At 40.9% G+C, this 72,089-nt stretch overlaps 1 long non-coding RNA gene across 1 annotated transcript; it reads left to right on the top strand.

The window, feature by feature from the left end:
• Window positions 1-40,107: 40,107 nt before the first annotated feature.
• On the top strand, window positions 40,108-57,166 carry LOC134736230 (uncharacterized). The gene is made up of 4 exons (XR_010120127.1): window positions 40,108-40,135; window positions 45,794-45,946; window positions 49,933-50,091; window positions 56,844-57,166. It is a non-coding gene; the product is annotated as an uncharacterized lncRNA (long non-coding RNA).
• Window positions 57,167-72,089: the final 14,923 nt, after the last annotated feature.

The raw sequence follows: 72,089 nt of genomic DNA, 5'->3' as shown, positions 1-72,089 counted from the left end.
GTCTACAGCTGATTTTATTTCAATGGAACTATTAAAATGGAAATCATATATGAAGATGACAAAGTTGACCAGGTCCCAAACTCTCACTTTTAAACAAAAGCTTGGCTTAAGAATCACTTAAGGACTTTAATTCTACTATCTATGTGTCTATGTATCTACGTACTAATTATCTATCTTTATGATCTTTATTGCTAGAAATTCTGGTTCAATATCAGAGGTTAGTCCTAAGGAATTTATATTTTAAAATATTCTCCCAGTAATTTTCATGCACAGACAGCTTTGGGAATTACTGTTAATGGAAAATGGAGAATAACCACCCACATTTAATATGGTTATTGGTTTTGTTCTTGAGATTTATTGCTAAGATTCATGACAGCCAAGGCAAGGTCAGATAATGTATTTTCATTTTACACTGTATACTTGATTCTTCTCAATCCCACTAGATCAGACTCTTTGGGATACTAGGATTGGCCTATTTGATGGTGAGCTCACTACATCCATTTAGATGTGTCCATGCAATCATTTTAGTTCTCCTAGTTTCTACCTATCGTGTTGTCATTTTCTCTTCTTCATCATCCTGGGTAGCTGAGACCCCACATAAATATATACCAGAAAAAAGTTGTGGTCTTCTCTAAACTCTCTGAGGTATCTGTTGTCAATGTGATGTTATTTTTTGTTTCCAGTCCAAAATATATCGAAGTAAAATTTAACTCCACTTTTGCTAAGTATTCATCTTACCATGAGTACTAAGATTCTAAAACTGACTTTCCCTAAAAAACAGAGGATTTCCTTGCAAAGACTTGCTGAGCCACTGCCAGTCTTCCCAGAAACTCCTTTTTCCTAATCATTGAGGGGAACTGGGGAAGTGAACACTGACGGTTGAAATTCAGTAGTTTTGGTCTTTAAGCTGAGACCCCAAGTCTTCTGAGGAGTCTACTGTCCCCAGTGGGAAATACCTGCTGTCAAAATTTTCCTGCTTGCAAAGAGCACTTTTGAAATTAACGGCAGGGCATGAATATCTGGCTAGTGCTGTGCTCAGCTGAGTTATTACTGGGGCCTTCTGAGTCCTCTCTACACATCATCTTTGGCTGAATTAGCTGTGGTTTCAGCACCTGAGAGTCTAGCACCACTAAAGGCAGGGAATACCTCTGCCAGTTTCCGTCATATTAACAGCTGAGATCAGATAAGTGAGCAGAGATAGAGGTAGTGTGGTTTAGGATTCAGGTCTGCCACTGGGAGCCCACCTCTGGGTTCAGGTCTCTCATCTGTAAAATGGGACATTTAGGTCAGATCAGCATTTTCAACAGTGTGACATGTTAGTAAATAAGATGATTTTATGTGGTTGACAGATAAGTGTATTACCTTTAATGGTTATATGTTTATTTTCATGGTTACCTTTATAATAAATTTTGTGACTAGCTAAGAATCAATTATCTCTTTAAAATATATTTAAGTTTACATTGTGGGCCAGCTTAGGAAAAAAATGGGATGAAATGAATTATATAAAAGGTATACAGATTTGGAAAAATTTTGAAGGTGTCACAAGAAAGATTGGCAGTCAGAAAGCAATGAACCAAATGGCTGCTGAGGATCAGGCCAGCTCTCTGACATTCTCGCATGTTCACATCTCCAGGGCTGTTTCCTTACCTATAAATTGTGGCAATTGGAGTAAATGTCCATTCCAGGAATTCTATTCTATGATTAGAGGTGTAACTCCATCATCCAGATTTTCCAGCATCCTTAACATGTGGTTTTAGCGTTCTAAACCTGATGATGCTGTATCAAAACGGGAGACTCATTCATCAAGTCATGATGTATCCATGTATTTATAATATTTCCCATGTTCCCTCATTTCTGAAAAGGATTAAGCTATCAACCCCATCGAGTTGTAGGTGCAAGGCTGTGGAAACAAGACACTGATAGTGAAATGGCTCCACCACTAACAAGCTGTTGAACAAAGGCAAATCTCTTGATCTCTTTGCTCTTTGGTCTCTGTTTCCTTATCTATGAGATAACGTTATTTTTACACTGTCTTCTGTGAAGGCTTTGAGAATGAAATGAGACAGAGGCTCCAATTAAATTTAGGGAAGTGCTATATAAATGCAAGGAGTTATTATGATAACAGATTGAAAACTCCTCCAAGGAGGAGTTTCTCTTTTGCCCCATGTTATAAACCCAAGAATATCTTCTGTTTTGCCTACATATTCCAAAAGCTTTTAAATTAAGCTATATGTCATTCTTACAGGAGTCTCCTCTATTACAGCAATGTGTATACTTGGTCAGTTTTAATTATCTTAAAGGAGAAGAATACAGTTTCTCTAAATTCAAGCACTTTTGTGGATTAATCCTTGCAATTATTCTTTCTTCTTTCCCATACTTGACATTTAAAGTGATATCTCCCAGGCTCCTACACTGTTAGTCACAGAGGTACCATTCGACCCCTTGTGCCTCTTACCATATGCGAATGCTTGTCAGTTGAGAGTAAACTTTCTTCATAAATTTCACAGTTGTGGATTGATAAAAACAGAGAACTCTGGTTCCTCATCCGTTCCTGCTTTCTTTCTTGAGATGCCATTCATGATGGTCCCTTATATCACTATAGGGCTGCTATCATCCTTCATCCATATGCCACTGCAAATAGCAACCTACAGTGTCCTTAGTGCCAGCACTCCCAGGCATGCCCCTTTTCAAGCAGCAGGGTCAGGCCGCTCCCTTCCTGAGCTATGGCATCTGTTTCTAAATCATGCTTCCTCTTTGCCTGCTGCAGGCCTTTGTCTCTGCCCTTCACTTTTTCTGGCTCTTGCCACGGTTTTGAAGAGAACTCTTCCAAATATCTGAAGCTCAATTCTGTTGCCATTCTAAGCTCTCTAAATGTCAGCACAATCTTCCTTCCTTTGCATTTTCTTATTGGGCACTAAGTTAGTTGTTACTTAGTAAGTCTTGTCTTTCTCTCTGCTTTGACCTGTCAGTATTCCAACTTCCTTATTTTTTGATGTTCATTTTCTCTTTGCTCTCTTTCTTCCTTTCTTGTCTGTGAACTCCATTAACCGCTTCCGCATGTGACCATTAATGTGCCTTTCTTCTCATGTATTAGAGAGAACAAAAGCTTTGGGAATCAGACAGATCCGTGTTCCGATCCTGTCTTATGGTATCTGTCTTGTTTGTCTCGGCTTAAAATGGGGATAATATCTACCTCTCAGTTTTGTTGGCAGTTCAGTTCACGGAAATAAATTTCTTACTTTCTTTTTTCTCCTTGAGAGTGTTCTTTATTTTACTCATCTGGCCATCCAATATTTATGAAGAGGCTACTTTGCGGGTGAAAAGGCACGTGAAGCTGCAGAAGTAAATGACCAAGAAGTGCCTCAAAGTTATGGAGTTCAGATTCATTTTGGCAAGAGAGGCATGTCAATACACACACACACACACACACACACAAACACACACACACAGATACACACAATGTTATGCCAACATGCAGGGAGGTGGGGAGTAGAGGGTTGTTCTTCCTAGAAGCAATCAGAGAAGGCTTTACAGAGGAGGGCCCATTTGAGCTGGAAATTGTAAAAGAACAGCTCTGCAGATGGATCTTTAAATTCTTAACCTAAAAGAAGAGCAAAAATGTAAATGATAAATCTGGGAAGTAATAAGTAGAAGACCATGTATAGCAGACTGGAGGAAAGAAACAATATAGTATAAATACTGAATTACATCAAAGCTAATAGTTAATTGGCATCAGTTGAGCCTGGCAAAGACATTTATCTGGACTATGTCTCAATTTGCTTATCTGTCAGTTAAGGATGATGTATTAAATGAGTGCTTATACAAACAAAGTGCTTAAAACAGTGCAAGGCACTTCACAGTCATCAAAAATACTAATTTTTTGTGTGTTTTCATTATGAAATGGGGAGCATACAGCTAGACAGAAGCCTAGGTAATTTCTTAGCATTAAGCCCACTGGTTTGTGGTGCCTTGAATTCAGGAGGCTCAAGTCTTCATCCTGGTGTTGGTACAAACTTGCCGTGTGACACTGGGAAGTTATAACTCAGTCTTGGCATAATACAACTTGTTCTTCGGCTTCAGAAACTTTCCCAGAATTGGAGTGACCCTACCCTCCCTTCCAAGAAACAGACAAACATCCTAGAACGTTACAACATAAGGGTTGAAGAAGCTGTTGTTAAGTGATCATCTTGTTGCCGCAAAATTGTTACACTGCATAACAGAGTTATGCAATTTCTTCTTCCCCTATTTCTTATTTTATTTTTCCATAAGGTATTGATATTTCATTACATGAGTAAGTTCTTTAGTGGTGACTTGTGAAATTTTGGTGCACCCATCACCCAAGCAATATACACTGCACCATATTTGTAGTCTTTTATCCCTCTCCCTGTTGCCACTCATGGTATTTGGGGTGTCTTCTGGGTCCTGCAGGAGCAGTCCACTTCCCTGAGAGGGTTTGTGGGTCCTCTCGGGAATGCTGGTTTGTTCTTGCAGTCAATTTGGAGCTAAAATTCACAATGCAAGCCTCTGGATGCTGCTCGGTCTGGAGCTGCAATCTAGTCCCGACTCCTAACTGCCATGATCCCCTCCATACACCTTCTTCTCTTATTTTTATGCCAATGAGTGAAAGCCTTGCTTCCCTGGAGTAGACACTCTAGATGGATAGAATACATCACCTAGAAATTAGCAGCTATAGAAACAGCAATTAGATTATTCTTTGAATGCAAAGTGTTATACCTGATGGTGAAAAGAGAAGATACAATTGCCTCCTGCCCTCAAGGAGATGCCAAGTGATCAGGAAATCAGTAGAGACATAATGTGAAGCACCAGAAACTGAAACCTTAGAAAGAACTCTGTACAATGGGGCACATTGGTGCTACAGACTCGGCCTGGCCCTCCCTGCCTCTTAGCTAGCCTCCTGCTCTGCCTGATGTCACAAGGACAGTGAGAGGCATGGTCTGGATTTGAACCAGATCTACCTGTTCCCACTGCACCATGCTGACTTTGTATGAAGCCACCAGGCTAGTGGTGGTGGTGGTGGTGGTAGTAGCAGTAGTGAAATTCTATTGATAATATTACCTCTACCAATAATAATAAAAAAGGGGAGAGATGGAGGAAAAGGGGTGGGGAATCAAGTGAGGAATCAACCGAAGCAGTTCTACTTGATTCTGTTTTATGTTTTCGGTTTTTTGTTGACGGTTTAGCTTTTGTGATCTTAATTTTTGTTCTTTTTTGTTTGTTTTTGTCATTTCCAAAACTTCTGCTCAGCATTCTATCCACTGTAGGGATTCTTTCTACTACCATAAAACAATAACAATAAAGATCATAGTAATGAAAAAATACAACATTCTTAAGTCCATTTATACCAAGTGAAACAGTCTTTGAGCAGTTTCCATGAACGAGGCACTAGGTTAGGTGTTTTACATGCATGATCCCATTTAATATTCCCAACGACCCTCTGAGGCAGGTGTCTTCATCGTCACCATTTGGCAGAGGAGGAAACTGAGGCTAAGGGAAGTTGAACCGATCCATCCAAACAACTTAGCTAGTAAATTACAGATAGTAAGATGGAAGATTAGAGCCCATATATGCCTAATTCCAAAAGCTGAGCTCTTAAATCCTACCCTGAAATATCTCCTAAGCATGATTGTTCAGATTATGCAAAAAATCCAGTGACAGGGCTGATTATTTCCTCAAATGTCTCATTTATTGTTTGGCAGCTCTGATGACAGATATAAAGATGGAGATACATAAACTGACTACTATGCATGAGAGTCCCCCTAACATGAGAGTTGGCCCATCATTTTCACCTGTGATATGGAATAAGAACCAAGAATTGTTGCTTTACATGCATTTGGATATGATATAAAGGCTTGTTTTTGGAGCTGGATCCTGCCCTTTGCTCACCAGGAGATTCTGGCTGGCTTGGAGCAGAAAGCCTTTGTTCTGGGGTAGCAACACCAATATTCTGTCTAGAAGAAGCCTCCTGCAGGGTCTTTCTCTTGTTTTCAGCTTTGTTTGACCCACAGTAAGTTGCTACTTGAGATCTCTGGCAGGTAGAAAATGTTAAATGGATGTACACAGATATCCCCTCCTCTGTAAGTTCCATGGGAAATGTTTTAAAATGGGTTCACTGGTGTCTCCCAGTACACTGGGATACTGGAATACAATGTGTTTTTATGAAATGGGCGATGGATGTCATATACTCAGCATGATGCTTGACACATGCTGCGTGGTCTCAACATGTGGTCAGCTTCAGTAACTAGTTGATAAGCAAGTGTTAAAGAAGGCAGTAGAATGAATTTCTTATAGGCATGGAAACTAGAAAGGCAACCAAGAGGCCAGGTTTGGTGGCTCACGACTGTAATTCCAGCACTTTGGGAGGCACAGCCGGAAAGATCATGAGGTCAGGAGTTCAAGACCAGCCAGGCCAATATGGTGAAACCCCATCTCTACTAAAAATACAAAAAACTACCCAGGCGTGGTGGCACATGCCTGTAGTTCCAGATACTCAGGAGGCTGAGGCAGGAGAATCGCTCGAACCTAGGAGGCAGAGGTTGCAGTGAGCCGAGATTGCTCCACTGCACTCTGGCCTGGGCGAGAGAGCACGACTCCATCACAAAAAAAAAAAAAAAAAAAAGGCAACTGAGAATCCCTATACTGCCATAGCATGGATGGTAGAACAGGCATTATCCAGAATACTGCCTATTCATTTAAAAATGTTGACTGAGCTCATACTACCTGCTAGCCCCTGAAAAGGAATGACACAAAAATCCAAATAAAGTATGGCCTCCCATGCTCAGGAGGTTCAAGTCTAACTGTGCAGACAGGGAAGAGCAGTATCCTGGGTACATTCCTAAAAGTGTATGCAAAGTATATTGAGTCATCTGGCAGCCAACTGACAATCATAGTTTGCATTTCTGGAGAGCTTCCTCCATGCACAGCACTCTTCAAAGTGCTTAAGTGAATTAATTAATCTACTCCACTCTAAAGATAGGAAACCTAGGCACAGTGCAGCTAAGAACCCCACCTTAGAGCATTACAAATCCAGAGGTCACAGAAGCAGGATTTGAACTCACCTGGAGACAGATTTGAGCTCTTACCATACTTCTATCTACTTCTAGGAAATAGAATAAAATAAAAGACAATTGGGAGGCCAGGCATGGTGGCTCACAGCTGCAATCCCAGCACTTTGCGAGGCTGAGGCAGGCAGATGACTTAGGGCCAGGAGTTCAAGACCAGCCTGGCCAACATGATGAAACCCCGTCTCTACTAAAAACACAAAAATTAGCTGGGCGTCATGGTGCAAAGGTGGCTGAGGCACGAAAATCGCTTGAATCTGGGAGGCGGAGGTTGTAGTGAGCTAAGATTGAACCACTGCACTCCAGCCTGGGTGACAGAGCAAGACTCCATTTCAGGAAAAAAAGAAAATCTTCATATCAACCCCATCCATTGGCAATATTGCCTTCCTCTTTTTAAAATAAAAAATATTAAAATTCAGGAAATATATATTGTGTGGCCACCACGACCCTTCCAGATAGGGTCAAAAACAATGGGAAAAAAAAGCACGATTCTTAATCTCTCGGTAGGAGCTGATGATTTAGGTGACAGAGGGACAGACATGTAAACATGTGGTCATATTGTAGTGTGACATACATGAGGTAAAGATTAGTGATTTGGGGTTTGGTGACAGACAGACCTAAATCACTGATCTACCACATAGAAGCTGTGTGACCTGGGGCAGTTTCCGCTACTTAACCCTTCTGTTCCTAAGTTTCATCATCTAGTCTGGTACATTGAGGATACTGCAGACATTTGCCTCAGAGAATTATAATGGGATAAAATACATTAATATGATGAATAGAAATTAATTGGCACACCATCATATAGTAAGCACTTAAATTTGTGATACCTATTATTACAATTATTTTTAATAATAAAAATAAGGGTGAGATAATGAAGAAAAAAATTAGGACAGCAGCGGGGAAGACCCAGAAGGTCCTGGAATGTCTCTTAAGGTGTTTAGAAATACTAAAGTTCTTTATTCTAGGGAGGGAAAAGATCAGAAATGAGGTGTAACTCTGTTACTCAGGGGATGGTGTGGTGGGTGGATTGAAATGGAAAAGACTGGCCCTAGGAACCCATCAGTAGAACGTGGAGACTTTACCCTCAATTGCTTTGATGAATGTCAAAGAGATTCCTGATCTTGTTACAAAAGGAACTCAAAAATCATGAGACATAGATACTATACCCTTTTTAGCTCTGTCCCACAAAGCATGGAGTGGGACTTTCAGGGCCAGAAACACAATCTGTTCTTTTAGAGAGTTGGTAGCAACTGTGATGTCTCCTGTGGCCTGACCCAACAACTTGGGCTCCACTCATTTATCTCAATAGCTCAAGCACTAGATATATATAGAACCGTGGTGACAACAGGCAGAAGGTAATTTAATTTGAGCAAAAGCCTCAAGTGGAAGAGACAGGAGGTCCTTCTGAATGGAAATGCCTAACATGTACGACTTTGGGTTTTTTTTTTTTTTTTTTGGATCCCCTAGCAAAGGCTCAGTCTCATCACGTATCAGGTTGTGTTTGACCAAACACCAGAGGGAGAAGAGAAACAATCTAGGCCAGTGGTTATGAAAGGAAAAACGAACCTCTTCTGAAAAAAGAAAAAAAATACATGCTTCTTAGTCCCTTGGTAGGTTTGAAAGAGGAGAATAAGATTATCGGTAATTCTCATGCTATCATTTACTTCCTATGAACTGACAAGTCATTCTCTCCTAGATCCCCTAAACTCGCCGCAGAATATATTAGCCAGAGGACGAGGGGACAGGCTCACTTAGACTGTAATTGTGTGTGTGTGTGTGTGTGTGTGTATGTGTGTGTTTCTCTCCTATTTTTTATCTAGATACTCTCTTTGCTTCCTCTGCAAATGGCTACTCTGTCACCATTTCTCTTTTTCTAAAAAAAACTGCAGTTTAATTACATGTCTTACTGTTTCTGATATGTAGAGACAAGCCAGTCTGGGTGCAAATCCTGATTTTTACCACTTCTTGCATGAATAGCTTTAAGAAAGTCATATAACCGTTGTCATCCTCAGTTTGTTAACATGCCAAATGGGGATAAAGATGTTTACTTTCTTAGATTAGGATGGGGAGGGAGTTAGATAGGGGAGGTAGACCATCGACACACAGTAGGGGCTTTATAAATGCTATTTCCCCACTCTGTGACTGCATGGCCCCAGCTGCCCTCATGGCCTTCAAATCCTCCCACCATACTGTGCCCATTGGCTTCTCCCTGTGTGCATAGACCACGCAAGGGAGGTTTCTTACCTCCCGTGTTCTCCCCTTTAATCCATCCACCACACCATCCATGAGTGACAGATGTAAAAACTCATTTCTGATCTCATCCCTTGCTAGGATAAGGAGCTTCAACATTTCCCAACACCTGATTTCTAACTCCTTAAGCCCTTTCTATCCTTCAAAGTCCAGCTAAAACTTCATTTCTTCTAGAAGCCTTCTCTGACCAGAGCATCAACCAGTGTTTGCTAGTGCACTGAATTCCAGTAGGATTTCGGGCCCATAGGGGTCCCTTGGATATTCCCAAGCACTCACAGAATGCCAGGTTGTGTGCTGGCATGTGCCCTCCGTAGACTCTACTTGACCCCGAGCACAGCGGTAGATGGACATTACAGGACATGAACAGGTGTGGAGTTAGCCTAAGCCTGAGTTTTCAGGGGAACCAGACCTAACCAACACTGAATGAACTTCCCTGGGAGTCAGTGACTTCCCAAACTGTGACCAGCCTTGATGATCAGGGGCCCCCAGTTCTGGGGCAAGGAGCTAGTTCAAGAGAAACAGCCAGGGGTGGCGGCTGGGCCTGCAATTGGATAGGTAGTAATTTTATCTTTGATTGACACATACAGAACTGAGATGTAGTTAAGTGGTCAGCAAACCTAACTAATAACCAAAATCTCCTGGAGAGGGTGCTTTGAAAAAGAGAGAGGTTCATGGACCCCAACCTTGAAGGACTTAATGAAACTCTTCTAAGTTATGAAGAGGAAGTGCATATTTTTTGAAATTCCCTGGGTGATTTGATCATTAAGCAGATTTGAGAAGCACTGATAAAGCCAATTCACCTTGTTTCACAGGAAGGAAACTGATATCTCCACTATGTATTTTCTGTCATCTCCAAGGATCCCCTATGTGTTATAGTCAAATATTTCAGCATTTGAGGAATTCATTGCATTTGTTACCCTAGAAGAATCAGAAAAGAGGGCAGTGTTTCCTCTCTTACCATCTGTATTCTTTCATGCACATACAGCGTAGTGCATGAAAGAATAGGTCCAGTTTCTGGCTAGGTATAGTTATGAATGCCAGCGTATAATGATGAATCTGTGTCTCAGGCACTGTGCAAATTGCTTGGCCTGCACTGCTTCACCAAGTCCTGTGGACTTCCTCTAAGAATTACTGTACTTATCCTTATTTTACAGATGAAATTGCAACAAGGAAGTTAACTAATTGGCCTAAGATTCCATGGCTAGCAAGTGGCAAAGCCAGAATTTAAACTCCAAAGCATTTATCCCAAAAGCTGTTCTCATACGTGCTCTATGACGCTTCTGAATTTTAGCACGTGTCTGAATATCTGTTGTCCAGATCCAAGTTTTAACATGTAGCTTCACACGTCATACATAGCCACTTCCTTACATCATACTCTTTCCCTAAGACATTTAAAATCTTCTTTCAAATAAATTCTTTTTCTTGTTTCAAGAAAAAAATCTTGTTTCTACAAGCATATTTTAGTGTGTGTTTTGAGGGGAAGGTAAATTTATTTAAAAACATGCTTTTTGAACTTTCCTATAACATAATTAAGATCATACATCTTCCCACCCAGCCACCCAGATGGGACGTATAGACTGGTATGCTGGTAAATATTTAACAACCAGCTCTCCAGGGGTGAGATGGGGGGAATAGAAAGCCTTGATTCTGTTTGCCAAATTCTATGGTGTAAATACTCCCATCATGGCTAATTTCAAGATACCAACATGATGTCAATAAATGTGGGACTGGGAAAAGATGCTTACCATCAGCTCTCAGCAGAGAAATTGTAATATCTTTCCCTCTATCTTTTTAAATCTCTATTCTTGCTCACACATAAATCACATCAATTTTCCAGGTCCAATTTCTGTCTAAGCATAATCATTAAAACCAACATTTATGGAGTGATCTCTGTGTTTCTGGCACTGTGAAAATCACTTGATATAGTTTAATAATAACATTTGTTGTATTTTAAAATCCGAGATTATACTAAATAGAATTTCCAAACATGTTGCTCTTTACTGACCAGTGTATAGCCCACCAATCTTGATGAAGTCTGGTTGAAATATAGGTAAAGGAGTGACTCTGAACTTACGCACAGCTCAATCCTTGCCCTTGCCCTAGCACTGCGAGAAGTGTGACCTCGTTTAAAGCACTTAATCTCTCCTGGGTCAGGAACATATGTCTAAACATGCTGACAACACAGAACTGTTAGGACAATTAAATAATAGACCATATATAAAATACTGGGCACATTACAGATGATCAATAAGTGTTAGCTATCGACCCCTGCTCCCTTCATGAATCATTTATATTTTATCAATCCACATTGCCTTCTTTCTTATACTCAAGTTATCTGCACTTGCTCTTCACTCAGAGCTCATATTCTTTGTTTCTTAGTTGTGTTATATACCCCCTGTGATAACTTGTAATTTCTCTGTATTTGTGTGATTCTATTGTCATCCTTCACGGCTTCCTTTCTAAGCCTCCAGGCTTTTCTCCTTTGTGTTACTACTTTTTTTCTCAGACTCTAACTTTCTCAGTTATGCTTTTCTCTTTCTTTTTGGATGTGTGCTCTATCACCAGTGGGACTCTTAATCTCAACTCTTTGCTTTTTCCTCCATTAATTTCTTAGAATACTCCTCCTCATTTCTCCTCTGTGGATTTCAGACAAAGCCGTCTTTACTGATGTGTGTTCTGTTTGCTTCTCTACACAAGAGTAGCCTTCGCTGTCCTCTATTTCTTGTATCTTGTACATTCCTGGCTTCTGCCTACCCTCTCCTGCAACTCCCAAGTGCTCCCACTGCCTCAACCTAAAATCTTCTGCCTTTATTTTGCCATTTCTTCCCAAAGGACTTCCATATCCTTCAGTCAGCCCATTATTTTTCTTTCTCTTTCATTTCTTTCCTGAAACTCCTCCAGCTGAGTATATTTTCCCTTTCATGATGCAAAAGACTCAAAGGCAATTTGTACTGATATCTCTATTCACACCATAAGGGTAACATTTATTTTTGAGGCTGTGTAGCTCAACTCTGGTCACTAAGGTGGAAAAACAAAACAAACACTTCTGTCTCTACACTGAAATCTCTTTAATGAGTCCCTGTGCAGAATGACAGGGTGGGGCAGCGGATAGTACACAGACTAGTTTTAGGTTCAACTGTCACAGCCGTGTGATTCTTGAGCAAGAGAATTCACCTGCTTCAACCTCAGTTTTCCCATCAATAAAATGAAGCAGCAGTGCAGTATAGGGGCTTTGGAAATGAACAGATCAGTGTCCAATTACTGGCTCATCTTACTAGCTATGCTATAAGAGCAATTGTAGGTCACCCACTTCCTCTCAATGACAAGAGTTTCTTCATCCATGAAATAGTCAGGTAAATCTCAGCACTGAAGGGAGGATTCAGTAAGATTGTGTGTGTAAAATAACCCATGGCTTAGTCCTTCACAAGCCATCAGGACTGGAATTTATTATTATTGGAATACTATTAAGTTTCTTAGAAGTGGCATGGCCTCTTACATACGTCTGACTTTGCTCATGCTGCTCTCTCTACCCAGAGCGTCCTTTCACTTCCTTCTAAAGTCTCTTCCATGCCTCTTTTTTGGCATCTTTTGCAAAGCCTTCTCCAATCACCCCATTTCACCGAATAGAATCAGTCACTCCCCTCTGTCTGTTCTCAGATGACTTTGTCCATGTTCTGTTTCTAGGTCTAATCACCTGATTTTATAGCTGGCACTTTATTTACAGGTGCACTTCCTACACTTCAATCAGAACTATGAGCTTCTAGAGAGATAGACTATGCCTTTTTTTCTCAATCTCTTAGCACCAGACACAATGTCTAACAAATAGTAGGTGCTCAATATATATTTGCTGCTAAATGGAAGAATCGATGAGGGCAAATAGTAGGTGCTCACTATCAGATTGTGATGAGTGAATGAATGAGGAAAAAACCCTGTTTCTATAATTAGGCCATACGGCAGGGGCATATGCACAGGCCATCCAGGGAACCCCAGTGTGTAGGACCAGGTCAAAATTGGCTCAGCAGCCAATTTCGTTTTTTCCTCCTACTTGTTTCCTAGAACAAAGTAGGTTCTGTTTTTTTTTTTCTTTAGCCTCTAGAGTTGAATGGCTCCAGATTAAAAGATAAGAACAATATAGGGCAGGGAGACTAGCAAGTCTGTGGAGCAATCTGTTTATTTGGCTCCCTTAAGCAGAAATTCCCAGACAATCTGAAGTTTTGACACCTTATCATCTTTCATTTTATTTCCTCATATTTGCACTTATTTTCTCATACTTATTGTTATGAAAATGGCACAGGGAAACAATAAAGTATAATGTTGTTTCTGTTTCAAGTGAACTAAAATTACAAATGATTCTCTACTCCCCTTTTCTTTGCTGACATTTTTGTGGGCAAGACTAACATTTACCTTATTACAATATACCAGGCTTTTATCTGTTTCTGGGAACATGATTTAATCTATGAAACACAACAGTTCAACTATTCACTCAAAAAGCATTTATTGAATGCAAAGTATGTTCTAGGTATCGTATGACATGCCAAGAATAATAAAAAGTGATGCCTTCAAAGACAGTCCTAAAAGAGCAGTCAGGGATTGGAATTTCAATCTGCACCACCATCCCGTATTAGCCCTGTAATTTGGGACATGTCATGTGGACTCCCTGAGTCTCAGTTTGTGCATCTCAGAAATGAGCATGAAAAAGTTGCCTTCTCTCTATCTCACAGGGCTATTTTAAAGCTCAAATGAAATAGTGTACTCAAGATCTTTGAAAACTGAAAAGTGTCATGGAATGGCAAAGAATGACATTAAGAGTTTTGGGTTTTTATTTTTCACACTGGATATCATGAGACTCATTTTGAGGAAATTGGTATAAATCAAGTGTGAGACTAGAAAATGAAAGCTGGTAAAATGAGCTCTGAGATGATTCCTTGAGCTCCAACTCTGGTGCAAATTAATCAGTTTGTCTCTGCTGTCTGGGACTCACTTTCCTTATCTTATAAAATGAGATAGCCAGAGAAGATAACCTCAAAAGACCCTTCTAGCTCCGACAGTGTTCTGTGGTTCTATGAAAATGACTTCTGGCCTGAACTTCGTGGTAAGTTACGTTTAGGACTCCACACACCTGGAAAGGAAAGAGAGCAGGGCAAGATTGAGTTCTTTAGGTCTGGGAGCTCAGTTGATGGGTGAAGGACTCAAGAACAGACAAGTTCCAATCCAAGGGCAGAGAAGGCTGAGTTCTAGGGCCACCTTTCCTTAAGCACCTTCCCCTTCATGAGTTCCTTGTGGTCCATTAAAAAAAAAAAAAAAAAAAAAAAAGAAGGCTGGGCGCAGTGGCTCATGCCTGTAATCTCACCACTTTGGGAGGCCAAGGTGGGCAGATCATGAGGTCAGGAGATTGAGACCGTCCTGGCTAACATGGTGAAACCCCATCTCTACTAAAAATACAAAAAAAAAAAAAAAAAATTAGCCAGGCGTGGTGGCACGTGCCTGTAGTCCCAGCTACCCAGGAGGCTGAGGCAGGATAATTGCTTGAACCCATGAGGCAGAGGTTGCAATGAGCCAAGATCATGCCACTGCACTCCAGCCTGGGCGACACAGCGAGACTCCATCTTAAAAAACAAAAACAACAAAAGCAATATTTTATGACTGTTTTGGAATAAAGACAGATATAATGCAAAATCTACTCTATATTTTTCTTTTAATATCAAAAATTTAAAACTTATTGTGGCCCTCTGAAAATATGGATTTTAGGCACTATGTCTACCATACCTAAAGGGTAACTTGGCCTGTTAGATTCTCCTAAAAGTAATGGTACATTTTACTCAAAGAACATGTAGCCTGCCAGCCACTGAAGCTCTACTTTCTTCTAGAGCAGGGTTTCTCAGCCTCAATACTATTGACTTATGTGCTGGATAATTATTTACTGTACAGGGCTGTCCTGTCCATTGTAGGATGTTTAAGAGTATTCCTGGACTCTATTCACTAGATGCTGGTAGCATATCTGCCTTGATTATGACAACCAAAAATGTCTCCAGACATTGTCAAGCATCCCTTGGGAAGCAAAATAATCCTCATTTGAGAACCAGTATTCTAGAATATTTTTTCTAGATTATGTTCTACTTTATGCTGAGCTTTCATGAACTTCTGGGGCAAGGGCTCCTTATGATACACTTGGTAAAAACTGAAGTCCTTACATAGAACTACAGGCTCTTCCTCAACTTGCTCTGGCTTCATTTTCTATATTCTTCCTGTCACCTGTGTACCTCCAGCCTCAATGACCTCTTTGCTGTGCCTTGGACCTGCCAAGCACATTACTACTACCTAGGGCATTTGAAGTGGATCTTCCCGCTTTATGGAACATACTTCCCTCAGATAATTCACTAGGATAACTCACTTACCTTTTTCAATCTTGCTTTTAATATTATCTTTATATGAGGCCTAGACACCCTTTTTAAGATTACAATCCTGTCCCTTGACATTCCTCTTTTCCATTCTCTGTCTCTTTTTCTCCATAGATTTTTACATGGATTTTTACCTATGAAAATGTTCCATAGCTTATCACCTTCTAACATACCATATGATTGATATTATGTAATTATTTACATAATAAATGATTTATTTGTATCTATCATTTATTGTCTTTCTCCCTCTGCTAGAATATAAACTCTACAAGGACAGGGATCTTTGTTTTGTTTGTTCATGGATGTATCCACAGCTATAACATAGTAGGTGTTCAATACATGTGCTCTGGATTGAATTGAATTGAATTGAGGGAGCTCCTTCTGTCCAGGAACTAATTTCTTCTTCTGATCCCAAACTTGCATCTCTGTGTCTCCCTTGTTATGAGACCATTCCCTGAGACATGGTCCATGGAGTGGTCCATGAGACCACTGAGACACAGTGGAGTTTTGTGTCTCTTCCTGACACCCTTTAACCCTTTGTGAACATATTTCTGTTTGTTTGTACTCCTCTGTTTCCCTTTTGTCCCTGGGCTACCTGGAACAGCAGAGGAGACACTTGAGTGCCTGGGTTTTGAAACAGCTGATTCTTCACTTTCTATAGCTGTTCTATCTGTGAAAAGGAAGGATTCAAAAGAGAGTTGAAAAAACCACAACCTTGTCATCTTTATGGACACAAAGAATGACCGAGAGAACAGAGGAGCCCTTTTCAATCTTCCTGCAGGGAATTATTTACCACTGGAGCTGCTAAATACAAACGCCAAGCTACAGGCTTATTATGTCCTCCTCTCAAAGCCAGCTGGGGAGAGGCAGCCAAGGAGTCTTTGCAACCAGGGCTGGCATGTGGGGACACCAGGAGCCCACGTCTTGCCAGAGAGACAGCCCTCTCTGACCCAGTTTTAGCACAACATCGCCTGACACAGCACTGCAATCCGCAACTTTAATAACTTGGTGACACACAAAGCAGTTTTGATGCAAAGTGGAGCTGACAGAGCAGTGGAGGGAAGGCTCTGCTTCTCACTGAGCTGCGTGGGGAATCCACTCAAGGTGACTGCAACCTTCGCAGCCTAGCGACAGTTTGAGTCTGCTCTTACAAACAAGGAAGGCTGATTTGTTTTCCAGGAGGGCAGACACAGGGGTGGCAGACAGTGAGTGGAAGCTACTTGGAAGGACTGGTTGATACAGCCTGTCCCTTACACTCTTGCACTATGTCCCTAATATCCCTGCTCTTCATCATCCCTCCTGCCCCTGCCTTAATTCAGGCCTCCTTCCCCTGGACTACTGTAGTAGCTGCATATTTTCCAGGCTTGTTTCCTCCACTCCAACTTGCTTATAGCCAATAGAGTAAACTTCCAAATGCATATCAATAATCATGTCACTTTCCACATCAAATCCTTCCATGGTCCCCAATTCCTGCAGAAAAAAATAATAATACAAAACACAGTTTTCTGTGCTCAGTCTGCAAGCTACAGTTTTAGCTTCTCCCACTCAGTTCTGCATATTCCTCATCTCTTCTGGCCACTGTCACCTCTATAACCTCAAACTCCAGTTTTCTCTCTGCAAATTATTAAACATACATCATATTTTTCATTCCCTGCTATCCTGATATATTTACTCATGCAATGCCCACTTGAATGCTCCTGTGCTGGGGGACTCTCTGTCTCACATGACAGCCTTTTCTTATGTTGAACAGCTTTAAAGCTCTGCCTATGTTTTCTTATGAAACACGAACTCTGCTCCATAACTTTTATTTTCCCCCTGCACAAGCTCTCTGGAGTCCTGCAGAAAATGTTCTGTCCCAGGACTCTCTTCTGAGAAGTGAATTTAGAAAACGTATCTTTCGAGCTTCTTATTTGTGCCAGAAGTTCCAGAGTCCTTTAATCATTTTTTAAATGGTAAGGTTTCTCCCATCCCAGCCCGTCCATTTCCCTTTTCTGCACCTACCTCATGTATTCAAGATTTTCCTTCGAAGCAACAAGGGAAAGTTGAATATTGTGCATTTTAAGGTAATCATAACAATTAGCAACATTAATAATAACATTAGCAACTGTTTTTTGCATGTGGAAATGGATGTCTTGACCTAGATTGTGAGATTCGAATTACTTGTACTAGAATATTACATCTGTGGCCGTAAGGGTACACAAAGTAAACAGCCCCTTGTCTGCCAGTGTTCCATAGTCTGGAGATGGGTGGTCGTTCTGTAAGCAGCAATTACAACTTAGTGTAATTAATCATGATGGATCTATTTGAGCATAAAAGAAGCATCCGTAACCGAGCATGAGGAAACTGGAAGGAGGCAAGGAATTGCGAAAAGCACTACAGAGAAATCACTGTCTACATGGAGACTTGGGGGATAATAAGAATCACTCATGGGAAGAGAGTGGGCAAGGATGTTCCAGGTGGCATGAACAGCAAGAGCAAAGACACAGAGATAAGCCAGCACAGAGTAGACAGTGACCTCAAAGGTTTTTCCGGTTCCTTTCCAGGACAGTGTATATTAAGAGGTCGATCCTGTGTCCAAACTGCAGTTCAAATGGAGTTCCAGAGGGGAGAGTTTACTGGGGCTTGAAATTGTCAGGACAATTTCCCTGGAGGTGGACGGTCCGGAGGTGGTCCTGGAAGGAAAAACACATTACGGAGAGCAGAGAGGAGGGGAGATGGATATCTATATGCAAATATGTCCGCACACATACATCTGCTTCATATGCATTTAAACCTTCAATTGACTTTCACTTGCCTTCACTTTGGTTTCCATGGTAACCCTGGCCACTTATTTTTCTTTTAACCTCCTTTTCATTGTTTCAGAATGAGGTAGGTTGCGTGAGGGTTAACCAGTCGGGGGAAGAGAAGAGAATTTAAAGCAATTATTTAGATTTTTTTTTTTTTTTTTTAAGAAAACTGCCAACTTTGCAATTTAATGCAAACTGTCTCTGGTATATTTGCCCTGAAGGATGCTGTAGGGAGAAACAGGAGCCAGAATCCTTTTCGTCCCCTCCTCCCTGACTTCTATTATTATCGTGCACTTACTGCTAATACAGCATCTAAACTTGCAATCTCGGTAACTATGGCAATAAAATAGGTGAGATTCCCTTCCATTATGACTTGAATTGTTAGATCTTTGCAAAGAGCACGTGCGTTTGCACAGGGGAGGAGGAAGATGCACTCCGGGGGAAAATAGTTATTTGAAGTCCCTGTGGGGAGTTGTCTATCAGTCCACATCCACATGGAGAATTATCACTGTCCCTGTGTCAGAGGATGCAGAAATAGGGTTGCAGCCTGGCGGTTGCAGTGCACATTCAGAGCTGGCAAAACATGCCCATGACGGCCTGTAGAGCGTGAAGGTCAAGGCTGCACTCAGCCTAAAAGAGATGGCAGGGAGGAGGCAAGAGAGAAGGATCTAATCAGGGGCCAGCAAACTTTCTCTGTGAAGGGCCAAAGAGTAAATATTTTAGGCTTTGAGGACCACACAGTCTCTGATGAAACTATTCAACTCTGCTGTTGCAGCAAAAAAGCAGCTACAGACAAAATGTAAATAACTGGGCAGCCGGTGTTCCAATAAATTTTATTTATGGACACTGATGACTGAATGTGGAATACTTTTTGCCTGTCATGAAATTGTGTTCTTCTTTTGATTTTTTCTCTCAACCCTTAAAAAATGTAAAAGACTTTGTCGTTCATGCACTGCAAAGAAACAGGCGGTAAGCTGGATTTGGCCTGTAGGCCATAGTTTGCAATTCCTCATTTAATCTGTGCAACCAACTGTGCATGCTACACTGGTCGATTTTCTTATTACTATTACCTCTGTTAGTTTATCATTATTACTACATTATTGCTACATTAGTAGCATTAAATACTGCTACTGTTATTGACAATGATTTTTATCATTTATTGTGTGTCAAGTACTATATTAAGCACTAAATATATAACCTTATTTAATCACCACCAAAAGCTATTTGACAAATAAGAAAAACAAGGCTCACAGATTGAGTTGTTCAAGGTCATGTAGCTAGTAAGAATGGCTGACATTTAAATCCAGGGTCTTTCTGATACTTACAGACAAAGTATGGCTTTTCTTCTCACCAACTATCCAACCTTCTGACCTGGGAGAGTCTCTATGTCCACCAGGTTCTCAAGCTCTATTCGCAGAGGGCTGGGCCATCGAATCTAATGGTCCACCTGTGGGATAGTTCCCAGGACTTTCAAGAACTTTCCTATTGCAATGATTGCAATGATCCAATGTCCACAAGAATTCACATGGAACCAACTCACGCTAGCCTAGCTCCCAGGCCTCCTGATAAACCCTGTTGGTCGTAGCCTCTGACTTGCCCTTTGCCTTTGACTACGTAGGGCCACATTCTCACTCACTGTCTCCTGATTACAGCTGTTCGCTTAGCATTCCAGCCTGCCTCTACTACCTCTCCGGCTTGCCTTGCCTTTGCCTCCTCCTTGCGTTTGCTAATCTGCCTGGATGCTGACAGTTTAGCCCCATGGTCCATAGATGTTTTTCACCGTCCCACTATTCTCAAGCTCCCACTCCCCATCTCCCACCCGCTTGAGGCTCTTTAAGGAGAAATTCTGGGAACTTGAGAGCTCAGTGGGGAGAGAAAAATGCTCCAGCGCTCTAGTGAGAGAATCAGTGTCTTCTGGTCTCCAAGGAAGCAGGAGATTTTAATTATTCAGTAGATTCATGGAGGGAAAAACTAGGAACCATGAGTAGAATTTATGAAGTGGCCGATTTCTCTCATACATGTCTTATTCTAGGTCACTAAATATACCTTCTGCCACGGGCAACTGTGATACCATAGAGAGAAGACTGCCTGGGGATCTAGGGTTCTGGATTCAGGGTTTTAGTCTCTTCAATTTTAATAGTTGAGCCCACTGTCCAATTGCTCTTTCAGCTTGAGCAAAGTGACTATGACTGTGAGATGTGAAGTTTGGCTGCAGCTGGCCTTGATTTTCTAGGCAGGTTGTGTGACCTTGGAAAAATCAGATTCCCTTCTCTGGGCCCTGCTTTTCCCATCTGTGTGGAGTAATCCTCTCCAGCTCCAGGGACTGCCGACTACAGCCGTTTCTGCTCATCTCCTGAGGAACAGGCACATCTGGTTCTTTGGATCCATTACTGTGCAAACTTTTAAGAGATTTTCTCTCCCTCTCAGTCCCTTGGAATTACTACAGCTCTTTCTCTGGAAAGAACATTAGCCAGGCCCTGTGCTAAGCAAATGCATTCAGCTTCTCCCTATCTGATTTCTCTTCTTCTCATTTGTCAGCAAAGGAGAAACCTCCCAGCTATTAATCAAACTCCTGGCTGTGGATAGCTTTAATTGCAGAAGCCATTGCTGGATGAGGAATGAACTTTTCCAAAGAAAGCCGGCTGCTTCTCACAGAAGAGAAACAATTAATTACCTGCTTCTCTGGTCCCCAACAGGGATGCAGATGAACTAACGATGTTGCTGCTGGCACTGAATTCTCCCTTCCCAAGGTGGAAGAGAGCAAATACAAACTCAGACAGCATTCATAAAGCTGGAATGCTCAAGTAGAAGTTTAGCTATAAGGCTCTGGTGGGACCAAAAGTCAGCCTCTGTATGGCATCTTTACTTTAAGGTGGAGACTGACAAGTTCTATACTTTATCCAGGGGAGTGTTTGGGATGTGGCTAAAAGCCATATTCTCTGAGGAAGAATCTAGTGTAACAGAGATGTTGAATAAAGTCAGGGAATGGGTGCAATTTTTTAAAGAAGAGTCAGAATTAAAGAGATCAGATTTATTTTGGGTATCCTAATGGGCAGAATTAGAATTGTGGGTGGAATTTACAGTTTGATATAAAAAGACATATCTGGGACTTGGAATTTTATGCTTATGGAAAGGGATGCTTTTTCAAATGTAGTTAGTCTCTTGTCTCTAGAGATATTCAAGAACCATTGAGGATGTTGTTAGAAAAGTCTTTGTATTAGATGGGAGGTTTATTAAAATGATCTTGGATGAGTAACTTCTCATCCTTAGGGTCCTTGTCTTACTATTATCTTTGGCTTGCTTCAAAGATTTAAATCTGGTAGATGACATAGAAGGAGTAGGTGGGAGGAAGGCAAACTGGCCCCAAGATTAAAGTCTGTTTGAAGTAAAGGCCATGTATTGGAAAGCTATGGGAGCTAACATTGCAATACTTTACATCTTTAATTGCCACAGGGATATGATAGTTATGACATTCTCTTTGGAACTTGGTGCTAAAATCTATGTTGTTTTTCTCTATATCCACAGTAAGCTAACAGATAGATACCTGGCATAGGGAAAATGTTAAATCAGGTTTGAAAACCTTTGGATTGGGTAAAATTTAAACTCGCAGTTCTGGTATCTGTCCTGGGAAGCAAGTTTTACAGTTATAAAGAGAATGAACCTGAATTAGACTTCCCTGAGCCTAGAGCGTAACTCCTTATTTACTAGATGAGTAAATTTGGGCAGGTGGCAGGACCTCAATGCCTCAGTTTCCTCATCTGTAAAATGAAGCTACTTTCATATACCCCATGGAACTGTCATGAAGACTTAACGAGGTTATAAATGCAAAGTGTTCGCAACAGGGATTACAGCAGGTTATTTTTTCAGTACTTAAAATGTTCTGTGCATTTCACACATATTATTTATTTTAATTCTCATATGATACTAAAGAACTGAGAAGTTAACTGATGTACCTAAGGTTACACAGTGAGGAAATGGTAGCCCTAGGACTCTGAGCCAATGCTGGTGATCACTGTTCACCTAAGCTTTGATCAGCATTGGCCATCATTTGTGTTTTACTGTCACTCCATCCTTTCTCTCAATAAATGCTAGCTTCTACTCTTTGCTCTCCTTCCTACCTTGGCTATAGGTATGACTGCATGTACTACCTCTCTACTGAGTTCCCAGAGCTCTGAGATCAACCTTGTTTGATTTCACAGTACTTTCTCTGTCAAGTGCTGTATGGCCTTTGCATTTAATGGATGCTGTTCATATGCTGGGTGATAAATGAAATGAATGATTCTCCCTTATTTAATGGAGCCATGCTGTATGGACAGTGGGACAGTGGATCTGTGCTGAGGCTCCAATTTCTTTAAAGTGCTGGATTAAAACCTTTCCTTGGTCAACTTTTTTCTTTTTCTTTCTTTATCTCATTTGTTGATTTATCTATTTACTTACTTATTTACAGGCAGAATGGCAGGTTGAAGAACACCAGAGCTGTATTTGAATAATCCAGTCCTCAGCACTACAGGGGGTGTTAGCTTGGATAAGTCACCTGACCTCTCTGGACTTTGGTTTTCCCATCTGTGATGTAAACAAATGAAAACCTGTTTTTGAAGATTCATCAATGACATTGATTGAGGAAGCTAATTATCTGGGGAACCTTTGGGGATGAATGCTTTTCACATTTACTTGTCAATCTGCAAAACTCCCAAGGAGGAAATATGTGGTTTATTCTAACAAACCACTACAGTTCTTGTCAGTGACTGCCTCTCTTAATTCCCCTGGTTTGGGTTTATTTCAGTTCCTGGTAAGCCCAAGACTTCTATCTGTCACTGAATTACCTTTCACTGAAGTCAGAATGTAGTGGATCAGGTATGGGTGGAGAAGTGCTTAATGTCTTTATCGTTATCTTCAGTTACTTGAGCTATTTTAAAAATTATCTTTATTTTTTTTTCTTTGCTTGAAGCATTTTTCAGTCTTCTTTTCTTTTCTTTTCTTTTCTTTTCTTTTCTTTTTTTCTTTTCTTTTCTTTTCTTTGCTGTCCTTTCTTCTCTGGCGTCTATCAGGCTCTCAACAGCTTCAAATAGAAAACTTTGAAGTGAACTTAAAAGAAGAACTGAAAACTTAGCCCGATGCCCCGAAGTCCCGTGGGCAGCCTAGCCACAGTAACTTGGTGGAACTCATTAGCGCGGGCCGTTCTCATCAGCGCCACGGAGGACGGAGACGCCGGGGTTCCCGGCTTTGAGCCCCTGGAGTGCCCGCGCCTTCGCAGGGCCGCGCGGGGCTCGGGGAGCGGCGGCCACCGCTCCCGCGCGCTCGCTCGCTCGCAGGGTCTGGGCAGCCCCGCGGGGACCCGGCTGTGCGCGCAGCCCATTGTGCAGCTGGCGCAGCCGCGCAAATGACATCTGAGCCTCCTTTCAAGCCGCCGGCTGCTTTCAAAAGGGGGCTTTGAAAGGGTAGGCTCCCCTGACTCCGCACTGGAGAAGGGAACTCGGCTTTTTCAGGGAGGGCGGCCTGACACTCATGCCTGCCTCTGTGGCTCGCGCCTGCGTTTATGGGAGAATGAAAGGCCGACTTTGTCTGGTGGGTGTTCGTGCACACGGTTTCCATCCCTTTATTTACAGAAGAAATGTTCCGACTCCTGGAGTTCTCACTGGCCACTGGGAGATGAATGGGCTATTTGAAGTGAGAGCATTGAAGGTGTTTCGTTGGAAATAGATACATAAAATTTCCCCCCTCTCTTTCAAAACTCGGTGATCATTTTACTTAGGGAACCCACTGGGGTGAGGAAGAACCCAAGAACACATGTAGAATTAAGCAGGATGGTTCCAACCCCGTTGGAGGTTTGGAAATCCCATTTCTATTAGAAAAGGGAGAGAGTCGCAGCCACCAAACCTTTCTTTTTCTCCTTTTGCCCCGGGATTTTTGGTCCCTACAGGAAAGGAGGTAGGAAGATTCAATGATGAGAATGCAGACTTTGTAACCACACAGCTGGGGTCTACATTTTCCGCAGTCACTTAACGTTGTGAAGGTGTCCGGCACATAGCAACCCTCCTGTCTTTTCCCTCAAGGATGCAGCGCCAGAGGGTGGACCTTAGCCTTTGTATCTTGTGCTTCCTGTGACTCCTGTTTTTGTTTTTTAAATCACATCATTGATTTATGATTGACATATTAGAAGCTGTACATATATAATGTATGTCAGTGGTCCCCAACCTTTGTGGCACCAGGGACTGGTTTTGGGGAAGACAATTTTTCCATGGACAGGAGGGAGGGCGGGGGATGGTTTTGGGGATGATTCAAGTACATTACATTTATTGTGCACTTTATTTCTATTATTATTACATTGTAACATATAATGAAATAATTACACAACTCACCATAATGTAGAATCAGTGGGAGCCCTGAACTTGTTTTCCTGCAACTAGATGGTCCCATCTGGGGGTGAGGAGAGAGTGACAGATCATCAGGCATTAGATTCTCATAAGGAGTGCACAACCTAGATCCCTTCATGTGCAGTTTACAATACGGTTCATGCTCTTATAAGAATCTAATGCCGTAGCTGATCTGACAGGAGGCAGAGCTCAGGTGGTAATACGTGCAATGGAGAGTGACTGTAAATACAGATGAAGTTTCACTTGCTCACTGGCCATTCACCTCCTGCTGTATGGCCTGGTTCCCGACAGGCCACAGACCAGTACCAGTTTGTGGTGGGGGTTGGGGAACCCCTGATGTGTGCGACTCAATGACTTTGGGGATAAGTATATAGGTGTGAAACCATCACCACCATCAATGGCATAAACATATCCATCACCTCCGAAAATTTTCTCCCACCCCTTTATTATTATTCTTTGTGGTATGAACACTTAGCATAATATCTACTCTCTTAGTAAATTTTAAATATATAATACAATATTGTTAGCTAGAAGATCCTGTAATTTTCGACAACATGGAGGGACCTGAGGGCATTATGCTAAGTGAAATAAGCTTCTGAATCCTGTTTGAGTCACCCCTTCCTTGCACAAATGCTGGGTTTCTAACAGTTCACAGATCTCCAGTGCTTTCCTTCACACTGGCTCTCATTTTGGAGCTCGTCTTTGTTACACCCATCTTCATATTCTTACAGTAATTTTCTTACATACTTTGATAAACCCAACTTTTTGAAAGTCACCCCTGTCATATTGAGTAGCTTCTGTTTTAGGAGCATGGTTCCACCCATAGGACATCCATAGCCATTCAGCACTGTCCTGGGTTAGAGAGAAAATGCTGGTACTCTGCTCCACGATGACTTATTTGGAAGGATGATTACTTATTTAGGGCTTCATAGGAGGACTATCAATGAGTCAGTATCATCCTGGAAGAGCATAGTGACATAAACTTTCCCAGAAAGGAAGTATAGATTTAATGTGACAGTCCTTGAGAGAGGTCTTATTATTCCCTTCTTACAAGAAAGTAGGATTTAAGGATCTCTGTGAATTCTCAAGGCAGCACAGAAAGTAGTGAAGCCAGAATACAAGACATAGGTTTTCTGACTTTAAGAGGATGCTGTTTCCACAATACCATACATGGTGAGTTTTCATCCTTCGCATATCCACCCGTTTTCCTCTCTCTTCCAGTCTAGGACTCTATCTCTTGATTCCTTACCTCAAACGTTTATGCCTGGAATCCTTATCGGGCTGTGACAGGCAGTCTTGGGCAGACAGCCCACTGGGTACCCTGTGATGAATAGTACAGTTTCCATTCTCACAAACAGGCCATGTTGTGTACGAAAACCCTATTCCCTTTAGCAGGAGGAAACTGTTAATTATAGTTGCTCATGGGCCCTGTGTTCCAAAAAGACCCAGTGCATGTCTTTGTGTCTGGCCCAACCCAGCAGAGAAAGGCTAAATTTAGTTTGAAAGCCTTACAAGGGGAAACTTAATTGAGGCATAAAATGTATGCCTTTGATCTTTCCAGGACCTGTGGTTCTCCCATTACCTGCATCCTGTTCCTGATGACACAAGTTGGAATAAAGCCTGCAGTGAGACCTGTGCCAAAGGCACCAAGCAGGATGTTATAGCTGCCACCCTCCCCTCCTTTTCACCAGGATTGAATGCTCTGTCTATGTATATTTATCAGTGGGATACATTTGAAGCAGCCTCAAACCTGATCTCTGTATTCATTTCCCTGTCCCATAAAACAAGCCTGTGTCCTCGGCTTTCAAATACCTCTGTGAGACTTTCTACTCTTCCTTTCTAAAACTGCACACACTGTCCCAACATGCAACCCCAGTATAATTCTCTCATACCTATCCCAGACCCCAGCCTCAACTGCGTGACTCACTGATTTAACAGCTGGAGTTCAGTGTTTTGCAATATGTCTCTTTCACTCATTCACCCATTCATTCACTTTGTCCTTCACTCATTTACCTATGCATTTCTTCAATCATTCACTCATCGATTTGTCCAATTTTTTGTCTTCAGTTGATTAGACCAAGGAGATTAGAATTACTGTGGAAATATAAGGCTGGAGAGGGCTGAAACAGTGGTCTTTCTGCAAAACCCTGAGAAGTATTCACCCAGGGGTTGTGTGAAGGTCCAAGGTAGTATAATCTCCAAGTCAGCTTAGCACAGTACAATGAAGTTAGGCCTGGGAGTGAAAGAAAGACCTGTGTTTGAATCTCAGCATTGTTTCTTAGCAGCATATGACTCTGGGCAAGATATATGACTGCTGTGAGCCTTGCTGTTTTCATTTATAAGAGGGAGCTGCTAATGTCTATCTTGCAGAATAATCTTCGGAAAAGGGGTAACGTGTGTAAGTACTTAGCACGGGGCCTGGTACACCATTGCTATGGTTGGCATTTTCATTATTATGACCGCTACAGCTGTTCATTCATGAAGGGAAAAGGTGGAGACCCACCTGGATAGCAGATGAGGTCCTCCATCCTCTGGGAAATCACAGATACTCTGACGCTCTTATGAGCTAAAACCTGGAAAATGGGCTTTCCTTGAGGTAGCCTTAAGCAGGAACTGAAACTGCTGGTGCTTTCGATTTCTCCTTCATCAGCCCCCGTAGGGGAGCTGGAAGGTCATGTCTACAGGACAGTGGAGGTGATATCTGGAAAACGAGAAAAACAGGTGAGAGTGTGCATTATGGCAGCAACATATGACCAGGTCAGCAATGTCCCACTTCCTGCCCTCCATCATGGGATGCAGTCCCTACTTAAACAATTTTATTCATTGATCATTCGCTCATCTATCTATTTGTATCATATTTATGTTTGACCTTCTAAGCTCTGGGCAAGCTACTGGGGGGCCTGGACAGGTTTGCCCTAAGTTATCCCCTTTCTGCCACTGCATTTCTTACTTTTAAATATCATTATTATATTAGTCTGTTTTCACGCAGCTGATAAAAACATACCCAAGACTGGGTAATTTACCAGAAGGAGAGGTTTAATTGGACATACAGTTCCATGTGGCTGGGAAAGCCTCACAATCATGGTGGAAGGCAAGGAGGAGCAAGTCACATCTTGCATGGCAGCCAGCAAAGGGAGTTTGTGCAGGAAAATTCTCCTTATAATAACCATCAGATCTCGTGAGACTTACTTACTATCATGAAAACAGCATAGGAAAGACCTGCTGCCATGATTCAATTACCTCCCACCGGGTCCCTCCCACCACATGTGGGAATTATGGGAGCTACCATTCAATATGAGATTTGATTGGGGACACAGCCAAACCATATCAATGATGATGATGATGATGATGACTTTTTAGACAGAGTCTCATTGTTACCCAGGCTGGAGTGCAGTGGTGCAATCTCAGCTCACTGCAAGCTCTGCCTCCCAGGCTCAAGTAATCTTCCCATCACAGCCTCCCAAGTAGCTGCAACCACAGATGCATGCCACTACAACCAGTTAATATATATACATATTTTTTTTTTGGTAGAGACGAGGTTTCACCATATTGCCTAGGTTGGTCTTGAACTCTTGAACTCAAGCAATCTGCCTGCCTCAGCCTCCCAAAGTGCTGGGATTACAGGCATGAGCCACTGCTTCCAGCCTAATGTTTCATTATTATCTCTTTTTTTCTCCTTTGAAGCAGCTCTCCTCTATTCAGGTATATCCTTCGAGGAAATCCAATACGTAAAATAGACAAGGGGTTTGCTTTACTTGAAGTGAAAGTTGAACTCATGAAGCCTGCCTATTCAGACTCTTCTAGTTCTGCCCTCCCTCCCCTATGCAGCCTTCCAGGGATTCTTGATTCCTCCCTCTAGTACAGAAATTAAATAATTGAAGACATCACAAGGCTGTTGACAGTGCGCAAGGCAACCCTGTTTCATCAGAAGGCTGAAATATCAACTGTTTGCACCAACATGTTCAGCAGCAGGGGTTGGTAAATTTATCAACTACACAAACGGGTCAGTTTTGATGGAAAGAGCAAGGGGTGTGGGATATGGGATGCAGGAGGCATAAGGAAGGCAGGCGGAAGTATGCTGTCATACCTCTTGTCTTATTGAAATGTCAGATAATCCTGTGATTTTAGGAAAGTGTCATCACCATCAGTGTTCTCACTTTATGGACTAGGAAACTGCAGCTCAGAGAAGTCACCCAGCTGAGAGGTGACCAGGCTGAAATTTGCATTCTGGTCTTTGAACTCTTCCTCCCATAAACACTGCAGGGCTTTGCATGCCTCCCTGCTCTCCTCCATGAATGTTGTATCAGCTATCTTCCCTCTCCAAGTATGGAAGCAGGCATGACCCTAAGAATGTGCTCCCTGCCTATCAAAATGGCCACTTCCCCTTCCCTTCCTGCTCATTATCCCCTTATCTTCATCTGTGACTGACAGATGAGTTAGCATGTTTCAGGAAGATAAATGTCTCTCAGATCTGACAGAGCTGCCTCATCTTGGGAAGAAAGCTTACAATGTCCTTACTAGATCTAATCAGACAGGAAGATCCAAAGAGTATGACCTTCCTCTTCCCTCAGCCTTCAAGGGTGAGGCTACAAAAGGGAGAGCCAGCTGTGGCTGAGGAGGGAGCTTCCAGAACCAGGGCCAATCACCTCCTTAGCCACCTGCAATTTGGAGTCAGGCAAGCTGGGATTTATTATCTGAGGCTGCTTTCCTTATCTTTCCCTCGTAATCCTCCTTTCAAGTAAAAAAAGAATCTGTGCAGAAGGAGAGGAAAATTATGGTTTACCAGCAGTCAATGAGAAGGTCAGCTAGCCCATGTGATGAGTGTTAACTTACACTGTGCCGTAGGGAACTTCCCATTTAGGCTTGGAAGTGCATGAAAATCCTCAAAGAAAAGGTGCCACAGATGATGGAATCTCTCCTTGTCATTTGAGCAGTATCTTGCAGTTAAAAAATAAAAATAAAAAAAATCTTTACTGCATATTATCTCATTTGATCCTCACAATAATTCTCTCAGGCAATACAGAGATTTTCAGTCTCATTTTACAGAGGGAGAAACTGAGGCTCATAGTGGCGATATGACTTGCCTAAAACCACGTAACGATAAAGTGGCAGAACCAAAATTTAAATGCAGCTCTTCTGACTCAGATGTAGGAATATTACTAGACTCATCAGTGCCCAATTTTAGGAGAGTAATCACCTCTGTAGTCCTGAGATTTACATTTGCTAAGGATGGAGTTTTGAGGTTAAGTTTCTTGTAGGTTTCTTTAGTGAATTTAATAGAAACTTAATAGAAATAAAATTTAATAGAACATTACGTGTCATTTTTGAAGGAATTAAAGGTGTTTGATTTTTGGTTTCTGTTTTTTTTTTTTGCAAACTAGCCGCCTCATCTCCAACGTGTTGTCTCAGTTTACCATAGGGGAGCAGAAAATAGTACATGCATTTTGGAAAAGATCATGGTCACATTTATACAGAGTAAAATTTTACACTTTGAGTAAAACTGAAGGTAGTCAAACTTTCTGGGGAATTAGTTTCTCATAAGACAATCTCCTGAAAGTGAAAAGGAATTCAGTACATTGGTGGGTGGGTTGGGGCAGAAGAGAGGTACATGAGAAGAAGAAAGAGTTTACACTAGTGAGAAATGATGTCGCCAAGCTCAAATGCCATTTTCTTCACTACTTTTTAGAAGTGCCCTCTGTGAGTGTGGTGCTACTTGAGTGCTGTAGGACCCCCAGCTCCTCTCCCACACATTCCCCAGTATGTGTATCAGCACGAGATTAGTCTCAAAATGTGGCTCTGGACACATCATTAATGGCCCTGCATGTACACTCTCCATGGCTCCCATTGCTGCTGAATAAAGTTACAACATCTTAGCCAAGTATTTAAGGGACTTAACACCTTGGCCGTAATTAACCTTCCCAACTTTATCTCCTAGAACTGCCATTCTTCATGCAAAGCTGCTCTTCTTATTTCCCCTGCCCTTACCCCCCTTTACCATTTTGTTCACCCCGTGATCTGTATCCTCACATCAAGGAATCCTAGCCTACTTCTGCTTTTGTCTCCTCTCTCCACATACCTGAGGTGACTGGAGGCCTGCGTGCAGCTCAGTCCCAAGCTATTTGATGCATCACAAAGTGAAGAGGCAGGATGGCAAGCAGAGCACTCTGTACCTAGTAAGGTTATACGCTTGTCCCCTTATGATCTAGCTCTTGAGCTCCTGTATTTTCCTAAGAGGAAGACCCTCACCTGGGACGTCAGATGTCAGCCCTGGGTCTTTCTCTAAATTACCTGCTCAGCTTGACGTACTGCAGGGCTGAGCCTCATTTGGTGTCTCAGAGTCCTGCCTCCTGTTTCTGGTAGACCATATTCCTCTTCTGGAATATTAGATGGCTGATTAGTAAGTGCTAATTGCCTACTTGGTCTCCTAATACTGACTCCTTGTTTTTTATTTTGTTTTGTTTTTTGAGACAGTCTCACTCTGTTGCCCTGGCTGGAATGCAGTGGTGAGATCTCAGCACACTGCAACCTCCATCTCCTGAGTTCAAGCGATTCTTGTGCCTCAGCCACCCAAGTGGCTGGGATTACAGGTGCCCACCACCACACTTAGCTAATTTTTGTATTTTTAGTAGAGATGGGATTTCACCATGTTGGCAAGGCTGGTCTCAAACTCCCAGCCTTACGTGATCTGCCTGCCTCGGCCTCCCCAAAGTGCTGGGATTACAGGTGTGAGCCACCACGCCTGGACCCTGACTCCTTTTTGAATACCCTACTGCTCTTTTCTAATAATTAGCAGATTCTCTCTCCAGATTGCCAATCTCTCTCCACATTGCCTCTCTCTAAGGTTAAACATTTCTGCTTCCCTACCACTTGTCGGATGCTGACAAACTGTCCAAACTCAGTGTCCCAACCTGCTGCATTGGACTTTAGCTCACTCTTGGCATCAGTCCAAAAGCCATCCTTCTGTGAAGTATTCCCTCTTCTCAGTCATAGCTGATTTTCCCTTCAAGCTACTTTCTTGGCAGAACTACCACCACCTGGAAATATGGTCAAATGCAGTGGCGAGATGCTAAATACTGGTGCAGGAAATAAACTGCCCTCATATATGCTGTTTGTTTTTTCCTTAGTATAAATATCCCCACTGTGGCTGATCTTAAGCTACTACCCTAGTTGGAAAGGAGGGGCACAATGGGCTGTCACCAGCTAGTATGAACTGGCCCCAGTACCACCTCCTGGTTATACTTGTCCTAATCTCATCTCCCATTCTGTCTTTTACTCTATTACAGCCACACTGGACTTCTCTCACTCTTGAATGTGAAATACTCTCACATAGCATATTAGCCCTTTCTTATGCTGCTAATAAAGACATACCTGAGACTAGGTAGTTTATAAAGGAAAGAGGTTTACTTGACTCACAGTTCCACATGGCTGGGGAGGCCTCACAATCATGGCAGACGAAGGAGGAGCAAAGTCATGTCTTACATGGCAACAAGCAAGAGAGAATGTGCAGGGGAACTCCCCTTTATAAAACCATCAGATCCCATGAGACTTATTCACTATCACGAGAATGGCATGGGAAGGACCTGCCCCCATGATTCAATTACCTCCCACAATGTCCCTCCTACAACACGTGGGAATTATAAGAGCTCCAATTCAAGATGAGATTTGGGTGGGGACACAGCCAAACTGTATCACACAGCTCTAGGCATTTGCAAATGGCATTCCTCTGTCAGTCACATTCTCCTTGCCCAATTCCCTAAGTCCTTACCTTTTATCTGTCTAATATTCATTCTTCTACCTCTGCTTGAATATCATTTCTGCCCCGGTTAAATATCCTTTCACTAGGAAGTCTTCATCACTCCTCCCAGACTGTGTTGAGTAACGCTGTTGTCTTGATACCTCTTTGTAAAATTTGACTGTGTTTTTAAGGGCCGTCTTCCCACTAGACTGTAGGCTCCAAGATGCAGGTATCATGCTTGTTTTGTTTCCCACCATATTTCTAGCCACTCACTCTGTGACTGACACTTAGTGAACTCTCAAGCTTATGTGATGATAAGCTTTTGCTTCCTCTAAAGAATGGATATGCTTTTTCTTCATAAATACTGGGCACTAACAAATTATGTTTTTCTTTTCACTTCAGCAGAAAATATGCTCAATGCTGATTTTACTGTTTATATTTAATAACTTTTTAATGCTAGGCATTGCATATCTAGATTCCAGTACTTTTTAGTTTGGTCTAGATCTTCTGTTTTGCCTGTATTTGTAGTTTTACATTTCATTGTAGATATTTTTGAAAATTGCCTCAAATTTGCTAGGTTACAAAGTAGAATAGAGACAATCAGTTCCTCACTGTAGTCTGTTTCACTATGGAGCCAACACTCTCACACTGCCCTAAAGCAGGACCTCACATTGAGCCTTGAAATAGAAATAAATAAAGTGAAAGGATTAGGACATAATGTTTAGAATCATGGAGACCTCTGTTACCACTGCAGTTTGTCACCAGTTTGCAACGTGACAGCAAACAAGTTCACTGTCTTCTCTGGTTTGAATTTTCTTTATCTGTTACGTGGAGGTGATAATGTATTCCTCACAGGGTAGTTATGAAGATTAAATTAAATAATGTGTGTGAAATGCTTAGCACGGTTCCTAGCACTTGGCAAGTGCTCAATAAATGGCAGGTATGATTACAAATAATGCTATTGAAGAAGACTTGTGTCACGGTAGCATCATAGAATCAGAGGTTTGGCAATAATAGTCCCCTTACCTGCAGCAACACCTTTTATCTTCTCCCGTCCTTCCAATGATGCCCCTTGCCCCACCCATCTCCAAACATCACAAAAAATATCAGTGTTTTGTGTCCTATTTTCTGAGAGTACATCACTAATTCCCCAGGGATAATGCTTGCTTGAAATCCCCCTAATTTCATTTGCTGGGAGAGAAACTTTAATTCAGTAAACTGAAGAAAATGCAATTTAGTACATTTCATCAATTTATTGTCACCTCACTTTGCCCAATTTGTGTAGGAAAGAACAGGTAACGACATGGAAAGCAAGTTATAGCATGTTTAAGATTCTATAAGACCTAAATGCAGGCTTATACTTTGGCCAGTTTCAGCTGCAACCCCTGCACCTCTATCTGTGTGATCACAGCCTGGCATGTGAAGCCTCTACTTATTACTCAGGAACTCCATGTTAGCCTCTTTGGGGCTCCAAGGAATGACAAAAACTGAGCCCATTTCATGGCTTTCTCAAATGAGTATTTTGAATAAATCTGACAAAATTGCTGGGTTCACCTCAGTCTTTCTCATGAGTTTGGTGTGTGTTTATTCTCAGCATTATGTATCAAACATCTATAGAAGAGCTGCTCTGTGTGGAATGTTGTCATAGGCAACATCTCACTCATGAGTGATGTGTATCAATCTTTGATTCCAAACACATTGATTTTCACGTAGACCCTTAAATGCTGTGGCTCCCCATACTAACTTGCCTTTGCTTGTAACTTGCCCTTGGCTTAAAATGCCTTCTATTTTTCTCTGAGATCCAAATCAAGAGTTATCATTTTAGTTCAGATGGAGCTAACAATCAAAAGACACAATTTGTTGATTCTTCCATCTATTCTTTCTTTTACTGAATGTTTATTAAACATGTACTGTGTTATCAGCCACAGTGTTTGATGATGGACGTACAAATATCCATGAAACAACATAGTCACGGGCCACAGGGGCTTGTTTGTTTTACTAAGTGTTACTAACAATAAATAAACTAGAGGAGAATATAATAGTGTTTATTATTTATGGAACACCTGGAACACCCATTACACATCAGATACATTAAAAGTTCCTTATGTCACCTAATTCTCCAGAAAGTTTGATAAGTAGATATGATCTTTTTTTTTGTACATAGAAACTGAATTTTACAGTTCTGTAATTTATCCAATGTTTATCACTGAAATCAGAGACCAGGTCTGTATGTCTAGGAAGTTCGTATTTTCCTACTGTGCTACCTCACTCACTGCAGAGCATCCTGTATGTATATCATCACTTGTTATGGCATTCACTTGACTTAAAGGGTCTTTGCAAGCTGTTGAAACCCAGACACACACAAAGAACCACAAACAGGGGCTGAAGATTTTGAGTATAGAGGAGGCATGAATTAAGTACCATCAGTCACTGGTATAGGGCAAATCAGCATTTTGAATAGCCTGTGTCAGAGTCAAATGCAGAAGTCAAGTCCAGACAGGGGTGGGCACCAGATTCTAACGACCTGCCCAATGCCTGGTTCAGCCTTGATAAGAAGGCAAGGGGCAGGAATTAGGGACAGCTCTTGGCAGTTCTGGAAGAATTTGTGTGGGTGATGTCTTATAGTCTAGGAGCTCCTGTGAAGTTCTTTGATCTGCCTCCTAACACCCTCTGTCCCTATCATGTCTTTCCTTTAGCTCTTTGTTGGTTTTGCAAGGTGCAGTTCTCTTGAGGCTGCATGTATCCCCAACATAAGTTTTCTAGACTAGTCTCTTGAGCCAGACAACACCATTAAAAGTTTCTGGGAAAAGAGCACGACTGAGAGTACAGGAGCCATAAAAACCTCTGTCATTGTCACCCCACTTTGGGCAAGTCATATTTTTCCTTCTTAATTTTACTTTCCTCATTTAAAAATGTGTACAGATGACTATGAAATGTTTGCAGATGAACGCAAGTGACTGCTAACAGCAGTTGACTCTGGGGAGAGCACTTTGAGGGCTGAGGGAAGAGAGAATACTTCGTTCTCTACAGCATTTTAAATGGTGTGCATTTTAGCATATTGATATATATACACGCACTATATATGCAAGCACAAATGTATACGCACCATATATTCATATATGAGATACATATATATATATATATAGTTGTAATTATCACTTATTACACTCCAGACACTGACTATAGAGCGTTGACCTATCAATCAAAGGATTTGCCCCCACAGTAGACAATGGGCTCTTAGATGCTAAAGATGGAGTCTTGGTCACCTGTGTTTACCTGAAAACTAATGTAGCATCTGGCACATGGTAAACGTTAAATAAATGTTTGTCAAATTGCTTACTTTTGAAAAATAAATAAATCTGTAGAATAGAATGTTAAAGTAAACAACCTTCTGAGATGGGCCTCCAAAGCTTGGGTATCTATATATTAAACATGAACCCCAAGAGGATTTGAGTATCTGTGACTATCTTGCTCCCTAGTACAGAATGTTAGGATCTGTGGTCTCGGAAGTCAGAGCCAGTATCACAGACCAGCAGCAGCAACTGTCCATTTGGATTCTGGGGTGGAAACTGTTTTTTCTATGTTTTCTGACCTTTGCTATGGGTTACAGGTTGAAGGCTTGAAGGTTTTCAGGTGTTTGTAGCAGAAGATTAAGGCAAAGATCAAGACAGTATCTTGTTCCGAAGAAGGCAAGCAGCAAATGTGGCAGGTGAGGACTTCAAAAAAATTCTTGCATGCCAAGCCTTTCCTTTAGGCACTGGGCAGGAGTTAGTGTTGTAGGGGGTGACTTCCTCCTAGGAGCCAGCCTGTCGACATCCAGGCCTTTTTTGTGTGACATCTGCTCTAGCAGCCAGGAGCTGGGTCACAAGCTTCCTTTTTGTCTTGCTTCTGTGCAGGGTGGTCCAGAGGCAATAGGAAGAGGAACAAGGGAGGGAGAATACTGTGTATGCAGAGTTTAAGTGATGTCTTCAGGGCTTGGAAAAATGTAATTCTGTTTGAGCAGTTTGCAGGCAGTTTTGCAACTCATCCCCCTGAATTAGGGACCAAATGAAGTCATTAGGCCCTAATCAAAAGCAGCTAATCAAGAGTCAGTGGGAGCTCTACCAATTAATCGCGGCTGGAACCCAACGAGCTGAAGTACCCAAGGCTGGATGAATAAAAGTAATGAAATTAGTATCAGTGCTGTGCAGTACTGCACAACTTCAAGAACAGGTTATGGGCTGCTCAGCTCTTCCTGCCATATTACAAATAAAGGCTTATTGTCAAAACATAGATGAGTTGGGAAGCAGCTTTTGAGCTTGCCCTGAGCTTTTTGTAAGTCAAGATGTGTGTAAGCCAGAGTCAAAAGTGGAATCATGAAAAAAACAGATGAAAGGTGATTTTTTAAGGTGTGATAATATGACTGAAATATCTGTTTCACAGCTTGTAAATAATTTATACTCAGATTCTTTGTTGATGTCCTATTCTTTATTCTTTTGCCTAAATTGCAAAGACAAGAGGCTGTTTCAGGTGAGTCTCTTGTCCTGTACTCAGCACCGCACCTGGTGCAAGGTAACTGCTAAACGAATAGCATTCATTTAATTAATTCGGGTCAGAGAAAAAATTTGAACTGAGATTTTTTAATTCCAAATTTTGCACACCTTTTCCAATACCACTTAGGCAGAATGATTCAATGCCCTTTTCTAATCAAAATAACAATTGTTACCTGCTAGCAGTTTTTGGTCCAGAAATGTTCACATACTTTGGATTACAGCTTTAAGATCTTAGAAAACAGAAACTCATGTCCAAAATTTAATTTCACAGGTGAAGAGACAAGGGCCAGGGAGTGAGAGGAATTTGTCCTAGGTCCCCCAGCAAATTTGTGGCAGAGATAAGACTAGAGCCGACGTCCTGACTCAAGGTTCAATTGTTTCCCTCAGCACCTGGCCCTTTGCTTTCAGTATTAGCAGTCATCCTTTTTATTTTATTTTATATTAACTTCAGGGATACATGTGCAGGATGTGAAGGTTTGTTACATAGGTAAACGTGTGCCATGGTGGTTTGCTGCACCTGTGAATCCATCATCTAGATATTAAGCCTAGCATGCATTCGCTATTTTTCCTCATGCTCTCCCTCCCCCGCCCCCCACCCACCCGATGACAGGCCCCAGTGTGTGTTTTTCCCTGCCCTGTGTCCATGTGTTCAGCTCCCATTTAAAAGTGAGAACATGCAGTGTTTGGTTTTCTGTTGCTGTGTTAGTTTGCTGAGTATAATGGCTCCATCCTTGTCCCTGCAAAGGACATGACCTTGTTCCTTTTTAAGCAGTCATCCTTATTAAGTGTTATCTTTTTGTCCTCTGAGATTTCTAGAGCTATTAGTCTGTCTAAATTGAGGCCAATTAAAGAATTGCAAAAGTGTTTCCAGAGTCTTTGTTGGTGGCCAGGGCAGTTAGTCTGGGACACGAGGGAGGCAGGAGCCACCTAGGGCAGAGGGATTGTCTGCACTAGGACATCTCTGTTAAAAAGGGAGGACTTGTTTGTTTATGGGAAGATTTCCATAAAGACGGTCTTCTGAGTGAAGGCTGGGCTTTAAGATGAAATGAGAGACAGTGTTGGTGCAAGAAGAGAACTTAAGGCCAGAAGTTGCGTGTGTGTGTGTGTGTGTGTGTGTAATTATGCATGAATATGTTTTATTTATTATAGTCTATGTGTGATTTTGTATTTGAAAGTAGATGCTTGATTCTACCACAATTAAAAAAAGGATATGCTTGGATTTGTCTGTAGTATGTGGGTGTGGAGGAGTTCATTTGAACACGGGCACTTTTGTGTGTCCAGGATGTATCGACAGCCTCCTTAGAGGTGTCATATGTGCAGGGAATACTGAGAGAGTGCATTAGTCTACATGTCTATATATATATATTTTTTCTTTTTTGTGTGTGTCTCGTTTTCCTAGATTTCTCTCTTGCATGTTTGTGGGTATGAGAGTCTGTTAGTATTAATATGTGAATGGGTGTGTGCTATTTGTATGGGGAGGATGATTTAGGCAAGGCTTTGAAAGTGTGCATTTAGAATTGAGGGCATCTCTGTGTTATTATGAGTGTGTGTGTGTTTGCGTGTGCATTTTAGAGTGGTTGGTTATCTGTGTGTATTTGCAAGGAGAGGGGGAATTCAGTGTGTTTCTGTGTTTGTGTGTTTGTCTGTGAATGGTATGTTTTGCAGAGGAGTGTACTTTTTATGTTTGAAAGTTAGGCAATCATGTAATTTATCATCCAAATGGGGATATGTTTGAGAATGAAATATATATGTGTGTGAAAGGATGTCTTTGAATGTACTTTAAAAAATGCATTTAATTTTGTATGTGTTATTGGTGTCAGGAATTAAGAAGAAGAACAGAAGTACAGGAGATGTCATTAAATTATATAGATCTCTCTTCGACTGTAGCCTTATAACAGGGACATTAATAGAATTAACAGGTAAGAACAGGTCAGCCCCAAAGATGTGTGTGTGTGTGTGTGTGTGTGTGTTACCAGATCAATGAACTGAGAAAAAAGGTCATACATATCTTGTGGCGACAAAAACCCATATGGTTAAAAAAAAAATCAGCACAGTAAGTAAGGGAAGAAATGTGAACTACATTGTGCTAGAAAGTGTCTTTTATGTACAACATCCACTTTTCTGTGTCCTCTTTATGCTTCCTGCCTTGTTCCCCATGAGTAACTCTGGCTTGTGATGGCCAAGATAGCTGAGACCTTTCATTCTCTTACCTCCAAAGTTTGGAAAAATAACTCAGTGTGACCTCTATCAGGTAAGAGAAAGAAAGAGGCTAGGGAGAGTTGGCTGCTTCATTTCAGGTGAGTCAGAAAAGAAATCCCAGGGATGCTCCTAGCGGTCTCACTCTTTTTCAGAGTGTAGCTTCTGACTCCCTGGTTTATACGTGCACCCCCTGGGGTTGGGAAATTCACTTGCTTAGTTCTCACTGGCTTTGTGGGGTATAGTGAAGAGACTAGAATGTTACTGCTTCTACTCTACCATGTCAGTGTAGCAGTTTCTCTGTGGCTTCATCCCCCAGTCAACCCTTTTTTATGTGCACTCTATATGCTCATTGCAGTGGAATGACTGCAGTCACTTCTGAATGTCATAATAGTGCTAGTAGCACTACTAGTAGTACCAGTTGTGTGGTATATTGGAGATGGCCACAAATTCATTGTCAACCTCTCATTGAAAAGTAAAATCTAATTGTCTCCCTTGGAATGTGGGATGGCTGTCCTACTTATTTGACCAACAGAATTTGTCAGAAGGGACTTTCTGTAACTTCTGAAGCTGTCTCATAAGAAGCCTTGTAGATTCTGCTCATGTCTCTTTCCTCTCTGGGAAACAAGTCACGACTCAGGGATAAGCCTGAGACACATGGAGAGAACATCCTGATCAATCTGGTCTTTGCTGCTACCCTGGTCAACAGCCTGAGCTGGATACCTGGCTGACAAGTACCACCTTTTTCCTACACAGATGACAACCCAGCCCATAAGCACCAGGTGAGTGAGTGAAGAAGTCATCCCGGAAGTGGGTGCTCCAGTTCATGCTGCATAGGTTGGAGACAACTCTTGCAGCTGAGTTCTTGTGATGCACAAAACAATGGTTGTTTGATAATATTATGCTTTGGAGTAGTTTCTTTCATAACAATAGATAATTGGAATAGCATTACTAGAAATAGCTAACATGTATTGAGCCATTGCTGCTTGTCAGAGTATTTTCTTAGGAAGATACACACACACACACACACACATACACACACACACACACACATACAGAGTTATATAATACATAATACACATTTATTTAATCATATCTGTATATTAATCTAAGGGCTTTGGAGCTTTTATTATTCTCATTTTACGTAAGAAAAATCTGAGGTTAGGCAACTCTTCCTGATCACACAGCTAGCAATTGGTAGAAATGTATTCAGACTAGGACTTTATTTTTAACGGCATCTCTCCCTCATAGCTCTGTGCCTTTGTTCATGATGACGTCGATATTTAGAAATACACTTTTTGTTTTCTTGGAATAGCCTTCCCGCTCACCCCACTCTACTCCAACTGACAAATTCTTTCTAATCCTTCATGGCTTAGCTCTATAGTGATGTTTTCCTACCCAAATCCATGTAGATGTCCCTCAGCAAGTACTGCACTGCCTTCTGCCTAGCTGCATGAAAACAAGCAAGTTACTCCACCTCCCTGAGGCTCAGTTTTCTCATCTGTAAAATCAGTTAACGTGACTTCCTTACAGGTTTGTTGTGAAGATTAAATGGGCTGGCAGATGCTAAAATGTATCATATATGGAGGACCACGATGCACACACTAACCATTATCAAAGCTGAACTGCAGGCTGGAAGGATGAGTTCCATAGTCAATTACCTTTTGCGCTATATGTCTCTGGGTGTGCTGAGTTGCCTAAGGCACCATTTGTGCCTTCAAAGAGCTCATAGTTCAGTGGGACAGAAGACAAGTAAAAGAACCAATATATTAATGAGATTCATGGCAGGATAGAGGGGAACATAGACTCTTTTAGTCTCAAAAAGGGGCTCGTAATGCCTTTGAGGAGGGCATTTCATGAAAGATTACCTGGAGGTGAAATGAGCCCTGTAGAATGAGAAGATATTAGTGAGGCAAAGAAAAAGGAAAACCAGGCATTCTAGGTAAGAACAAGCTTAAGCAAAGATATAAAGGAACCCAGGAGTAGGCTGTATGAGAGAACCTCCAAATAGTTTGATACCTACTTGCATAACAGATTTTGGGTGAAGGTGGTCTGGAGTAAAGAAGCAGGAGAGGGCTTTAGAGAGAACTTTGAATTCTAAGCTGAAGCCTTTATCTCAAGGTCAGTGAGATGCTATTAAAGGATTGAGAGCAGTGAGTGTAGATGAATAATTCTGCATTTTAGAACCATTACTTTGGAGCCTGTTTTGGAAGGGCAGGACTGGAGGCAGAGATATGGATGGAGGATTGTTCAATATTCTAAAAGAAGGATGATGGTAGTGTGATCCAGGAGCATGGGAGTGGGCCTTTGGAGAGATGCCAAAGCAAAAGAAAGAAGGAAACTTGGTGGCTGGCTAAGAGGGATAAAGGTGGGGAAGAAGTCTGAATGAACACCTTGGTTTCTGACTTGGGTGACAGTTCATGGTGGCACCCCACATTCAAATAGAATTAAAAGAATCCAGAAGGAGGGACAGTCTCTTCTCCCTCTGGAGATGGGATTTCTGCAGGGAGGACACTGGGTCCTGTGACACTAGCTGTGCAGGTCACAGGCCTGCAGGAGCATTGAGCCAAGCAGGTCATTACAGGCATATCCACATCTGTTATAAAAACTGAACTCTAATCGTTCCAGACCCACTCTGGCATAATAAGTGTGGTTTTTAACATAATGCACTGCTGGAGCGAAGTTGTCAGAAAAGCAGGAGGCGGAGGAGGTAATCTGTGAGGCTTCAAAAGAGAAGATTGAAGCCATTTTATGTGGCTGGAAATGAGTCATTTGTCAGCAATGCCAATGTGCTGTCAGCTTTGGAGGAGAGATGACGGGGCACCCTGGGGAGAGGGCTGGTGAAAGTGTCAACCTTCAGTCACCAGAGGCCATGTGTGGGGTAAAAAGTGTCAGTCACATCACATCCCTGTCCTGACCTGGGTTAGAGGAAAACCAGGGTCACAGCAGAGCATTAGCCTTGTAACCAAGGAACCTTGTAACCCTCCTCTCCCAGGAAGGAACTGATGTGCTCAGCGTTCTCAAAGACTGTTCAGAGCTTTAATTTCTCAGGGCACGTGCACTTTAAAAGAACAGTTGGAGTGCAACACTTAGGAAGAAGAAACTAAGGGGTAAGAGTGGATTGGTGGCAGAAAGGAGGAGAGATTTCGAGCAAGGACTTGCCTAAGGTCACTTACATAGGTGAATACCCCTTCTATCTACCTAGTTGCCAAGTCCAGGGTTATCTCTGGGTCCTAATAGCTTGGAAGCCATTCCTGTGAGTGACAAAGTGACAACCCATTCTAAATGGAGTGATCCCTGCTTTGTAAGCTATTGCATTACCTGACACTCCCCTACCCCCATCATGCCAGTATCGATCACTTGGATACTTAATTGGGATACAGCAGCAGATCGTCCTCACTGGTCTTCCAGCCTTCATTGCTCTGCTCTCATCCATTTTTTTTTTTTTTTTTTTTTTTTTTTAGGCCATAGTGACCATCTTAACTTGAATTGAGTCTTCGCCTTTCCCTGTTCTTGGTGTCCTCCCAGGCTACCTTGCTTTGGTCTCTAACAACCTATACCATTTCAATCTCAAAGCAGTACAAATTTTCCTTTGTTCTCTTCACTCTACTCATGCTTGCCCTTTTTAGTTCCCTGAACACAGTGACGTTTTGTCTTTCTCTAGAACTTTGCTAAGGCTGGTCTCTCTTCTCAAGTAATGTCTATTCATCCTTCAGCTTCAATATCACTTCTTCAGAGAGGTACTTCCTGACTCTGACTAAGTTGCACCCCCAACCAATACAACACATAGAGACTGTCTTATAATACTTTCTTTGCTTTTGTAATTTTTATGATTATTTTATGTTATTGTTTATATTCTGACATCCCATTTCGATTCTGAACTCCTTAAGAGCAAAGATAATGCTTGTCTTTTTTGCAACTGAATCTTTATGCCTATATGAATGCCTAATGTCAATGTTTCCCAGATATTTGTAGGATGAATAAATGAAGCCGGGCACAGTGGCTCACACCTATAACCTCAGAATTTTGGGAGGCTGAGGTGGGAGGATCACCTGAGGTCAGGAGTTCGAGACAAGCCTGGCCAACATGGTGAAATCCTGTCTCTAGTTAAAATACAAAAAGTAGGCAGGTGTGGTGGCACATGCCTGTAGTCCCAGGTACTCGGGAGGCTAAGGCAAGAGAATCACTTGAACTCAGGAGGTGGAGGCTGCAGTCAGCCGAGATCACGCCACTGCACTCCAGCCTGGGTGACAGAAACAGACCCACCTCAAAGAAAAAAAAATGAATGAATGAGTGAGTAAATGAATGAACAGACAACTCTTTAGTAATTCTGGTGAGCAGGAAAGTTTGGGACTCCATGCACCAGGCAACATCACAGATATACCAAATGACTTATGTAGGCAAAGAGACAGGCAGGAATCAAGGAGCCTTATCAATAACTTTCCTGCCATTTTAAGCTATTTCCCTCTCACACTTTCTGTGGCAGGATAGCTTTGAGGAACAGAAGTTATAGAACACTTTCCATTAGACCGGTGGTTCTAAAAATCTCCTAAAGACATAGATTAGAGGGTCCCACCCCAGTGCTTCTGATTCAGTAGGTCTGGGGTGGATTTCAAGAATTCACATTTCTGTAAAGTTCCCAGGTGGTACTGATGATGCTGGATGGGGGAGGGTCACACACCTTTAGAGATAGTGCACTACACATAATCTCTAGAGGCAAGGACTCTGCTTTTCACATTGGCTGTTGCTATATGCAGATGCTATTGCTTAAACATACATACTGCTACATTGTATATGCTCAAAAATTGTGTTGAGTATGTGAAAGAAACTCGGTGGGCCCCTTTGCCCATCATGTAGTTCTGTTCCCAGAGCTAATTCCTCTTATCCATTCCTATTCCACGTTAGATGATCAACGCCATCACAAGCTCCCCTTACCAACCACTTGACCTTCTCTAGGTAGCTTTTATGTTCCACCCATCCTCCCCAAGAAACATCATCTATCCTTGTATTTTCTGTTCCTAAGGTTTTGATGATATTTCGTAAACCACTTCAAGTTATGATGTTAACCAGTAATGGCAGATCAACATGTCACCTCTTTAAAGAGAAATTTTATTCTAACATTCAATTGAATGTTGACCCATAATGGTGGTCAACTTGTGCAGTATAGCTTGCTGGCTAAACTGAGCCTTTACAGATCTTATTAAAAGAGTTTTATTTAGTAAACTATATAGCATTAAAAATAATTGTGAGGGCCAGACGTGGTGGCTCACACCTGTAATCCCAGCACTTTGGGAGGCCGAGGCGAGAGGATCACCTGGGGACAGGAGTTCGAGACCAGCCTGGCCAACATGGTAAAACCCAGACTCTATTTAAAGAAAAATATAAAAATTAGCCAGGCATGGTGGCACGAGACCGTAGTCCCAGCTACTTGGGAAGCTGAGGCAGGAGAATCTCTTGAACTCGGGAGACAAAGGCTACAGTGAGCCGAGATGGCACCACTGCACTCCAACCTGGGTGACGAAGTGGGACCATCTCAAAGACAAACAAACAAAATGATTGTGGGGTAATCTGTGATAAAACATCTTAATAGCAAAAATTACTTGTCTGTACTTTAGAAATATCCACATGCATAGTATAAATTGGTGTGTTAACTCTGATTGTTTCTTATCTATGCTATGATATTTATTGAGGAAATATTTTGGTACAGTAGGTAGAATTGCCATATACAGCTCAAAAAATAGATGCATGCGTACATACTTACATAAGTACATACGTATATATGTATGTAAGTATAGATATGGGTAAAGATGTATGTGTATATGTTTTTTTCTTCATGAAATCCAAAAGGTTTTCCCTTTTTACCTGATCTATTGAGTCCATATGCATTAAGTTGTATTCTAAGAAATAGGGTCTAGTATAATAAGCGTTATCTGTTTTCATACATACTAGATCGTGTCACTCACCTCACACTCACTAAATGAGCATTTAGTAAAATTTCTGAAAAATTACTTCTGCTAGATCAAGCTGTAAACTGTTAGAGACTAGAAGTGATTTATTTATTTATTTTTTTATTGGTGGCAAGGCATCACAATCCCTGAGCAATTTACCAGGTTGATTTAATTTAGAGTCACTTCCATGCTTTCCTGGAGATCTACCCTAAATCTCTAGCTGAACAATGTTAGAAGTTGATGAAATGTTCAACCCTATGTCACACATACACACAAAGTTCAATTTCAGTGCTGATACTCTCATCTGCAGGCTTGGTACTGCTTAGAGAAAATCAAATATTTTCTTTCCTCCAGAGTCAGATAGGTGCTTGTGACAGCAAGAAATAAGAATGAAAACTAATGCACTGAGCACATGCTATACGCCAGGTGCCCTTTGTAGGTTGTCATGATCCTATGCCAACCCTGGGAAGTAAACATCGTTTTTTCTTCCAGGAAAATTAAGCAAAAAGCAGAAAGAAAAAAAGGAAAGAAGAAGTCTGGGAATGAAGTTATATGCTTAAGGCCATGCATCTAGCAAATGGCAAAAAAATGGATGAAGACACAGGACTGATTGTCACTAAAAACCATGTGGTGTGTTTGAGCAAGGTCAGTGCCATGGTAGAACCACTTGTGTTGACCACATGCCAGCTGTGGGTATAACTAAAAAATATGAGGAGTCAGAAATCATTTTCAATTATGTCCCTCCATTTGTTTCACTCCAGGGAACTGTATGGGATCTTTTTCTCTACTGAATTTCAAGACAAGGATTTTGTGCCACTTTTCGGAAACTTCTCTGAGGTGTCTTTCATCTCACGTCTTTTTGTTTTATTTAATTTTGAGAATCAGACTAAGTCCCTCTCATTTATGAATCCTTCTCTAAATCCACCACTGAAAGTAACTTTCTTCATTTACTTATTATAGAATCCTGTGCTTTTTATCAATCATTTGACAATTTGCAACTTGCCTTAAACCTATGTACTAGGATATTAAATATTTTCTATTTAAATGTTTATTAGGATACTAAATTAGTTTAAGTCAAGGGATATTAGGGTTGATGACAGAGATGTGTGAGGCTGAAATTTCAAATCAAATCAATGGCATTAGTTTGTTCAACCTCTAATTTCCTTCCCAAGATGGAGAGATAGATATATAGAGAGAAAATAGGATTTCCCTCATATTTCCAACCTGCTACCTTTGAAGCCCAAGTTCCTCCCTGTAAAATGAGAATAAAAATTATTATCCTGCCTTGCTCGTGAGGCTAATGTGAAGGTCAGATGAACTAATATAAGGGGGAGTGCTTAAAAAACACAAACAGTTGTTATCATTAGTATTATATTAATAGGTCAACAACAAAAACAGGAACAAAAAAACAAAATCCATGAATCCATGAATCACTTGAAAAAAAACCCAAACTGCTCTTTAAGTTAAAGTCCTTAGAAGACTGCCCACAATAATCACGTATGTTTTTCTTTTTTTCTTTCTTTCTTTTTTTTTTTTTTGAGATGGAATCTCACTCTGTCACCCAGGCTAGAGTGCAGTGGCACGATATCGGCTCACCGCAAGCTCCACCTCTTGAATTTAAGCGATTCTCCTGCCTCAGCCTCCCAAGTGGCTGGGACTACAGGCGCCCGCCACCACGCCTGGCTAATTTTTTGTATTTTTAGTAGAGACGGGGTTTCGCCATGTTTGCCAGGCTGGTCTCGAACTCACGAGCTCAGGCAATCCACCCACCTCGGCCTCCCAAAGTGCTGGGATTACAGGTGTAAGACACCATGCCCGGCCATATATGTTTTTCTTGTGGTGACTTCATGCTAGCTTATTTTGCTTATTCCCAAATTCTTGGTAAAATTCAATTTCTTTGTACAGTTTACTATTATAGAATTAGTAAAGATTTTAAACAAGCATCAGCCTATTTTTAATAGGTTTCCTAAGCAGTAAAGATTAAAAACAGAATAACCAATGGGGATGGGGAAAAGACGGTTTAAACTATCCAAGAAATAACATCATTATTCAAGAGTTTATAAAATATGTTTAGCAGTTTCCAATTGCTTGCCAAGAATACACAAATCATTCTCATTTATTTAACTCTTTACATCTCAGTAAATTTGCATGTACTAATGGCATTTCAAAATGAACATAGTCTAAACCCTTCTTTTCCCAATGTAGGGAATTTGAAAACATCTGTAGCCTTAGGAATTTTGACTAGATCAGAAACAGAAAGAATACGGCAAGTTGGTCTAATACTGTCCAACTCCATGGCCATGGCAGGCATCACTAATGGATTATAGTACTTTTCCACTGAACTACGAAGTAGCCTCAGAATCACTCTTTCCTCACTGCTCCCAGCAGCTGCTATCAATCAACTGCAGCTTTGCCACTGTAGGAGCTCTTAAATTTCATTGTTTAGCTCTGACATTTTCAGAGGATATAAATGCAATGAATTTGCGTAACTCCTAAAATTCATTTTCTTAAAAAAACAATCTGTTCCTATTCTCTGGAAGGTGATGACAAATTTCAGCATTTAAGTTGGTATTTCTCATTCAGTTGTCTGTCTTCTCCGTTTCCCAATCTGTGAATGGTACTGGTGTTTCTCAGTAGGAGACGCCAAGTAAATGAAGCCGCCCAGCAGGAAACCCTGTTTGGCAATTCTAACAAGGCTTGAAGAATTGGTTTTCTCATTAGAAACAACAAAAGTTTTCTATCTGGTGAATTCGCAAGTTCCTGATCCAGTGCTCTCCTGAACAAAATATTGATGCATAAGAAATACAAATGAAAAGTAAATCCTCAGTAATGATGGTATCAAGTTTTCACCTAGATTATAGGAGATAAAAATTCCATTTCCTTGCAATGTATTGTCTCTATTGATAGACTTTAACTATGGGAGTGGGAGGCTTTTTAATCTCCTGAGTGGGGATTACCACATGATGAAATCCTACCATGTGTCTATGTCCTTCATTCGAACTATCTCACTGAAATCACAATAATAATTGTTAACATATATTAAAGCTCGCTCTGTGTCTGGAACTGTTCTAAGTACTTTACTTGAATTAACTCATTTAATCCCCACAAGAGCACTATGGAGTAGGTAATAATAACATTTTCTAACAAATAAGGAAATAGAGGCAAAGAGAAGTTGAGTAATTTGCTTGAAGGTCATACATTAGTAAGTGGGGCAGCTTGCATTTGAATCTATGTAGTCTGGCTCCAGGATCTGAACTTAGAACCACAGTATTATACTACCTTATGATGTCCCCAAGGGTTGAGTGTTACATTTATTTTTCCAATGAGTAAAGCAAACTTCAAAACCTAAGTTGCTTGCCCCATTGCCTTTCAGCCAGAAAGTGGCAAGAATTAGATAGCAGGGTAGAGACAGCACTTCTCATCTATCATCTTATTTGATTCTGGCTACCACTCCATGATGTAGATGGTAGTATTTCCCCCATTTAACAGATGATGAAACAGGTTCTAGTTCGATTGTAACTTCTCAACATAACACAGTTTGTAAATGTAGAGCCAGGCTTTGAATGAGGGAGCCCAACTGGAGGATGTCCATGTGATACCAGTTATCAAGGAGCTGACAATCAGATCTGAAAGAAGGAACAGTGCAAATATGAAAAAAATCTTTCAAGTCTGATGGAGCAGAGACATCATGAGGCAGCTCTGAAAGAGGACAAAGGGCTCAAAGAAAAATCAGAGTGATACGGTCAGTTTCAGCGATGAGGAGGATCATTAATTGACTCTTTAAGAATAAGTACAGGGTAGGTTATGGAGTCTTAAAGAAGGGTGACTGCCAATATCTGTGGGGGTAGGGGTGGGGACACTGTGTGTTTGTATGCTGATAGTAAGGAGATCAGCATCTAGTATTCAATTTCCCAAGAGGCACTAATATTTAACTGACAAATAAAATAGAAGATTGTTGAAGATCTATGGTTAATATCTGTTTAATATCTGCTTCATCAAATGCAATGAAAATGTTTCTGAGCCTTATTTCAGAGCCCAGAAAGAAAGATTCTGGAATTTAGCTTTTCCTTATTCATTCTCATTCTCATTCTCATTCTATTGCCATTTTCCTCTTTTCTTCTTTCTTTCCTCTCTTTTTCCCCCTTTTCTTCCCTCCTGTTCTCTCTCCTTCTCCTCCTCTTCTTCCTCCTTTCTCCCCTTCTTCCTCCTCCTCTCTTCCTCTTCCTCTCTCCTCCCCTCCTGCTTTCCCTCTTTGCCTCACTTCCACCTCACAGTATTCTTGGGACTTCTTTTCAGCCCATAACAGAATTCTGTTCTTTAAGTAGGGCTTTAAAAAATTGTGACCCTTAGTTTATTTTAATTCCATTTCAGCCTTTGATATGTTGGCAGTAAATGGTTCTTATGTTCATTCCTTCCACACACAATCTCAGCCCCCATTGTGCCATTAGATTTGTGTATCTCCTCTGCTATTCTGCCTTATATGTGTGTATGCATATATATATATGCATATGAAATATAAAATGTCTACATATATAGGTTACACACACACATTCACTGCTAGCTCATAGTTTTGAGGTTTGAGGGTTGCTGGATTTTCTTTCCCAATCATAAACAATGTTTCCATTCTACAGCCCTTCTCTAGAGAAGACCCATAAAATTTGACTCGTGAAGAGAGACAAAAAAATTCAGGAGGCGAAAGTAATATGGGGAGAAAATGAAAGAGATTTAGTGCAGCTATCAACCGACCGTTGTGCTGTCTTTAAGAGTCTGTTGAAACAACATAATAAAAGGTAATAAAGGCTGGATTTATAGCCTACCTGGAGGAAATGGCTGCCTGTTTGTATCTGTCCCAGTTGCAGACCACTGCAGGTCTTTGTCTTGGGAGCAGGATCTCTTTTCCTTAGAGATCTCCTTTTTTTTTCCCTTGGACTCAAGGGACATTAGAAAGTATCCAAATTAGGTTGGCAGGTAAGTTAAACATCTCTGGTTCTTTCTCTTCCCTTCTTTGCTCTGGGATTTAAGGACCCATTGTTGTTTCTTTTAAAAGCTGTATTCGATTTGGTTTGCCTAGGAACGCCCTCAGTGATTACTAAAATAGGTAAAGAGAACTTTGAACTTTAAGAATGGTCATGCCCACTCCTATGGGATTAAGGGCTTATTCTTTCACCTTAAAGTTCAAATAAATATCCCAAAACTTCTAAATCAGTACAAATCAGTCGTTTGAAAGGAAAGTGAAACACACTGCCCAGGTAGTATGAGAAAATCAAGGATCAAGAAGACAAGAGAAATAGATGGCGTCTGCTCACAAAAAGGTCTGGACCATGTTGCAGGAGGCAGTTGGGACAGGGGTTAGTCTGCTGAACCTATAGTGCTCTTTACCGCTTGATGGGTGATCAGAATTTTGAAGCAATTGGAGTTTATTAATTCATTAATTCTTTCATCAAACATTTATTCAGCATCCACTTAATGTCACACCTTGAGCTAGTGACAGGGCTACATAAGTGAATAAGAGGTGAGAATTGAACAATGAGAACACTTGGACACAGGGCGGGGAACATCACACATTGGGGCCTGTAGGGGGGTGGGGGGGTGGGGGAGGGATAGCATTAGAAGAAATACCTAATGTAGATGACAGGTTGATGGGTGCAGCAAACCAATATGCCACATGTGTACCTACGTATCAAAACTGCACGTTGTGCACATGTACCCTAGAGCTTAAAGTATAATAATAAAATAAAATAAAATAACAGACCAGGTCTCTATCCTGAAGAACCCGGCCTAGAGGAGGAGAGAGCCCCGTCATACACAAGTCAATAAATGCAGTGAGCAAGTCCATAATGTCAGTGTATGTGTACAGGGCTCAGGAGGCACAAAATAGGGGCAGGGGCCAAGCTAACACCAAGCATATTGGAAGGCTTCAGAGTACAGCTGGGCCTTGATATTGTGTCAAGTATTTGCTGAATCAGCAAATGAATTAATAAATTAAAAGACTAGGGAGAAAAGAGGAATCAGAAGATAGGAGTTCTAGATCTAATTACCACTCACTGTGAGATCTTGAGCAAGTCTCTTCCTCTCTTTAAGCCTCAGCTTCCCCATCTATTTGCTGAGATTCTGGATTGTCTCTAGCTACTCTTCCACCTTGGGCATTCTAGATTAGATTATGGAGGATAAAGGGATATTAGCATCTTTTCAGATCTTGGGTCTTGGTAGCAGGTCCAAGCCTTCCTTCCTATCTCCCTAAAAAATAAGCCCAATTTTGTTCATATTGTATGTTTTCTCATTGCTTGTTTCTATGCTTGGTGTAGACATGTGGCTCTGGCAGGGGGGGCTCAGATATTTTGCAAGTTAGAAGTTACAGTGACCACTTCCTGTTCCCCACCCCAAAATAGAGGTTGAGGCCAAGAGGAAAGCTAGGAAATTTTGGGGAAAAAATGGAAATGGAGCCACGGGGGAAGCAGGAAGGAGGATGCCAGCAGCCAAGTGCTGAGTCCCGGAAGACAGAGATCTCATTGCTGGAGTATGAGTCATGGTAATAGGCTGAATAAATCTCCATCAAGTCAGGGCTAATGTTGTCTGCTGGAGCCCATATCATGTCATAAACACAGAGGTCCATCCCAGCCAGGGCTGTGTTAATTGTCTGACTCAGTCAGCGGGGCTGGGGAGCCTGAAATGAAGGATTAGTTCACGGGAGTGAGTTCCAGCCTCTCCGGCGACCCTGGCTCTGCATCCTGGCAGGCTTGAGCTCCTTATAGAAAGACTGTCCAAGGCAAGGATGGCCAGAGAGAGGGACAAATACTACCACAGAGAGGTCCACAGTCTGGATTTGGGGGCCAGTCAGTAATCCCTGAACCCCAAAGTAACTGGGGGAATCCTGGGGTCCTTCTGCCAGGGACCTCTCCATTTCTTTCTTTCTCTCGATTATCTTCTCCCTCCTTAGACCTCCCCAGCTTTCCTGTTTTCTATTTCTTCTTTCCTCTTTCTTGCTTCTTTCTTTCTTTCTTTTTCTTTCTTTCTTTCTTTTTCTTTTTCTTTCTTTCTCTTCCTCTCTTCCTCTCTTCCTTTCTTTCCCTCCCTCCCTCCCTCTATCCCTCTTTCCCTCCCTTCCTTTCCTTCCTTCCCTTCCTTCCTTCCTTCCTTCCTTCCTTCCTTCCTTCCTTCCTTCCTCCCTTCCTCCTTCCCTTCCTCCCTCCCTTCCTTCCTTTTCTTTCTCTCTCTCTTTCTTTTTCTTTCTTTCTTTCTTTCTTTCTTTTCTTTCTCTCTCTCTCTTTCTTTCTTTCTTTTCTTTCTCTATGTTTCATCTTTATCTTTCTCTTTCTTTCTCTCTTTCTCCTTTGTTTTCTTTCTCTCTTTCTTTCTCTCTTTCTCTTTCTTTCTTTCTCTCTTTCTTCCTCCCTTCCTTTCTTTCCCTCCCTCCCTCCATCCCTCTCTCCTTTCCCTTTCCTTTCCTCTCCTCTCCTCTCCTTTCCTTTCTTCTTTTCCATTCCTTCCTTCCTTCCTCCCTCCCTTCTCCCCTCTTTCTTCCTTTCTAGCAGCATTGTTTTCTCTCTCTTCTTATCTTTTTCTCTTCCTCACACTCCTCAAACTTCCCCTCCCCTCCTTTCCCTTCTTCTCTCCCTATTTTCTTTATCTCCTTCCTTCTGGCCACTCATCCTCTTTCTACTTATTTCTCTTCTAATCTCATTTTCTTCTTCTCCTTTTTTAGAGACAGGGTCTCTCTCTTCATCACCCAGGCTGGAGTGCAGTGGCATAAGAATAGCTCACTGTAACCTCAAACTCCTGGGCTCAAGCCATCCTCCCACTTTATCCTCCCAGGTAGGTAGGACCACAAGCACACATCACCACACCTGGTTAATTAAAGAAAAACTTCGGTAGTGATAGGGTCTTCCTGTGTTGTCCAGGCTGGTCTTGAAGTCCTAGTCTCAGACAATTCTCCCGCCTTGGCCTTGCAAACCTTGGCCACTACACTTGGCCTCTTTTCAAAGTATGTGTCTCTGTTTCCTCTCGCCTGTCCTTCTCTTCCTCTTCTTCCTGTTTTTACTGTTTGTTCCTTTCTTTCTCTTTGCTTCTTTTCATACATTTTCTTGTTCTTTTCCTCCCCTTATCCAAGCTTGGCAGCAAATAGCCTGAAGTTTGTCCAGTCAGAGGAGTGAGGCCCTTACTGCATCATCATCTGCAAAATACCTTCATGATTTGATCCTCATATTAGCTTTCTGATAAGAATATTTTTTCCCAAACAAGCAAATTAATACTCAGGAAAGCTAAGTGACAGGCCAAGCTCACACAACTACTAAGTAGAAGACCTGAGGTTGCATCTCTAATCTGTCTGAAGTCATTTCCCAAACAGAATTTGGAATTGTGGTAAATGTGGCAAGAAAACCAACCTTGGCTCATTGACAATATTACAGGGTCAGATGTTCCCTTCCATAACGAAGAAAAAGGTTGTAGCAGTAAGCTTGTCAGTCCTTCTCTCCTGTCCTAGGGCCTGACTTACTTAACAAATATTAAGTGACCAACATATGCAAGCATGACCATGACATTGAGTGACTTAATGCTGAGGACACAGAACTAAGTAACTTTCTGTATGAAACTTGCATTCTCACAGGGGTGATAGTTAATAAGCAAGTAATGAAATAAATATAAAAATGTAATAGGTTGTGGTGTAGGTGTCCATGGATGTGGAAATGTGTTATGTAGGTGATGAGACTGATGATAGAGGACATTGAAAATCATTGGGATTTTTGTGCTCATGTTTTTTGTCTGTATTATTGCCATTTTCAAAAATATGTATACTGAAATCACAGCTTTTATATACACTAATAACAAATAGTTTAAAATATGCAGTGGAAAAACCTATTCTTTGTAGAATAGTACCATGAAAAGTAGTTCCACTGGGTGCTCATAAAACCTTCATGAAGGCCTCTTCTACTATAATTTGGGCTTGAGCCTGCCTTTTGCCTGACTCCCTTTCTATGGGGTGCACCATTGCCAACAACATCTAAAATTTTCATTTCAAATGCTCTTTGAGCTAATTTTGGTTACCCAGGGGCTCAAGGGCAATGGGTTCTAGCTGCCATCACACTCTGCCTTATTATGGAGGATTTCGGCCCACCCTTGGTCTCTCAAAGTGAGATTTCCTTCCCTCTTCTTCCATTCAGCCCAGTCCTCTCTGTCTGCCTGTGGCCGGGCTGTGTCATGTGTCGTGGGTAATAGTCACCCAGGGAAACTTGCCATCTGGCAAAAATGCCACGTTTTAGTCACAAGAACTTTCCTATGCCCAGTACTTCTGTTTACTGTTGGGAGAGGATAATTTTCTATGTTTCTTTATTGGAATGGAAAATAGCCTGAAGACAGTGAAGGAAGATCATGATGCTCCCTCTGTGACTTAGTCACACTTTACCCCATATGTAGAATGCTTCCACATGCAAATCTCTCCCCTCCTTCAAAGCCCACTCCACATGGTACCTCCTCCATGGAGCCTTCTTGAGTAACATAATGCTCTACCCATCTTCTGAAGTTTCATAGAAAATCTCTTCGAGCCAAAGTGGCCTGGATACATAACCTGCTTCAACACACACCAGCTGTACAGCTTAAGCCTTCAGTGTTTGCTGCAGTGATACCACCTGTATCACAGCTTCCTCTGCAGTGTGACCTTTTCACTTCCCCATGATGAACTAGAGTCTAATTTCTCAGTTAATCCATGCTTGCCTTATAAGTACCTTAATCAAATAGACTGTAATGGAAGTGGGATTGCATGACTTTCAGATACTGTTAGAAGAACCCAGCTGCCACCAGAAAGCTAAGGCACATAGAGAGGCCTCTACGTAGGTAGGTGGCTCTTACAGGCAGTCTCAGCTGAGCCTAGACATCAACTCACCTCAGTTTCCAGACCTGTACATAAAGAAACCTCTTGTTGATTTCAGCCTCTGGACATTTGAGACCTTCCCACTTCCCCAGGTATCCTGGAGCATAAACAAGCTCTTTCTGTGATATCCTATTCTAATTCCTGGCCCACAGACACCATGAACATGATCACATGGTTTTATACCACTATGATTGGGTGGTCTTTTATGCAGCAATACAAAAAATCTAGGGCAGTGTTTCAGTTCTTAAATGAGCAAAATGGTATGATACTGTCAACCCTAGAGTGTAGTTGAAAATTAAATGAAATAATATATGAAGCACCTGGCAGTGCTTGACATTTAGAAAGCATTTAATGAATATTTTTTTTCATTTCCTTCCAACTATAGTAGCTACCTGTCCACACATCTTACGTTTTACTAAAATTTTTGCTCTCCTGTGGCAGGAGTTGAATCATATTTAAATTGTAAGCCCTGTGTTACCATTGTGTATATATTATATGCTCATAAAATATTTACTGAGTAAAAAGATGAATAAATAACTATAATGGGCACTGGATTGGGAGCCAGAAACTTTAGTGACTAGCTGTGCGTTCTTGTTAAGTTTTTTTCTGTTTAATAATTATTTTTTCTTATGTTAAAATTGAAAAGGCTTAGGCTGAAAGGGGAGATATGGTGGCAGATTGAAGAAGACCTAGCAACTGTTTTTAAATTCTTAAAGAATTGTTATGGGGAAGAAGAATGGATTTCTCTGTTTGACTCTCAAGTAGTACAGTCAGAGACCTGTGTGGAATACACAGGCACAAGACAAATAATTATCTAGAGTCAGATTGTTCAAAGATGGAAGAAATGCTTTGTGAGCTAGTGAATGCCCTGCCCCTAGAGGTGTTTCTGTGGGAAACTTGAGTGTAACCCTCCTTCTCTGCTGTAGAGGGTATGCAAGCATTTGAGGAGGCAAATTCCATCCCCTATGTTCCTAATTCTACCACTGGATGACTTCTTTCAGCTCCAAAAATCTTCAAATTTGCAACAGATCTCCTGACTCTAGTCTTTCCTGTAATTGCTATGTCAGTGGGTCTGGAGTGGAATGGATAGGAAGCTGGCAAGTACAGCAACCTGGGAACAGCCCAGCTTGTTTATTTCAGTGATGCGGTGGGGGCGGGGGGGCAGAAGAAGTGAGGCATTGTGGGGAGGAGTATTGATCAGGAACTAAAATTTAAGTGCACTTCCAAAGATGATTAGAGAGCCACGATTAATGCTCTGTAGGGGATCACTATGAGGGCACTAAGTAACAAGAACTAGAAAAACCTCTGGAAAGTGTGGATGCAGAAACCCTAAGTGATGGGGGCTTCAGAGACTGAAAAGTAGGTTTGTAATTTTTCATAGGAGCATCTACATTTGTCAGGTAAGAATAGGTTACATTGCACCCTCAAATAACTTTCAAAGGTCTTCAGATTAACACCACAAAAGTTTAATTCTCATTCATCCCAAATCTACTCCCCTCTTCAGGGTCATAGCTCAGCTATCCAGGTGGCTTTTGTTTTGTGGCTCCACTTTCTCAACATGAGACTCCAATAGAGGAAGAAGGAAAAGTGTGACCTGGAGAGTGGGAATGGGTACTGGAGACTGCTGCATCAGCAGCGAAATGCCTTATATCCTCAAATGACATGTGCTTCTCCTGACAGCTCATTGACCCAGAATTAGCAACATGGCCCTTCCTAACTTGAAGGGACCAGGAAGAATAGTCCTTCTATGTGTCCCGAAGGAGAGAAGGACCAGATATGTGTGATCATGTCTCTATTATGGGAGAAAAGAGAATTGAAAAGGAAAGAAGATCCACATAGTGTCGGAGGAGCTGAGACAAAAGAAAAGTAAGTCATCTCATTGAGCCTCAGTTTCTTCATCTCTCAAAGAAAGATGAACATACCCACTGCACTAAGGGTGTCATGAAGATTACATTAGAAAAATGCACATGATATCTTTAAATCTCTTTGCCAATAGCAAGACATTTTTTAAAATGAAATACTGTTTTATGATTGGTGGTTGTTTTACTATGAAACCATAAAATGCTGGATTTCATGGGGGTATGCAAGACTTTCTCTGGTATAGCCTTCACTTTGGTACAAAATTTTTTTTCCTATTTTTTTAAAGCAACCCTATTAGCTGAAGGTACAAGAATTTTCATTACAGAAGATCCTAAATGAGAGCAATGATCAGAATTAGCTGGAAAGCGACACACATGCACAACCCGATTCAGAAGGATCAGAGAAGGTTATTTGCCCCCTTGCAGATCTAGGGGGCCTGGGGCTTTTACATGAGCCCCAAAGGACGCACCAGATAGAAAATTGGCAGGATGACTGGAAATTTTCAAAATGCACAGGTCAATTGCAAATAATCTGATGCTGTTTTTGGGAAACTGCAGGCTAAAAATAGCCATGGTTTTCCTGGATGAGGCATTAGTTTGATGTTGGTCTTTGTAACCTGTATGTTTTTGCCATCTCTGCTCAGTTCCAATGATTTTTACTTCCTTTCACTTTCTGTACCTATAAGATTCGGAGTTGTATTAGAAACATTCATATTTTCTTTCATTGATATATTGATTCACATATCATTTATTCATTCATTCATTTATTTATCCATATATCCTTTGCTTTCTTTCCATGACTTCATCAAGTTTCTTATTTAGAGGACAAACATTTATTGATCACTTTCTTTTCTCTGGGCACTGTATTAGGCACCAGGGATTCTAAAGGTGGGGGGAAACAAACTAAACAACAACAACAACAAATCCTCACAAAATAACATGTGCAATGTCGTGGGGGTGCAGACAAGCAAACATAATTACAAAAAATAATGCAGAGTGCAGTAGGAGTTCAGAATTTCAACTAGCTTGAGAGTAGAGGCGTACAAGAAGGTTTCTTAGAGGAGGTGGCAGTTGAACTAATTCCTGAAGGTATTGTTCAAGTGGGGAGGGTGAGAAGGGCATCCTAGGTAAAAGGAACAACATTTATGTTGTAAGGAAGCCAAGTTGAAAAGAAAGCCACGTGCAGGCAAGCAAAGCATGTTTGCAAGACCTGCAGTTATTCTAGGAGGCTCTTGTTTAATGTGTGCCTGATATTCACAAATTATTCTTCAAGATTCAACTTGATCATTTAAACACAGACTCTAACAGAGTTTCTGACTCACACTAGGCACTAGAAAAATCTTATTTCTGAACTCTTTGCTTTTGCATTTTCCCCCTTACCAGTCCCATAGTGCCTTGCAGAAAGTAGCCATTCAATAAAGTTACCTCGAATTTAATCCTATCCCTCTCCACCCAGTGCCAGTTTAACTTCCTTTTCCACCTACAAAGACCCTGGGGGCCAGAAAGAGAGCGGTCTCTTCCCAAGGCCTCCTTGTCTTTTTCTGCTCGAGGAAATAGCTTGTGGTGTCTCCTTGGCTGTCTGTTTCTCCGCCTCTGGGGAATCTCCTCTCGTGTAAATCCTGCAATTAGAGGCTCCCACCCCCTCCACCAGAGCTACATCTGCCTCCCTAGATAGGCACCCATTTGATTAGGAAGAGATAATCACAGGGGCTGCTTCAGCCTACAGCTTGGTGAAGACAGGAAGAAATTCTGAATAAATTTGTGGTTTCAAGAGAAGGGCTCCCCCTCTCTCATCACATACCAGCTTCCTGTCTGCCTATACATTTGGACTCAAGGCACAACATTTTGATTCTTCATTTATTTTTTCAAAAACCATAGAAATTAGGCAATAAATAGGAATATGCCTCTTTTTTGGTAGACGAAGAATGTCAGCTGTGAGAGATGAAGCATTTGAACTTAGGTCATAAGGTTGATTGTCTAGCATAGACTTTGGATTCGATCTCTGATTGGTTTTATCTCCTCCATAAGAGAAAGCAAGAGAAAGTAAGCAAAGCATTTTTTTCCCTTGAGATGATCTAATTTTGACTTGTGTGGGGGTGTGTGTTTGTACTTATATATATTATTAATTCGAATTATATATTCAACTTAACTTTTAGAAACATTAGAAATATGTGCAGAATGTAAGAAATGTATAAAGTAGAGGAAAGCCTAAGGAAGAAGCCAAAGTCATTCATTATATCCAGAGATACTTCCTGGTTGATACATAATGTGTGTATGTGTCTATATAAAATGTCTACAAATCAGAATTATAATACACATGTGCACACATAGTTATTTTCTAACTACATTTTGTATTGTAAACATTTCCTCAGGTCATTAAATATTCTTCTAAAACACAATTTGGTTTGACTCCTTTAATGTTTAGATCTATATCACTGCTGTTCAATTCAAGGGAGAAAAAAGCAAATAAAAAGATACTGGATTAAGAGGAAGAAGCTCTGTGTTCTAGCCCTAGTTCTGCCACTCTCTCCCATGAATCTCTGTTTGTCCATCTGTGAAATGGGATAATAGTTATCCTTTTACCAGTCACACAACCTTATTTGCAGACTCAGGTAAAATCACAGCGATGGGTTTGCCCAGGAACGTGGGATTGCCTGGTGCTGTCTTGATTGTTATGTTGCTGAGGATTCCTATTGCTTTTTTCATCAGCCCAAACACAACAGCCTCCCAGGAGGCAGGTTTTCTCCTTTTCTTGGCAGTGCTCACATGGGCAACACAGTTCACTGGAAGCACCTCTGCTCCAATCACCCTTCTGCATTGTCTGTCTTGATGAAAAATGACCTGTTATTATTTCTTACCTTTGCGTTTGGGAGGCCCCAAAGAAATCAGTAGCCACATAAAATCGCTGCTGTTATTGTAACAGTATTTTCATTGATGGATTTAAGTGTGAGTTGTTTGCTATCCCATCTGTCCTAGAGAGGCTGCTCTGCGGGGAGGCAGTGATAATGGTGGGAACGGGCACCTCCAGGGGCTGTGGCATGCTGAGTGTTTTCCTGAGGCTGGGAAATGTGTGTTTGCACTCCAGGGGCATCTTGCTTTGTAGGATAAATGTACACCTACAAAAGTGATTTCAAAGATGTAACCCTTTAGAATAGATACTGCCTTCTTCCTGGATTTCTTTCTAATTTGAGAGATTTGACATTTTCATCCCCAATTTGATATTCGGCAGGCTCCTAATTCTTTGTGTTTTAATATTTTTGGTCCTTTTTAGGAATCAGCACTTAAAGGCAAAGAATGAACAAATAATGCAGCTTCTGTTATGTCTTAAATGAGTCCTGTAATGTAATAAAATGCATTTTAATGTTTCCCCTTCCTTCCTTTCTTCCTGTCTTTTGTATTTTCTCTCTAGCTTCCATGCTTGAATTGTTTCTTCCCACTCTTTCTGCTTTCAGAAAATAAAAACAAAAACTTAGTGTCTACTACATTTAAAACAACAAGGTGTTAAGCATTGTGAGAAATCAAAGCTTGATGATGACATAATCTTAGCCTTCAGGGAAACCCACTAATGTACAATTTGCGGACACATATATGTTCTCATAAATTAAACAGCAGAACAAATTGGAAATGTGTCAGGGAAAGTAGTGAGTAATAGAGTGACAGAAGCTTGATATGTTACAACTTAGAGAGACCCTAGAATATCATGAGATGACTCCATCATCACCTTTATGGAGAAACTCGAGCCCAGGGAAGTAAAGAGTTTAGTCCAAGGTCTCCTTATGACCTAACCTGTGCTTTTGGTTTATATTCCTGATGGTTTTGCACCTGAAAGACAGATTTAAACCTTGCTACTTACTGGCTATGAATGTACCTAACCTCTCTGAAGCTCAGTTTTTTAATCCAGAAAACAAGCCTTTGCAGGATGCTTGTGAGTGTGACAGTGGACTCATGTATGAAGTTCACCTGGCCTGGTAGTGTTTGGTACACACCATTTCATGCTACCCCTAAGCTGCATTCTCCTTTGGAGAGCCACAGGCACTAGTGTAAATCATATGCTTTCCATAAGCAAGCACACGCCCTCCCTCCTGTGAACCCAGATGGATGGAGATACACTTTGGGGATGTTGTCTGGGTATTTGTCTCAAATGCTAATGATAGCTCCCTTTGGCAGAAAAACAAACTAAGGCCAGTGGGGTTTTTAGAATATTAGTCCTAGGAGCCAAAGAATTGATCCATCAACAGGACCTGCTGAGCAGGCACCTCATAACAGAGCAGCTCAGGCACAGATGTCACAAGCACGGCCCTCTCACAGGGAGCCCTGGAACCATAACTTCCAAAACTCCCTTCTCCAATCTCGAACATGCCCCAGAGCTTTCCAATACTCACCTCCTCCCCACTTCTAGTTCCCACCAGGTATACATTTTAAAATCCTACACCTCAGAAAGAAAAAAAAAAGCCAAATATTACACAAAACTGTGGAAGAAATCTAACTTTCTAGAACCCTGGAAAATGCTTTATTTTTAGTTAGAAGAGAACTTTCTGTGCAAAGAGCTAACCACCCTGCCTATTCAGTAAGGCTAATCACCTGCTTGTTAAATTATCTTAGGACAATGAGAGGAACATGTGGCGAGTCTCTCTGTGAAAAAACAAACAAACAAAAAATTCCACTGATGAGTGGGTGAGGGTGTGCAACAGAAGCTGAGTCAGTGACACAGATCAGGATGCATGAACCAGGAATTCAAGATGCAGGAACCAGTCTATTCAAGAATAGACTGAGATACAGATGACGGCTGAGAGAACGAAGTCGAAAACTGAAACTGAAAGAGGAAAGAGGTGATGAGAAAGATGTTGAGACGAGGGTGTGGGGGAAAAGATACAAGTGGCACAGAAAGATGGTGAAAAAACACAGCCGGAGTATTAGATCACATAAGAGAAAAACATAACGAGAGGTGGAAGAACTAGCACAGACCACCAACACAGAGCCTGCAACCAGGGAAACCTGTGTTTCTTGCAGTTAGCAGCCAGCAGCCTGCAGCCAGCAGCAGGGGGCATCAGAACTCCACGGATAGTAAAAGATGCCAGGGAGCCAGTATAAGGAGAGAGGAAGTGAGAAAGAAAGAGAGAAAGAAAAGGGATAAGAAACCTTCCTCTTAACTTTGAGACTAGAGGGAAGAGAGAGCCGCTATTCCTCGGGGTCCTGCATTTAGCGGTAAGCCAATTCCCCCAGACATCTTCCTGCTCCCTGCTGACAGTGAAGGTATGTAAGTGGTTGTGGAAAATAACACTGAAGGCTTTCTCAAAGAGACCGAATCCAAGGGAGATGGCCTGGGCTTAAGCCAGCTGACTAACACTTAGGCATTCTGTTAGGCAGAACTCAGGTGCAAATAGCATATCGCCCTGAATGTAGTTTATCCAAGCATTTTCCTCTACTTCACCACCTCCCAAAAAAGAATTATTAGGAGCATACTAGGATATTGCATAGATAAGGAGGTGATGGAAAAGTGAGCCTTGAGGAAAAAAGACCAAAGGATTTATGTTAAGAGACTTTCGTTTTTGTTTTTGTTATTGTCTTTTTCCCTCATCCATGCTGTGCCAGTCTAACTCTCCTAGCCCTCTCTATGCAGCAATCATTTCATTTGGTGTCACTTCCTCAGTCATTTACCAGAGATCAAGAACTCACTTTCAATTTCAGTTTAAAACCAAAATCCAGATGAGTTTTCTGATTGGCTCAGCTTGGGTCAAAGTCACCGGAAGAGTGATATACTCTGATTGGCCCAATACTCTGAAGCCACACCCATACTTGGGCAGGCTTGGAGATGGGGGATCAGCACACCTGAGGGTGTAAGGATCTGTTGTTGATTGAAGAAGATATTAGAATCATCCCTGAAGCAACAGCAATTTAGGGCTACTAAGTACATCTTGAGTAAGTGAGTTGCCTGAGTTGCTCTGAGCTTGTTTTTCTCTTCTATCAAAAGGCATTAGTTACACCTGCCCTGCCCACCTCCAGGAGTTGTTATGGGGGTCTGATTAGAATATAGAGCAAATCACAGAGCCTCCTGCTAACAGGTGTGCAGACAAGCGCTAAGATGAAATGGACCAAATATGAGAGTCAGGAAACTTGCGTGCTGGTTTTAACTGTGACATAAACCAGCAGTATGAATTTGGGTAAGTTCCTTACCTCTCTGGATTTAAATGTCTCTAACTTTAAATTTGGGGATTTGACTGGGTCTGTTAACATCTTTGTAGTCGTTAGACCCGTTTGAGAGACCGAGGAAAGCTAGATACTTTTACTGCCCTCCTCAATGTCTGCAAGTTCGTAATTTCCCTACAAATCTACCTCCAGAGATCAGGATAAGAACTCCTGGATTAGATCATCTTCAAGGTGATATCCGACTCTTCAACTGATTGAAAAGAGGGGCTGCATTCTCAGTTGGAAAAGACAATTCTGTGTATCAAGCAGATGTACGTCTTTCTTTGGTTTAAATCCCTTTCCCAGAAATATCATGCACGTTTCTCATTATCTCCTTCCTCTGGACTACTACTCTTTTCTTCTTTTTTTCCCCTCTACCACCTCATCGTTCCTCCGCTACAGGTAGTCAAGTGTGGATATGATTGAAGTTGCGTTTCCATCTGTGTTAGTGGCAGGAAGTGTTACTATCATAGAAATAGATGGGACATATATCATCTCTTATCTGCACCTCCAAGAACTTAAATGATTTCTTTCCCCCAACCAAAATAAATCAAAGGAGAGGAATTTTAATTATAGTCACCAGGTGGTGAATTTAATACATCCACATGAGTCTCTGTGCTGGCAGTGTTGTCAGACAAGCTTGTCTCTCCAGGCAGGAGGATAATGGGATTGTGAGAGTCTGGGGAGGAAGAACTCTGGGGATTATAACAGCAGCTCCCTGGTGGCAAGGAAACAGCCCGGCAAGTTCTGTTAAATATAAAGACCAGGGAAACATTGCCTAATGTCAGGGTGTCAGGGTTGTCTCCACTCATGCTCTATCATGAATGGTTTCAGCAAGGGACTCATAGGAGCTGCTCAAATAGGCACTGCCCACCCAAGACTGAGATGGGGGCTACACATCAATAATTTCCCCCCATCTATCAGTTTGAAGCAGCGGACAAAGCTCTGACTTGGACCGTAGAGTGATCTGGACTTACATCTACTCTTACAGCTAATTGTTAAAGTTTTTCAATTGATGAATATTTATTGGATGCCTAGTACATGCTAGGCACGGTTCTAAATAGCACGGATATATCAGAAAAATAATAGAGATTTAGAAATAAATTAAACATACACTTAACCTATTACCTAGTAACAATTCTACTCCTAGGTGTTTATCTAATAAAAATGAAAATATATATTCACAAAAAGACTTGTACACAATGTTCAGAGTGGCTCTATTTATAGTAGCCCCAACCTAGAAACAACCTAAATGTTCATCAACAGGTCAGTAGATTAATTGTGATATAGTCATTACAATGGAATACTATTTACTAATAAAAAGAAACAAACAACTAATCATTAGGAGAATGTGAATGAATCTTGAAATTATATTCAATGAACGGAGCCAGACACAAAAAAAATACTTTTTGTATACTTCAATTTTTATGAATTTCAGAAGAGGAAAACTATAGTTACAGAAAGCAGATCAACGTGTAATGTAGGATTAGGAGTGGGCTGCAGAGAGCTTTCGGGGGTGACCAAAAATATTCTATATCCAATCACAGTATATTTATTTTTCAAAACCTCATGAAAATATGCATTAAAATGAGTAAATGCATTATAATTTTATGTAAAGTATAATTTGATAGAACTAGAAAAAAGGGAGAAATTTATTCCCAGTGCACATAAAGCTTATGTTCTAAGGTTGCCAATAAATGAAACAAATTTGAAACATAATAGTGTAGCAGCTTGCAATAGGTGGTATGATGAAAAACATTGTTTAAGGGCTTAGTGAATTGCAGGAAAGGCAGAGTTGCTTTTTATATTAGAGAAGGCCTCTCGGATAAGCTGACATTTGAGAAGACTCAAATGCATATCAGACTAAGGGAGGTGCAGGTGCAAAGACCCTGGGGCAGTGGCGTATTTGTCCTAATCAAGGAAAGGGAAGTAGGTTGGTATGGCCAAGTAGAGTGGGCAAAGTGAAAGACAGTGGGTATAACTGTTTTATGAATGAGAATGAAACTTTGAAAATCTAAGTAGCATGTAAGGTCAAACATCTAGGTATAAGATTCCTTAAATCTATCTGAGCAGAAAACTATTACCCATCACACAATATTTTCTCTATTCACCTCTGCTCCCTGCTCATAGTCCAAACATGAAAGTGAAGCAGCAAGTAGCCCATGACAAATAGGTGCATTGCCAGCTAATGAATATTGGAGAACATGACACGTTGGAGAACCCAGTGGGTCTTGAAGATCTGAGTCCCAGCAAATTCTCATGTCTGCATCGACTGCAGCAAGGTCAAAAGTTGGAAAGCAGGGATATTCGGTGAGTTCTGAGCCTCCAACACAGAGGCCAGGGGAATTCTTGCAGCTGGCCAAAAGTGAGAAGTTGCTCAGCTCGGATATGGAGCTTTCTACTGCTTTTGTGGAGATGCCATTAGGCAAATGAGCGGGTCTGAGAGAGGCCGATAAGGCGCAGGGAGAGAATGTGCTGGGCTTTTCAGAGAAGGTCGTTTGAAGCAGCCACAGAACAATAAATCTGCTGGCCTGAGATAGGAAGGGCCTTGAAAAATAACCAAATGAGGGCCTCTTCCCTAATTCCTTGGAGCTGAATTTTATCAGGAAGGCCACTTGTGCTTTACAGAAAACTGTAATCACTCACGGTGGGACACAAATTCCCAGCGAGACTGCAGTTGCAGATCAGGTCTAAATGTCCAGGATCCTGTCTAAAGACGTGTTTCTCACTGTGAGGCCTGCCTGTTCTGTCCTCACAGCTTCTTTAGAGTTTCCTAAGCATCTGAACTGTCTGAAAATCGTGCTTACCAAAGACTATTACTTTCTCCCAGAGGATTAAGCTTTGGATAATACCTAGAGGAGGCCACACTGGCTACGCCTTCTTCCATCCCTCCAACTTCAATAAGCATGCATCGGGGGCCTGTGGTCACCTGCCCACCCTGTCTCTCAGGATTAATGGTTAGGAACCTCGGAGTTAGGAGTACTGGCTCCTCCAATTTGCTTCTCTTTTTGAGCTCTATTTTTCTGTTGGGCAGTGGAAAAATCATTGGCTTTGGAACTGGAAGACTTTAATTCTGGCTCTTTCTTATATTTCTTTTATTTATTTATTACTTTACCTAAATAATGACTTTTAACTGGCATTCAGTTTTCTCATTTTTGAAGGGGAGATTATAACTTTAATTCATAGGGCTATAGAAAGGTCAATTTTGATAATAATTTTGAGGTGCTTCATATAGTGTTTGATACATACTTGTAGCCCTAGACATACTGGACTGCTTTTATTTCTCAAACTTACTAGGCTTTCTCTGGTTCCAAGCCTCCTCTCACTCCTGTGCCATTGCTTTCTGTTCTTCATGCCCCACCACTTCCCTTCACCTGGTTCTCATTGACTCATCTTTTTCATGTAAATTTAGACATCATTTCCCCTGGGAAATCATGCTTGATCATTTCCCTCTCTAGGCACCCAAAGTACCCTGTTCTTCCCCATTATAGCTTTGATGAAAATGATAATTTACTTGTCTGAGATGCAATCCATGAGAACAAGGGCTCCATCGGTCATGGACTGATGTCGAAGTTACTTATTTTCCTAGTTTATGTAACTTTTCTATGCTTTGTCTGCTTTGTCAACCTTTGACTCCCTTAATTAAATCATCCACATCCCCATGAGTTAAGTTGTATTAATCAGGTTATACAAATAAAGAATTGACATTCAAAGAGGTTAAGGAACTTACTTAAATTATAGGAGTTATTAGATAATGCTTACAATTTGTTTCCAGTTCTAATTCCAAATAATAAAAATAAGCATTTTTTAAAAAGTTTTTACATGCCACACAATATACTAAGCATCTATATTACAACCGTGCATTATAGGTATTATCAAAATCTGCATTTTATAGATGTGTCTGTAACCTCTCAGTGAAATTAAAGAACCCATACACACAAGAACAAATGGAGAGTAGGACATGGATTAAATTCAGTTCTATTAGACTATGCAGCCCATGTCCCTCACTAGAGAATCATGTTCTATTACACATTCTTTCAAAGTCTCAGTAAGTTTCATTGCACCAAAAAAATTCTTTCCATGCCCCAGCTACAGTTTTGCTGCTTTAATTAATAAACTCATTTTATTTCTTGCCATTCTCCATAGATACAAATTTCCTGCTCAATATTCCTATAAACAAAATCAATGACACTGGAATGTGCTTGCCAAGATATTGGAAGGTTTTGCTAAAAATTCCATGAAATGGGACATTTCTGTTTAATGAGTGAACAGCAGAGAAGAGACCCACAATCTCTGTCCAAAGGTTAATTCTCAAATCTTACTGCAATCTTATTTTCAGAGAAGAGGATGGCAAAAATAAGAGGGTTTTAACTCTTACATGTGGAGAAATTTTACAGGATTTAGGATTGTTAGCTAAGAGAAGGAAACTGTCTTTTTATGTATGTGTGTATTCTTGTGTGAGACTGTGCTGTGAGTTTAGTGATGTCAGAGAAGTTAGTCAGTTAGTTGTCTTCAAATATCAGAAACTGATAAGTGGGAGAAATGAGGATTCTGTTCTTTTCTTAATAAAAGGAAATACTTTAAATCAATTGGAGCACCTACTCCAAGTAGAATGGCTTCTGAAGCCATGAAGCCATTCAGGGACATATTCAAGCAGAGTTTACCTGAGATACTATAGATGAGATTTCTTCGTAAATACTTTGGATTCTCCCAAACTGAAATCCATTTGAGATGAGAGAAGTAGAGAAGATACATAACTTTGTGAGGATAGTAGACATTCCAAGAGATCTAGTCACCCTATACACACTCTTTTTTCAGGTTCCTTCCAATTCTAGGATTCTATTATTATACGAATCTAATTTAGCAACTTTTAACGATGTTGTGTATAATAAATTTTGATAAATTGGCTAGAAGAAAAAAGTGAGAAATGACCTATTTTTAAAAGCGTCGTGGACCCTTAAATGCATATTTTCTTGACTAGTCTATTGATAGGCTGTCTGGAAGATGTCTAATGACTCACATGTCTAGCAGTTATTTGGGGCAGTTGGCTCAGATACCTTGTACATTAGGCTATTCTTCTATTGCTATAATGAAATAACTGGGAGTAAATAATTTATAAAGAAAAAGGTTTAATTGGCTCATGGTTTTGCAGGGTGTACAGAAAGCATGGCGCTGGCATCTGCCTCTGGTAAGGTCTCAGATAGCTTACAATCATGGCACAAGGCGAAGCGGGAACAGACACATCACAGGGTAGAAGAGGGAGCAAAAGACAGTGGGAGGGGGTTGGGGGGGAGGTACTACACACTTAAACAACCAGATCTGGCTAGAATTCACTCAGTGTCCCGAGGACAGCACCAGCACATGAGGGATCCTTCCCCATGACCCAAACACCTCCCACTAGGCCCCATTTGGGCAAGGACAGATATCCAAACTGTATCACTTTGATTCTGCATGCAACCTGTCCATATGGCTAGCTCAGGCTTCCATACATGGCAGTTGGGTTTTAAGAGATTGTGAATGGAAGCTGCCAGCTGTCTCGAGGGCATCTTTAGAAATTGCAAATCATGCAGTCTATTGGTCCAAGCATGTCACAGAGCTAGATCATATTTAAAAGGGTTCAACATTGCAAAGGGTGCAGAAATAGACTCTACTACTCTACTTCCTGCTAGAAAAATGGTCAGTGTTACATTGCATAAAAGGATTAGAGAAATCTGTGGCCACAATTTGAAATCTGCCACACTTGAGAAGGGACATTTCTTTAGCATCTTACTTAAATTCTTGTGGACTTTGTACCAATAAAAATAATGATCATTTATGCTATACTCAGGCAGGTTTAAAAAAAAAAAAACTCCCAATTTTTACCTCCCTTTAGGCCCAGGAAACTACCATTCTACTCTCTGCTTCTATGAGTTTGACTATTTTCGATTTCTCATGTAAGTGGTATCTTGCAGTGTTTATCTTTCTCTATCTGGGTTATTTCACTCAGCATATTGTCTTCCCATTGAATCCATGTTGTTGCAAATTGCAGGATGTTTTTAAGGCTAAAAAATATTTCACTGTATGTATATGCTATATTTTCATTAGCTGTTCTTCTGTCAATGGACATTTAATCTCCAATGTCTTGGTTATTGTGAATAATGCTATAGTGAACAAGGGAGCACAGATATCTTTTGAAAATTCTGATTTAAATTCCATAGGTATATACTCAGAAGTGGGATTACTGGATCATGTAATAGTTTTCTTTATTTTTTTTTAGGAACTTCCATACCATTTCCATAGTGACCACACCAACTGATTATCCCACCAACAATGCACAGAGCTTCTGATTTCCCTACATTCTTGGCAACACAAGCTATCATTGTCTTCTTGATAATGACCATTCTAACAGGTATTCAGTAATATCTCATTGTGATTTTGATTTGCATTTCTCCATTAGTGATGTTGAGCAATTTTTCATATACCTGTTGCTGTTGGCCATTTGTATGTCTTCTTTGGAGAAATGCCAAGTCATTTGCTTTGCTCATTTAAAGAATCAGATTATTTGTTTTTTTGCTACGGAGCTGTATTTCTTTGTGGTAGATTTTTGGATATTAACCCTTTATCAGATAATATTGTTTACAATTAGTTTCTCCCATTCTGTAGGTTGCCTTGTAATATTCTGGATTGCTTCCTTTGCTGTGCAGCAGCTTTTTGGTTTGATGTAATCACACTAGTTTATTTTTGCTTTTTTTTTTTTTGCCTGTGTTTTTGTTGTCATATGCAAGAAATCATTGCCAAAGCCAATGTCAAAAAGCATTTTTCCTATGTTTTCTTCTAGGAGTTTTATGATTTCAGGTCTTAGATTTCTGGTTTAATTTACTTTATGTTTTTGGTGATTTTTGTGCATGGCATAAGGATTCAATTTCATTTGTTCTATTGTATGTTCATATCCAGCTTTCCCAATGCTACTTATTAAGAGACTGTCATTTTCCCATTGTGTATTATTGACACCTTCATAAAAAATCAATTAACTGTATATACATGGGTTTATTTCTGGGTTCTTTATTCTGATGAATTGGTCTACCATGCTGTTTTGATTACTGTAGCTTTGTAATATATTTTGAAGTCAGAAAATAGAATGCCTCCAGCTTTATTCTTCTTGCTCAAAATTTATTTGGCCATTTCTTTCTTGGTTCCATGTGTATTTTAGGATTGTTTCTTCTATTTCTGTAAAGAATGTCTTTGGGATGTTGACGGGAGTTTCTTTGAATCTGTAGATTGCTTTAGTAGTATGGACATTTTAACAATATTAATTAATGTATTTTTTCTAGTTTTTAGAGTTATTTAATATCTAATTACTTTTTCCCTTTGATTTTCATAGCACCATCTCATATTAAGTGACTTAGGGAAAGTTGTTTCATACATTTGAGCTACAGATTCCTCATTCATAAAATGGAGAACATTCTTGCCTTATCTGTACCTTTGAGCTGTTGAAGATCTAATGGGATAATAAAGGAATGATTAGAAGTGCCCAATATTATGATATTTCAGTGATTTCTTTACATCAAGCATCAATAAAGGAAGTTCTATGTGATCATGTTTCCTGAACACCAAATTTTCACAAAAGATTTATGAACTACTTCAGTGTATGAGTCTTAGATATAGTTTAGATTTTGAAATGCTTGATTTTCTGGAATATTGCATTGGTTTATTAAATAAAATAATTGATATCTGAAGTTGAGATTGTTGCAGAGAGTCTAGTTGGTTTGATTACCATGTCATGGCAGAAGCGCTCCACTCTATTTCATGTCAACTGAAGCTGAACAATATGAAAACACATAGTATTTAAACTGTAGCACCCTGGGGGATTGGGGATGGGGAGGGGATATCTTTGTAACATACTTCTACAGTTCGTATACCCATCCATTTACTATTCTTCATAGTAACATTCTTTAAAGAATTTTTAAGTTCTTTAGGGAAAGAGTTTCAGGAACAGAAAGGAATGATGGGGGAGAATTATCATTTAGTCTACACCTCTTCTGCCCCAACATTGTTTCTAGGATGGCTCACTAAATCTCAGTGAAGGTGTTATGAATGGGACACATAAGGTCACTGACACTTGATGAAAGGGTCAGTTAGTGTCAGATTACAGATTCAGATTTAGGTCTTCTAAAACCAAAGCCCTATCTATCCAGTATACAATGCTGTGTTGCCAAAAAACAAGGGTCTTCGAGATGTAACTCTCTTATAGAAAAGAAGTCCCATTTGTTACCCTCTTGTACAAAAGAAATCCCAAGAGACTGAGTATGAAATTATTAGTGTGAGGAGAAGGAATCATAATGAATCCTTTGGGATCTGTGCAAAGAACAAAGGAGGTGCTTAGCGACCCAGTCTGAGCTCTAGAGGCTGACTTAGGAGCAGAGAAAATAATCAAAGGCCGCTTCCATTCCTTAGAACAACCTCTCATCAATAATCTAGTGGTTACACAGTATCTGAAACTTTCTCTTTTTTCTTTCTGCATTGTAGAGAAGTAAAAGAGAAAAATATTTTTGAACAGAGAGCTTCCCTAGTTCTACAGGCAACATACATATTTCACTTTTTAAAAGCTGCCGACAAATGGCGAGATTCGTTTTAGCACTAGCATACCATAAATTTATTTGCTTGTTAATGCGGCATCCCCAGTTCATGTTTTTGCTAACCAGAAACATCAAAATGTCAATCTGTCCTAAGGGGTGTATCAACCTCATGATCTGAACTTGGTAGCAAGATGAGAGTATGGCCTGCTCAAGAGCATGTACTGTCTCAAGAATTGAGACATATTGGAATCTTAATATTAGAGACTCCTACAGCAAAATATAAGAGTAGCAGAAGTAAGAGTTGTAGAATCATTGACTAATAGACA

This window comes from Symphalangus syndactylus, chromosome 3, assembly GCF_028878055.3.
Source record: "Symphalangus syndactylus isolate Jambi chromosome 3, NHGRI_mSymSyn1-v2.1_pri, whole genome shotgun sequence".
NCBI classification, from domain to species: domain Eukaryota; kingdom Metazoa; phylum Chordata; class Mammalia; order Primates; family Hylobatidae; genus Symphalangus; species Symphalangus syndactylus.
Note: the sequence above shows the minus strand (reverse complement) of the source record. Positions and strands in the feature narration are given on the sequence as shown.